Source organism: Ostrea edulis, chromosome 4 (assembly GCF_947568905.1).
Source record: "Ostrea edulis chromosome 4, xbOstEdul1.1, whole genome shotgun sequence".
Lineage (NCBI taxonomy): Eukaryota > Metazoa > Mollusca > Bivalvia > Ostreida > Ostreidae > Ostrea > Ostrea edulis.
Genome location: NC_079167.1, coordinates 86868702 through 86940790, shown reverse-complemented (window position 1 = coordinate 86940790; position 72089 = coordinate 86868702). Strand labels below are relative to the sequence as shown.

General features: G+C 35.6%; 5 protein-coding genes and 1 pseudogene across 10 annotated transcripts in view; 3 read left to right on the top strand and 3 right to left on the bottom strand.

The window, feature by feature from the left end:
• Window positions 1–15237: 15237 nt before the first annotated feature.
• On the bottom strand, window positions 15238–39332 carry LOC125669217 (contactin-4-like). The gene is made up of 9 exons (XM_056164098.1): window positions 39197–39332; window positions 33385–33651; window positions 31716–31780; window positions 26358–26559; window positions 23420–23695; window positions 22443–22487; window positions 21715–21978; window positions 20652–20764; window positions 15238–18001 (listed from the first exon to the last, which is right to left on the bottom strand). The coding sequence occupies exons 2-9, from the start codon at window positions 33611–33613 to the stop codon at window positions 17837–17839; spliced, it is 1359 nt and encodes a 452-aa protein (XP_056020073.1). The 5' UTR covers window positions 33614–33651; window positions 39197–39332; the 3' UTR covers window positions 15238–17836.
• On the top strand, window positions 26639–29111 carry LOC125675990 (uncharacterized). Its single transcript, XM_056164101.1, has 2 exons — window positions 26639–26851; window positions 27536–29111. The coding sequence occupies exons 1-2, from the start codon at window positions 26755–26757 to the stop codon at window positions 28291–28293; spliced, it is 855 nt and encodes a 284-aa protein (XP_056020076.1). The 5' UTR covers window positions 26639–26754; the 3' UTR covers window positions 28294–29111.
• LOC130054414 (uncharacterized) lies at window positions 30222–31711 on the bottom strand. Its single transcript, XM_056164109.1, has 3 exons — window positions 30987–31711; window positions 30665–30810; window positions 30222–30490 (listed from the first exon to the last, which is right to left on the bottom strand). Exons 1-3 carry the CDS (start codon window positions 31195–31197, stop codon window positions 30257–30259), a joined length of 591 nt encoding a protein of 196 aa, XP_056020084.1. The 5' UTR covers window positions 31198–31711; the 3' UTR covers window positions 30222–30256.
• Window positions 35318–36050, top strand: LOC125669216 (uncharacterized; annotated as a pseudogene).
• An 11472-nt stretch (window positions 39333–50804) lies between the features above and the next one.
• On the top strand, window positions 50805–59970 carry LOC125669747 (E3 ubiquitin-protein ligase XIAP-like). 6 transcript variants are annotated; one of them, XM_056164106.1, is made up of 7 exons: window positions 50805–53106; window positions 53378–53535; window positions 55592–55713; window positions 55911–55971; window positions 58090–58200; window positions 59308–59451; window positions 59631–59970. In XM_056164106.1, exons 2-7 carry the CDS (start codon window positions 53391–53393, stop codon window positions 59822–59824), a joined length of 777 nt encoding a protein of 258 aa, XP_056020081.1. In that variant the 5' UTR covers window positions 50805–53106; window positions 53378–53390; the 3' UTR covers window positions 59825–59970. The 6 variants fall into 6 exon arrangements, with proteins under 6 accessions (XP_056020081.1, XP_056020078.1, XP_056020080.1 ...); XM_056164103.1 differs by having other exon boundaries at window positions 55592–55767; XM_056164105.1 differs by having other exon boundaries at window positions 52965–53102.
• A 4625-nt stretch (window positions 59971–64595) lies between these two features.
• LOC125671818 (zinc transporter ZIP10-like) overlaps window positions 64596–72089 on the bottom strand; it is a 16411-nt gene continuing 8917 nt past the window's right edge. Inside the window, exons 9-14 of the mRNA XM_048907757.2 lie at window positions 70621–70743; window positions 69075–69149; window positions 68006–68144; window positions 67545–67697; window positions 65629–65810; window positions 64596–65259 (exon numbers count right to left, since the gene is read on the bottom strand). Of these exons, the coding sequence (XP_048763714.2) occupies window positions 65125–65259; window positions 65629–65810; window positions 67545–67697; window positions 68006–68144; window positions 69075–69149; window positions 70621–70743 (807 nt within the window). The 3' untranslated portion in view covers window positions 64596–65124. The remainder of the gene's footprint in view (window positions 65260–65628; window positions 65811–67544; window positions 67698–68005; window positions 68145–69074; window positions 69150–70620; window positions 70744–72089) is intronic.

The window sequence follows — 72089 nt, the reverse complement described above, 5'->3', positions numbered from 1 at the left end:
AGCTTTCTAAATTTTATTTTCCAGTATGAAATCAATCTAATTAAGATTAGATATTAGATCCGCTCACATATTCGCTACATATATAGCGAGTATGTGAGCGGATCTAACATCTAATTTTAATTAGATTGGTATGAAATATGAATACTGATTGATTGTGTTTTACATCCGTCATGGATTTTTCACTCATATTGAGACTTCACCAGCAGTAGGTGAGGTACCACGAATTTAGATCTATTTTTAATGCTCAGGGCTGTAGCAGTGAGGGTTGAACCGTTCTCTATAGTACCAACTTAAAAGACTTTGCATGATATAATATATGTAAATGAACACAACATGATGTACTAATTTGGACCCGTCCTAAAGTCAAAACCCTGGGTTTGTGAAATTCACAACTTTGGTGCATCCTTTTCTGCTTTTCCTTATCATGCACATACTTTTTATACCGTATCAGCAAACTTAAAGAAGTCTTTCAAATGATAAAGACAATAATCACCTTGGAACCAAAGTCCCTACCCCTGGAATCATGAAATTAATTCCAATTTTTGTAAAGGTTTACTCCTTCTAAATATCTATTCAGTTTCAATTTAGTATCAATATCATTAAAGACAAGAGGCCCATGGGCCACATTGGTCACATGAGTTACCTTGGCCCATATTTAAAGATTGTTCTTGTAAATTTGCATGTAAAGCTTTTATCCCTATTGTGGCCCCAACCTATCTCCGTAACCATGATTATTACAAAATTGAATCTGCACTATGTCGGGAAGCTTTCAAGTTAATGTAAAATTCCTTGTCCCAATGGTTCTTGAGAAAAAGATTTTCTCTATATATTCGTATGTTAAACTTTAATTCCCTATTGTGACCCCACCCTTCCCCTGGGGGGGGGGGTAATTTTAACAAACTTAAATCTGCACTATGTCAGGACGCTTTCACGTAAATGTAAGCCTTTCTGGCACAGTGATTCTTTAGAAAGTTCTTTTAAAAGATTTTCCCTACATATTTGTATGTGAAATTTTATCCCCAATTGTGGCCCCATCCTAGCCCCGGGAGCCATGATTTTAACAAACTTGTATCTTCACTATGTTATAAAGCTTTCTTGTAAATTTGTGCTTTCCTGGCCAAGTGGTTCTTGAGAAGAAGATTTTTAAAGATATTCCCTATACATTTGCATGTAAAAGTTTGATCCCCTATTGTGGCCCCATCCTATCCCTAGGGGTCATGGTTTTAATCTAATTTTAATAAACTTGAATCTACACTAAGCCAGGGAGCTTCCAAGTAAATTCAGCTCTTATGGCCCTGTGGTTCTTGAGAAGATTTTTAAATGTCCCACCTTATTTTTGTGATTATCTACCCCTGTGAAGGGTTGCAAGTTAGGCTGAAATTGACACTACGGTTCTGGAATAGAAGTCGAAAATGTTGAACAGATGGACTGATGACAGCAAAAAGTGATCAGAATTGCTCTTTCGAGCTTTCAGCTCATGTGAGCTAAAATTGAGTAGGAATTTATCTATGCTTTGTGATTTATTTCTATCTACGCTGTATATACTCTATGCCTTTACCAGAAAGAAAAATCTTCATTATAACTTTACATATATATTTTATATTTTTTTTCAAAATAGATATTTAATATAATTAACATTTTATAGTAGAGGAACAAAAATACCACAATCACAATTTGAAACTAGAGATTGTTTTAGGACATACAAAACTCTCCCTGAGCTCCCCAGATTGGAAGTTCTCCAAATGAAACTGCCCCTTATTGTACTGCATGGTATGGAGGAGAAAGCATGAGCAGGAGCATACAAGCAATGTGAACTTTGATAAGCCATATAGAAGTGTTCACAAACTATTTTATACCCTCCACCCCTCATATTTTAGGAAAACAATTAGATCCTCCTGTCCCTACAATATACCCATCATGGGCCTCCGTGGCATAGCTCAAAATCGCACGGCCTCTCACCTCTGCTCGGCCCGGGTTCAAATCCTGCTGGCGCCGGTAAGTGAGTAAGTTTCCCAGTTTAATTGCGGAAGGTCGGTGGTCTCTTCCCATGTACATTGTATCTGGGTTCTCTCTTCCACCAATAAAAACTGGGCGCGACCAGATAACTGAAAAATTGTTGAGTGTGGCAGAAAACATCAATCAATCAATATGCCTATCTGCAAATGGCATTGAAGTATTGTGAAAAGTTTCAAATCTATCTGAGAATCCATATCAGAGGAAAAAGCATTCACAAGCTATTTAAACATCTTGCACCCCTCTTAGATCCACTATAACTTTTAGGAAAATAATTGGATCTTTTCGTCCCAACAATATGCACAGCTACACATTGCAATGAAGAATTGTACAAAGTTTCAAGTCTATCCGATAAGCCATATAGGAGAAGTGTTCACAAGAATTTGTGACAAAACAGACGGACAGACAGAAAATACAAAAACAATATGTATTCCACTGGAAGAGGGGAGACATAATAAACTAACTGTAACATCATGCTTCAAAATACATGTACTTACGATTTATACTAAGACACTGAATACTTATAATTTACACAAAAACACTGTACTATTTGTTGGGCAGCAATTAAAACATAACTTGGCTTCCAATAGGAAAAAAAATCATGCAGTTATTCAGTATATAACAAACAAGAGGCCCACAGGCCTTATCGGTCACCTAAATACTAGTGAAAAGGTATCACTACTTCCATGGGCTATGAAATCTGGAAAAACAATTCCTGTTCTGAGTATTTAAGCTAAATTCAGCAACAGTATAAAACAAGATGTGTTCTTAAAACTTCACTGCCCTCAAAAGTGCATACACTGATGAAAGGTGTATTAACATTAAATCATCAATATATATGACTAATTTGAACTCATCCTAAAGTCATAACCCTGGGTTATGAAATTCACCATTTTTTGTACATCCTTTTCTGCTATTCCTAAGTATGCATTTAGATTTTATACAGTATCAGCAAACTTACACATAAATACTATATACTAAGTTTGGCCCCACCCTGGGGCCAAAACCCTTATTCTGGGGGAAATCAAATTTACAATTTTGGTAAAAGACTACCTGCTCTATATATTTAGTTTCAATTTAGTATCAAAAGCAATAAAGAAAATGTTATTTAAGTGTTTACACATAAACACTATATAACAAGTTTGGTCCCGCCCTGGGGTCATAACCCCTACCCCGGGGATCATGAAATTTACAATTTTGGTAGAGGTCTTCCTGATCTACGTCCCTATTCATTTAGTTTTTCTTGGATGTGTGTGGTTTTTTGAGAAGATTATTGAAAAATGGTCATTTATGCTGGAGTCCTACAATTCATGCCCCCCTTGTCCCAATGATGCTTCATACCAAATTTGAAAAGAATTGGACCGGTAGTTATTAAGAAGAAGTTCAAAATGTTCAATTGTTAACACATGACGGACGAAAACCAATTGCAATAGGTCACCTGAGTTTACTCAGGTGACCTAAAAATGTATTATACATGACATATTATGAAATTAAATGATTTGTCAATAATTAAGATTCAGTATTCTATGAAACAGTGTGTGTCATCTGCAAGTGTACTACACTCAACCAAGACAGAAAGACAGGCAAAGTGATAGCATAAGCAATAATGTATCTCTTCATGAAAATATTTCTAAGATCTGCTAAATGTACAATTATTAGCTTTATCATATAATCTTAAATTTTTTTGACTTGTATCTGATAAAAGTTTTGAGGTAGAAATTGTGTTTGTTCCTTTTTGTATGCATGTACATAATTTGTAAATGTAGTTGTACTCCTAAGTAGATTTAACATAATAAAACACTGAACACATACTTCATAACTTCTGTTACATGTACATATACAACCATAAAAAGATGTTTAAATACTATAACAATTTTTAAAGAAATATAATTATCTGCATACAGTGTATTAAGCTTGGCCAAAACTTTATAAGGACTGAAAAAAATATCTTGCTTTGTAGGTCACAGAAAAATCTACCGTAAAATCCTGAAAACATAATCGTTAAACATTCAATAGTACATGTAGGAAGATGTGATACCTTGACAAATCTAGGATTCCTTTGAGGACCTCAAATACCTTTGTTCAAAGGGTGGTGAATCACTCAAATTTCCCAAAAAGTACACCGAAAACAGAAACGCACAAATATGTATTATGATTTAGGTTAAAAATATAAATTGCTGTGTTTCCTCAAACATTTAAGGCAAAATAATGACAAGTTGGTTAAGGATAAAAAGAATTCAACTTCTCTACGATACACTTCCTTGTATTAAGGTACATGTATACGTGAGGTACGTGTACCGTAGACGAGTAGAATATACCAGTCTAATTTTAATTCAGATTGGGGTATATAATTTATATCTTTTTAACTGTAAACAAAGTTTTAACATCTGATCACAATCTCAATTTAAACAAATCATAATGTCTTACTGAACATGAGGGGCTCATTTTTTACTTGTCAATACAACTTTTATATTTAGTTTGATTAAAAGTACTTATTATAGATGAATTGAATTACAGATGTCAAGTCCCCCAAACAATGTTTCTTCAATGATCTCTTCAATAATATATGTTTAATCTTAAAAACTAGGGGTAGTGTGTTTAATTTAGGGTCAGAAACACAACTATTTTTATTTGACACCTTAATTATGCTTTTAAAATTTTAAAACTCCATCAACATGCAATATATTTGATCAGTTACAATTGTATTTAATTCACAAGGCTATTCAGTTAAATATAGCACAAACTAAAACATGTAAAATAATTAACATTGCACAGTCAGCTTTTCATTAAAGAGAGCTTATAATTACAAAATTCTTTACTTTAGGTTACATAATACTCAGTGCACACTATGATCCTAACTTGGTAAAACTTGGGGGAAAACTCCATGATCATGCAAAATAATTTCTTCTCCTAAATTTCTAGAACAGTGCCTGACTCACAGATCAATTTTGATTTCTGAGACTTAACTGTTTAATTATGTTGAGAAATGTAATACTATAAATGAAACAGCAAAGGTTTCTTACAGACAAAATATAGTTGATGTATAATATTTTAAAAACAATAGTTAATTACAGTGTCATGCAATGTAATTCTAATTGTGGATTCAATATCATCATCGCAAACCACGAATTTGAGTCCACTCACGCTCCCTGATGGAGAGAATCGAATTGAAGCACCCGTGGGTAACCAACGATGATTCAATATTTGATTTAAGATTTAAATTTTTGTGCAGGTTGTCCTCTAATGTACAGATACATGCACTAATCTAAATATGAACAAGATGTGTTTCTGAAACACAAATGCCCCCGATAATGGCCAATTCCGAAGATGGCCAAGGTCACAAGGACAAATATCTTGGTACCAGTAAAAAGATATTGCCACAAGGGATGATCGTGTACAATATGAAAGCTCTAATATTTATCATTTAGTAGTTATGACCAATGTCAATTTTTTTAAAAGTAGGTCAAATGTCAAGGTCAAAAGGTTTAGTACCCACAGAAAGGTCTTGTCACAAGGAATACTCATGTGAAATATCAAAACTCTATCATTTACTGTTCAAAAGTTATTAGCAAGGTTAAAGTTTCAGACAGAATTACAGAATGACGGAATGACAGAATGACAGACAGAACAAAAACAATATGCCCCCGATCTTCGATCTCGGGGGCATAAAAAGATTCTTGATATATTACAGGTGTGTTTCTGTAATTATAAGTTTGTAATTGGAATAAGTAAATCTAAATTAATTAAAAAGAGAAATACATGTAGGTATTTCATTCATAAAAGGGGAACAATTTTAAGAAATGACTTAATTAAAATATTTACTGCTTGATGTATCAGTGATGTATATAGTCCCATCACATTAATGTAACAAGTTAATGATTAATATATATCATAAACATTAGTAATACATGCATGTGATTACAGAAATTTAAGTCAGAGCTATAGACTGTCAATCTGTAGAATGAGTATGAGACCTGCACCACTCAGGAATTTTAAATGTTTTCTACTATGATTTTATATTAATACTGTGATTTTTTTGCTACATATAAGGAGAATATATGGTCCCTGCATGATCTGATAAAATTCTTTTAATTAACGCATTGTCCCCTGGTATCTTATGCGCATTTGTTACCAGATTTAATACACATGTTATATTGACAATTACAATCCTGCATTAGATACAGGGAGGATCCTGTTAAATATAATGCACTGTCCCCTGATGTCCTTTGCAGTTTTGTGATCAACTTTTAAAATTATCACTGGTACATATGTATAACATGCTTTGGCAATGGTATATATGCATTGTACTACATCTAGTCATGTTCTAATTTCCTTTTATTGTTGCTTTCCCTCCACTTTAAAACAATCCATAATTGGTCATTAAATCGTATCATACATGTATAAGGAAAAGTTGGAATTTTTGATTACATATGTACCAAATGATTAGCATACAAATACATGACATGTACTTTTCATTCATTCTAATTTTCTTAGGTGTGCTGCATGCATCAATGAGTTTAATTAAGAGAATCTTTACATTTCAAAAAATTATGAATGGTTAGTATACCCCACACCACCATAGATCCAATCAATAAAATTTACTTTCTTCATAAAATAAATTCACTTTATTTATACTGCTAAATCAGGAAAAAGATTATGTTTCCACCAAAGGAATATTAAGTTTAGAAGTTTTAAGATACTTGCGATGCGTCTTTCTTTGCTTGTAACATGCACATTCACAGATACAATTACACCTCAAACATGAAACAGACTATATTATTTTCTGCGTAAAAATAGTAAATTGTATGCAAAATTTCAGTGTTTAATAAATTGAACACAATCGTTATGAAACATTAAAATTTAAATATGGCATTTTGAAATAGAAAGATGCCCTCTCAATTTTTTTTTCCACGATAATCAAGAGTTCTTTCAAAGTTGGCCTAGGTCTAAATCTAAGGACGATAACTCTTTCTTACCATTTCTTATTCAAGCTTTATTAGCTAATGGCATTAGGAAAATAATGCATTGATACGTAGATCTATATATTGTATAAACAAATAAAGCACAATATACCATGATTTCTAATTAATACTTACATTAACATTGGAATTCCTTAAAGCACATCCATATCCGGTAGAAAATTCACCGGGTCCCAGGTAGCTCGCGTCGGAGTCTCGGAGCAGCGAGATTAGATTTCATTCGGTAGTCTCTGATTTTACGCTCTACTTCACACCGATAAAGATTATGTTCCGAACACGTTAGTAGGGGTGAATAAGCTGATATTTTTAATCTATACTTATTTCTTTGCAATGAACAATAAAGACTCGAAATACAAAGATACTAACCTTTCTCGCATTGCTTTATTTTAGTTTGTATTTTCTTGGACGAGGTTTCCGTCCAGTAAATTGTACTTCCACTAAACATGCATTCTATTAACAGATTTCAAAATTATATGTACAAACTTTATACATTTTTAGTTATTTAATCAAGAAATTTTGATTGATAAAAAAGACTATAACCTCATTCTGATTAAATCCATCCTATACGTCTTGTATCTCCATATTGTTCTTCAACATATTCAACGTTTTGTGTGCAACTATCTAGTAACTGAAACAGGTTGATTTATAATAAAATCAGTAAGATATATGATATAAATATATCTAGTTTTTTATTATATTTTTTCTGTAGTTATATAAACCAAACAAGTTTTGTGTATTGCCCGTAGGCATTCCCTTTTCCTTAATGCTCCCCTCACTGGTGTTGATGCAGCTACAGCTGAACCTATGTCAGACACGTGTGTGACATTCAATACATGTAGAAGGTTTAGATCCCCTTAAATGGATGGTTGGCACAGCATCAGTTAGCAGACGTTTCTTTTTCACTTCAATTCCCAGGGACTTTTTAATCCTGTATTCAGCTGGGTAACTTTCAGGCGCAAAGTGAAGTTCACATAACACTGAAAATCTCGTTGGTTGAGTAAAGTCTTGACGTTTTGTTCTTACAAAATCAATCCATTTACGCCGTAGCTCACGTTTAGATTCCTTAGGAAATTCGTGTATTGAAACGTTGTCAGCATTAGTTGATGTACAACCCGCTGCGACACAATATTCCCCGGTTCTTTTCTTTTCTTTCGGCATGATTGAGCTTTGTTATACCCCTATAAAACAGTTCCTATATAAATCCTTACAAAAAAAGTCCAACATTTCGACTGTTCTGGCGACTGTTGGACCGGGAACTGTTAAAATCGACTGTTAAAAAAGACTGTTGACCGATGACGTCATATGGCGCTAACTCGAGTTATCTTTTCGTGCCGTTTGGATAAAGAGAAATGGTAGCCTGGTACCCGAGGCCTTCCGATGTTCAAAGAACGAAGTAGCGGATTCATAATTTGCGACAGCAACGGAAGATGAAATTCAATTAATTCTTCAAAGTACGGACAGCAAGAACATAAAAAAAAATATTTCTTCATCATTTTCTAGAATCAATTGTATAAGATGAAGTTTACTTATTTTTATTTTATTCGTGTTAATTCTGTTATACGCAAGTCATATGATTCTTGGTCTGCATATTTGTTTACATAATGGTGAGGTTCACTGATTTGACTGGTGATGAAATACGGAATTTATTAGATGAAAAGCAGAGCAGATACACGAAAAATATAATTATCAATTAGGATATTGAGTATGTTTTCTTTTAAACTAGTGGAATGAGTGATAAATGTATGTAATTACACTGTCCTGTTTAAAGTCAACAAACCATGTGCACCTAGTAAAAACAACCTAAAAAATGAAGGTGTATAACAAAACAGTTATTAACTGGGTCCTCGGACAACAGCTGTTTTGTTTGACCCTCGAACGGATCGGTTGCCCTCAGCCTACGGCTTCGGGCAACAGACCCGTTCTCGGGTCAAACAAAACAGCTGTTGTCCTCGAACCCAGTCAATAACTGTATACTGTTTACCTTAGAGTCACTAATGTGACGTAACATCCGGAAATTCTTATTTTTAGACTTCGCATCAAGGTGTGTAAAACTCGATTTTCACCGATAACTTGCTTAAGCGTTGGTGTATGTGTTTGAGTAATATATCAAATTAACCAGCGAATTATGTATTATTTGATGATTTTGTTTATGATAAGCGATGGATATGTTCTTTAAGTACTGTAAAATGTCTTCATGACATTTCCAGCATCTTCAACTTTAGAGCGCTATAAGAAACCATGACAACTCATAACTCATTAAATCCCATTGTATAATGAAAGTTAACACCCTACAGAGCATCCATGGTAAAAATCATCAAATTCTAAGAGTAGGCCATTTTTGGTGGTTCATGGCTCAAGTCCTTTGGGCTTATTTTTGTGACCCCCCCCCCCCCCCCCGTTTTAGCGCTTTCACACACACACACACACACACACACACACACACACACACACACACACACACACACACACACACACACACACACACACACACCCCTGTTGTATACGAGAGAAGCGCAATCGTAAAAACTCGACCATTTCCGTAACCGACAAATAATCGGTTACGGAAATTGCCGAGTTGTTACGATTGGAGAGAAGCGAGGTCAACAAGGTACCAGTTTAACAAACCAAAGTCTTTCAGTTAGGCATTATGAGATAGCGATTTCTTAGGAACTACATAACCACGCGGCCGCGTATACTGTGTGACGTCAATGTAGAATGACAACAAAAAAAAAAAAAACACCAAAAAACAACCATAAAGTCAAACGTAAACAGTTCAAAACAAGAATGTAAACATCAAGTTCATTACTTTACACTTATATGTTTATGGTGTGACCGTTGAGACAAGCGAAGACCCATACTATCTTACAAATTCATTCAACGCGGGAAATATAACAGTGCATTGTGACGTCATCATTAGCTGCGATTGTTTTTCTTTCAAACCAAGCAATTACCTGCAACAAAACGTACGAAGGTATGGGAAAGCTTGTATGGAATTTAAAATCATTTGTGGTACTTTCCGAACTATTTTTTTTGTTTTATCTACGGGGTTGTCAATGAAGTATACCGCAGTGACGGCGACATTTTTCCGGAAGCATTATGGATAGTCCCCATCATTTTCAGCTGATGAAGAGCAACTCACGTGACTCAATTGTGTAATCATTGGAGTGAGCTCTCTCGCTAATATGTCTTACGACCTGACCGTGTCTGAGAGCGAAGCAAAAAGTATTGGCATTAGTATCTAGATCCAATCTAATTAAAATCAGAGTTCTTAGATCCGCGCCGTATACTTTGCGTAAGATCTCACATAACCCGATTAAGGGTCATATTCATATGAACTTTATGTTAGCCAATCAGCGCGTCGGCTATGAAGTCGTTGGTGTTCACCAAACTTCCGCCAGAGTTCGTTTGCTCATAAACCAAACTCTTCCACTTAGGCATTATGGGATATAGATTTCTTAGGGCGCGTATACTGTGTGACGTCAATGTAGAATGACGAAAAAACATAACGTCAAACGTAAACAACTTTCAAACAAGAACGTAAACATCATATTCATTACTTTACACAATAATTTGAACAGTCTCCCTACTTTTTAATGATTTTTGATAATTTTATGTTTAAAATAAAATCCATACTTTTATATTATTGCTCTTAATGTCATTATCTTCAAACGTTTAACTACGAACTACTTCTTTAGTGTTATTTGCCTGCGTGATAATCGCGGACTCACAATATACAAATCTGTATATTGTACTGCGTCACATAGGAGAGGTCTATTCGTAGGTGACGTAATGAGGCCTCGACGGGGAGTTTGAGTGTTCACAATTCAAGGAAAATCACTGCGATTGTTTAGTTTGAAAGAAAACACATCGCAGCTAGATGCGACGTTACAATGCACCGTTTACGTCGACTGGCGTTATATTCCTCGCGTTATTTAAGGTATCCGATCCCTAAAAGCATTTATTTTAGCAAAAAGTCAATATCTGTAGCACTAAATCTTTTGTGAAAACAAAATGCCTGATTTTTAGTGAGAAAAAGATGGCAGAAAGAGTAGATGATGCCACATCTATTTTTAGATAATTAGTTTTTTTGTCAGAGTTATCTCCCCTTGTAGAAATAATTAAATATTTTCATAATTTGTATGGTGACCTTTACTTTTCTTTGCATATTTTGAAAGACCATGGTAATATGAATCTTTTCACCATAAGCTTTCTTTGGAAATTATATTCTAATTGACTTTATATGTCAGAAACTTGTTTTTCTCATAGGGATTAATGTTAATCTCTGTAACAGATATTTCTTAATATGTCTTGTCAATTTTTGAAAATTCTTTTGATGAATCACTGTGTATGTTAATTGATACCAAATTTTGCATTACATAACAATTAATTATTTTTAAAAAAGGGATTTTATGGATCGGGTACCTTAAGTAAACCATCTTGAAAACTATTCAAATCGTACCCATCCCTATTCATATATAAATCGGAATTCACAATTAATTTAATTGGGTGTATTTCATATCGTACGTTTTGTTGTTTGTATGAACGGAAAATATTAGGCATTGCGAAAGTTTGAAATTTGTTATTGGAGAATATACAATTTTACAGTGTGGAATAAACTTCGTGGGAGAGAGATTACAGCAATTTGTTTACGAATTCCAAGGAGCCGCCTAAATAGCCACCATTGTCTGTTTGGCGCAATCTGGCTGGCTGGTAGTTCTCATGAATATTCCAAGCGAAAGGTCATGTGGACATGACCCCCTATAGGGTTATGTCAGATCCTATTATAGCGACTGTGAGCATATCTAATTAGATTGTATCTAGATCCATAACAGGACAAAAAAAAAAAAACCTAACGTGTAAAAACAGAGCCCAATCAAAGTATTCTAACTAGACATTTTTTATCCCCATATTCATTGAACGCTGGAAACTCTATGCAACTGATGTAAACAGTTCATTTTGACGTCATATTCAGCGTCGGTGTTTAGCAAATTCACAAACTTACATGGTACAATCGCGTTAATCGAGGAGTTATTATATGATTAAGAAAATAAGATTTACATGCTTTTACGGATTTAATGCAACATCTCAGAAGGACTTGAACTTGATTCAAAATGGAGAAATACATGTCCACGCGCTAGTATTCGAATCGACGATATTGGGACCAAGAATTTAGGTTCCATAGGTATGGTTTATTTTTTCATTAGGTTTCTATATTTTATTTTTAAACATGTATATATACGTGTTACCTATAGGGAAAGCTTCGCTTTCACGGCCCTTCGGGCCGTGAGAGGACTTCGCCCTCTATAATTGGAACAGAGTCTCCCTACTTCTTAGTGATCTTTTGATCATTTTATGTTTAAAAATCCATACTTTTATATCAATGCTCTTAATGTCAATATTTCAAGCTTTAAGAAGGCACTTTACATCGTCATAATGGCTTACTTTCTTTTAAGTAGCAGTCCATGTAAGAATCATGCAGAAGGCGGCACATTGATAATCTTGGATTTTCATGAAACTTTCCATAACTCTTCATAATAATGATATATGAAGACACGCAGAGTAAAAACATTGTGCGCCAATGGTTGCCATGGAAATTAAAACATTTGTGTTTCCATAGCAACCACTGTATTGGGTTTTGTAAAGTGCAGAAATACAAACTTCTTAAAATTTGTATAAAAATGAAAATAACATTTTTTCAAACATAATGATAATTTATTTAGGCGATGTAAAGGTTACCTTAATATAAAAAATGTACAATACTAATGAAATACTATTATATGGTATCTGTAGAGGACTTTGGAATAGGCATTGTTTTGATATTTATCAATTGTCTGTAAATTCGACAATTTTAAAACATGGATGGACATATGGATATCAGCAATATTTCTCTATTCATTAAAAATGTTATCGCCTAGCTGAGTACCTCAGTAGGTTAGTACGTCGGCTACTGAACTGTAGATCGCGGGTTCGAGTCCAGCAGGAGTTTTAATTTTTTTTCCAGATTTCTTCCTACTCAATCTAAATTAAGGAACTTTGAAAGTTTTCAACTTCAAAATATTGTTGTACACATCCTCCACTTTTCATCCTTATTATTTTTTCTGGTGTAACATACCTTCCATCGTCAGTTACCCACGGGTGCTTATAATCGATTCTTTCCATCATCATTTGAGGGAGCATGTGTGCGTGTGTGTGGGTGGGTGGGTGGACTCAAAACCGTGGTTTGCGACAATACATACCTCCTTAAAGGACACATCTCATGTTTTCAAAGTATACAAAATTGCATTTTGTCTTCTTTATGCTTATAGTAATTAATTCTAATAGTTCGTTTGCCGAAATTTTGCGATAATTAACCACAATGCAGACTTAAATCTAAGCCCCGATGTCAAAGTCTAGTTAATTAGTTAGGTAGTCACGTGGTACAGTGACGTCACATGCGCCCATCGATCAACTGATTGTGAAAGTAGTGTGAAATATTATTAAAAACTCAAGCTTTTAGGAGCCTAATTTATTCATCATGGGCAACATTTAAATCGATGTTGACAAATTTTCCGAGTTTTAATGTTGATATGGGTCGCTGTCTACAAACTGTTTGGTAATGTTATTCCTTTATACATCTGTAATTGGTGCTGTTTTTCTAAAATAAACAGTGCAATTATTATTTATTTTTGGATTACACATATTATAATAAGTTACATTGTTTACAACTAGGCCGTATGCCAAGCTACTGTCAAAAGAAAAACACACAGAAATCAATAAAAATGATCAAATTTAAAGTGGAAATCACATTATTTTATTTTGATAAAGCTACAATCTTATTATTATATTTGAATTGTGATCAGCACGTCGTTAGGAAATGGGAACACGGTGCTATACTGACGCACTCAAGATGTTACGAGTTCAATGAAGAAATAATTTTATAATTAAATTTAAAGTTAAGAAATACAATATTCTATTATTCATATAATTAAAAATTCAATTATTTTGTATCTTTAAATTTTTTGTAAATCTACCAATCGGTAGAAACTGGAAGCACAAGTTATATCAGGTATGTTGTTACAAGGTGAAGGTCAGTTGATCCGAGTGTGTATTGAATTTGAAGAACAGAATTATGTTGTGCTTAGCTTCCATATATCCATTTTCTCGCAGTTTATCAGGGTCTCTGTCCAAGCGGTCTTTAAAAAGGTGACTGGGTGTGTTTTAAAGGTAAAGTTCTTGCTCCAACAAAAAATTATCCACGTCTTTCTTCTCGTACCTTCCTTCGAAAAATTGAAAAATACTCAGTCTAAATCCTTTCAACCGACAACTAGTGCACCCGAGCACGGCACAAAACATCTTAAAGGGAAAGGCAACCCTAACCACATAGTTGCTTTTATGAATAAAGTATCACTTACTGATATCGTAATTTGACAGTCTTTAACTAGAACAATCCTTGCTTAACAATTAAATCAATATTAATCTATCATGTATTTTAAATTACCCGCCGCTAAGAGAGTGGCCATTGGAGTTTAATTTATTACGTCACACCGTCTATTTCGGTTTATTTCATCAGCAGCACTGTAAACATGACAAGTCACGAACAGTTAAGTTTGGAGCCGTATATATTTGAGCCCGTTCTTTCGCAAGAAGAAATTGAAAAAAGAAGACGTTCAGTCAAGTCGCAGACCAGGCAGACGGTACACGTTCTTCATACAAATGTCTCGAACCTCATCTTGTCATAACGCAAATCATGGATCCACAGTTTACGTAGTCTTTTTTCAAATGACTTGGTTGAGTCGGGAATTTCGAAAAATAACCCTTTTTCACACCTACCGTTTGCATTAGTGTATTAACTGCTAGCCAGGAAGGCATCAACCTATTTATTCGTAAGATCTACCACATGTACATCTTTGATGATCTCGCAGGTGCTTGGGTTCAGCCCCCCCCCCTTCCGAATAAGCTACATGAATTCATTTAATTAATTTTTGTTGAAAATATTTCTAATGCATGTCAACAACGTCTTGCATACCCATAAAGTCCAAAATAATTCAAAATAAGCCCTTTTAAAAAATATCTTAGGTCACTGGTTATCATAAGTTCTGTTACAATAACCAGTGAGGGTATTTTTTTTTAAAGGACTTATTTTGGACTTTATGAGTATGTAAGATATTGTTGACATGCATTAGAAATATTTTCAAGAAAAAAAAATATAGTTAAATCAACTCATGTAGCTTATTTGGAGGGGGTGAACACAAGCACCTGTGGATGATCTTAGAATCTCATCAAAACCGGAACAGACGGTGTGACGTCAAAATTATTGATTTTTGTGGTCTTGAATACAAAAGAGTTACACATCATGGCAGCCTCTATAGATCGCGGGAATTTCAATATTTGACGGTCTCAAATTAGTACTGAAGCATATCTAGGCCATATATCAACAGAATTGTATGACAAATCTTTATCATATGATTAATCCTATCATTTATCATATAAAAATGTTTTGGGTTGCCTTTCCCTTTAATGAAATATTATTTACAAGCTGTTAACGTGATAATTGGTTTTTTGTCGATTAAATCTAATCTGTTTATGAAATGGCTAATAGATGTTTTCAAACCCAAGGGTGCATATGACGTCACGTATAATGGCGCGTAAAATAGCGAAAGTAAATATGCATATCGCAAGATTTGAATTTCATCGCTTTCAAACTCGAAAACTACGCAAAATACTTCATTTAAAACACATTTAACGCAGTTTTAGGAATGAAAAGAATTAATTTTGCTGAAAAAATGAAAAATTTAGAAACATGCGTTGTATCCTTTAACTACGAACTACTTCTTTAGTGTTATTTGCCCATGTGAGAACCGCGGACCCACAATATACAAATCTGTTTCTTGTACTGCGTCAGTCAGGAGAGGTCTATACGTAGATGAGGCCTCGACGGGAAGTTTGATATATATTCTAAACCGCCTTCGGCGGCACACATTTTAGCGCTATATTTTGGGGACCGGTATACTATCTAGAAGTGTTCCCTACTGCGTGGTTCAGTGGCAATCGTAACTACTCGGCTATTTCCGTAACCGCAAATGAACCTCATATGTGGATCGACGCCATCAGAGTCGGTTGCCATGTGTACACAAATGTAACTATGACGTCATAGTCGTACGTTACAATATGAAACGCGAGCTTTCAAATGCATAGATCTAAGATATTATACATATCTAAGGTATTCTACCCCTATCAATTTCCACTTAAATGTTTATTTATTAGAGTGAATAAGACGTTAATGACACCAAAACTGAATATGTGGTGAAAATTTAAAGAACACTTTATACAGAGATTCGGTTCTAGCCTTTTAACTTCATCCATATGCGCGTTTCCGGCGAAGAAATGCATCGATTTGATGCAATTCTTGTGCCGATCCACGTCCGAGTCTTCTTACCGGTTACGGAACAAGACGAGCGCGTGATCCGATTGGGTTCAGTGAGTAAGGTCATCGACTTAAATATGTATTCTTTTTCAAATCGATCAGGTTCGAATCCCTCACAAACACAATTTTTTTTTCATATTACGTTTTCCATAATTTTTTCTTAACTGAAACACATTTCTAGGTTTTATAAATGTTTCATGTGAAATCTCTATTTATTACAATATACCGAGTTTGCAATTAGCTTCCAACTACAGGTAATTGTATCGTTTGGGGTCGAATTCACTATTAAAGAGTACTTATTAGTAATTCGACCCCAAAAATGCAATTGCCCGTATTTCCAACCTGGACACCGTTTAGTTTGTGAAAAGGGCTCGCAACAAACACGCCGAATACAGCATGCAATACTTGTGTTTCAATAGTCAAGGTTGCTAACTAGAACTTGTATGTTTTTCTGAGTGAAAGGTGTTGACAAAGGCATGGTGCTTTTTACGAAAAAAACATTGTGAAATTTGCTAAGCTTTGAAAGAAAAGCTTCAAGGCCAAACAAGGTAAATAATCGTTAAACAGGTTGAGTGGATAAGATGACATGTATTCCAGTAGCAAATTGCTACAGTGAATCAATGTTTTCAGGTACATGTGCTGCGAATCATGTTGAACTTTAATGCGTATTAAACTTCCCATATTTGTCTTGTGGTCAGAGTCATATACAGTTGCTAACTGTTGGTTGTAGAAAATAATACATACGAGTATAAGAGCTTTTAGACTGTAGCAGTATAGAATATTAAATATTTGATACACTCGTAACATGTAACCGTATACATTGTAACTGTTACTCAGAAAAAAGACCATTTAATTTTCACGATTTCAAAAATTATGTTTAGACTATATGTATAATGTATTGACACATAAAATGTATTAGGCTTGTCCTTAGTACTGGGGTCCCGTGGGGATCCGGGTTAGAATAGGCCCTCAATACCACTTGCTTGTCGTAGAAGGCGACTAAATGGGGCGGTCATTCGGATGAGACCGCCAAAAAACCCAAAAAACAATCCGAGGTCCCGTGCCTAAGCAGGTGTGGCACGATAAAGATCCATCCCTGCTCAAAGGCCATAAGCGCCGAGCATAGGCCTAAATTTTGCAGCCCTTCACCGGTAGTGGTGACGTCCCATATGAGTGAAATATTCTTGAGAGGAACGTTTAACAATATTCAGTCAATCAATCTTAGTACTGGGAAATCCTACAGACTGTATTTAAATGGCAGATAGGCAATAAGAGTATAAATATGGATGAAGGTCAGTTCTACGTCATGAGTAGTGACATGGAGCTCCGATTAGGGAAAGTTCCCGCTTCTATACAACACCTTCTTTGTTTCTATTCTACTAATTCTATAAATTTAAGATAATATCAATCCTCTTTGTTGCTGTCACGACCTCGTGGATTTTCAGTTGATTGTTATTTGAAGATGTGCTGTTATTTCGTTACTCATAGTCGCGCTGACTTTGTACCCAGTTCCTTCCTTCTCAATGCGTGTCCCAGCGGAGGCTGCTTGCTGAAGCATATGTTCATATAGAGGCTGATCTGCAGTTTCACTATCTTGTGACCTTATCTGAAGTTAAGACATGATACTTAATAGTACAGCTCAAAGTGAAAATAACAAAAAATGAACATTTTATCAATTCTTATACTAGTCAGCATTTCGCAAATTCTATGGTCGTTATATAACGATAAAGTTTGTCAGGATCAGGGTTAGAATAGATCCTCAGTACCCCTTGCTAGTCTTAAGAGACGACTGGGGTGGTCCGTTGGACGAGACCGCAGAAACCGAGGTCCCGTGTCACAGTAAGTGTGGTACGATAAAGATCCCTCCCTGCTCAAAGGCCGTAAGCGTTGAGCATACACTTAAATATTGCAGCCCTTTATCGATAATGGTGATGTCTCTATATGAGTGAAAAATCCCTGAGTGAGATGTTAAGCAATATACAAGCAATCAATTGCTGTCTGACGAGTTTCATAAAAATTGTTAAACCGTTCTTTACAAACTGTTTTGACTGCGGATTACTCTGTTTACCTGATCAAAAAAATGGGGTGCACGGTCGACAGTAATGCTTACTCCTCCTAGACACCTGATCTCACCTCTGGTATATCCAGGTGGCCGTGTTTGCCCAACTATTAATTTTGTATTCCTTGTAGGAGTTATGGGATTGATCACTATTCGTTATCTTGTCATTTGTATTGAACAGATAGTTGATATTAAAAAGATGCTGGAATTCCTCAAAGACAATATCTACGTCGTATTTGATGATCAGGTCTTCCAACAGTCTGTTGGAATTCCCATGAGCACGAATCGTATTCCTTTATTGGCTGACCCTTTTATATTCTTATGAGGCAAAGGGTATTCAAAAGTTTCTACATGAGACAGGGATGTGATTTTTCCTCTTTTCAGAGGAAATCCTCTGATTTGCTCAATTTTCGAAAAAATGAAACACTCTGGATTTGATCTAAAGTGGCAGAAAATGATATTTTTCCAGGTAGGGTGGGATGTTTTCCTCCCTTTCTGACCAGTTTTCCTCTGATTTCTGAGGAATTCAGTCACATCCCTGGTGAGAAGATAAACTCCCTTGCTGCAGCCTTTAAGGGGGTACTCTACATCGTGATAATGGCTGACTTCCTTTTAAAACATATATGAAAATATAAATATCAGCAATATTTGCCTATTCATTTACAAAATCATTGCCTAGCTGAGTAGCTCAGTAGGTTAACACGTCGACTGCAAATAAAAGAGGGAAAAAAACACGTCGACTGCTGAACTGTAGATCGCGTGCTCGAATCCAGCAGGGGTTTTAAATTTTTCTCAGATTGCTTTCAACTAAAACTGCATTTTTTGACTAAATAAAGTAGATTTGAAAGTTTTCAATTTCAAAATATTGTTGTACATATCCTCCACTTTTCACCCATATTAAATTTCTCTGGTGTAGCAGACCTCCTTAAATCGACATTTAGCTATTCAGTGTATACGCGACGTTTTATCTATTTTAAATAATGTTCATTATCACTCATGTCAATTGGATATATCCCAGTGAACGCTAAATGAAAGATACCAGAGTCTTCCACATTTTCTTCACACATGGATTATTTCATTGAACAATTATAGATGTTGACGGCAATGTAACAACTCAACTTTATGACAAATGGGACGAAATTAGCTTTTCCATGATCTTCCTATATTCATGTAGCTATATTCCATTATCACCTGCATATGGTGTTTATGTCTCTCTACGGATTCGATACGCAAGAGCTTGTTCTGTGTATAAGCAGGTTTTAAATCGAGGCAAGCTATTGACAAATAAGTTGATGGTATAGGGGTTTCAACAATCTCGTTCAGCGTCAGCATCTAGCAATTCTATGATCGTTATAACAATATGATTTACAAATAAACCTGCAATTAGGTCGAATACTAATTTTGACTACAGATTACTCAGTTTACCTGATCATGATATAGGTTGCACTGTGGGTGTAAATCGGTCAACAGGGGATGCTTACTCTTCCCAGACACCCGATCACACCTTTGGTATGTCCAGGGGTCCGTATTAGCCTTACTTTAATTTTGTATTCTTTATAGGAATTTTGAGATTGATTACTGTTTGGTTTCTTCACTTTTTCATATACAGATATATATTATTAATAAAAAATTACTTGTTTACAGTAGATCTAATGAAAATTTCAGAAAACGATGTCCGATTCTGTTTACCGTCAAGTTGAATTCAGACGCTGTAACAAATCAGCCGTTAAGTCCAATCTGGACATTATCAATTCAATATCCTTATTCCCCACAGTGCTTACTAACAAAACATGTATAGGCTACAAATAGTAAAACGAACTGCTAGAGAATACCATTTCTACAAAGTGTATCAATGCAGGCAATCAAGTACATACCGATTGTTAAGCTGTTCTTGGCACACTGATTTGACTGCGGATAACTCCGTTTACCTGATCAGGATATGGGGCTCACGGCGGGTGTGACCGGTCAACAGGGGATGCTTACTCCTCCTAGGCACCTGATCCCACCTCTGGTGTGTCCAGGGGTCCGTGTTTGCCCAACTATCTATTTTGTATTGCTTGTAGGAGTTATGAGATTGATCACTGTTCGTTATCTTCACCTTGCATGCAATACATTATCTTTCAAATCTCGTTATAAATATTGAGCGTCCAAGATCTTGTCATAGGTATTACACAATAGTATATAGATAATGAAATACCTGAATTGCAAAGCGATTTCTGCTTTTCTGTGCGACGTTCCACAAAATTGCTATTTGTTGATCTGTTTTCTCGACATCAAAGGTCAATACACCTTTTGTTTTCCAGTGACCCCCTTGAAAAATATTGAAACTGATATAAAGTTTGCAACCAGTGACTATAAATATCTGTTTTAACAAGATAGGGTAACATAAAAGGGGATATATTTTAGAAGGATAATTTATTACGATTCATTTGAATTGGTCTTTCATTGATGAGATTGTCAGGAATAATTTTGAAAGGAAGTAGAGTAAAGCTTTCAACAAAGTAATGGTATCAATGAATCCTGGCATAATCAATCGGTTTATTGAACTGTTAACGTCATTTCAGGAATATTTCATTCATATTACGGTATTGCCAGCTGTAGGTCAATCACCTCTGATGACGTATGTTTCCAGTGAAACCTGACATTGAATGAAATGCTGGCTGATGTGTTTCATACCAATTTTTAGGCCGTTCTTTACACACTGATTTGAGTACGAATTACTCCGTTTACCTGATCAAGATATAGGGCTCACGGTAGGCAGTAATGCTTACTCTTCTTAGACACCTGATCCCACCTCTGGTTTATCCAGGAGTCCGTGTTTGCTCAACTCTTAATTTTGTATTCCTTTTAGGATTTATGCGATTGATCACTGTTCGTTATCTTCACTTTTTCATGCATGGCGTCCAGGCCCTTAACAATGAGGGTTCTTTATCTTGACTACGCCTGCCGCGACACATGACCTTAGTAAACCTGCGACTCTCACCTCCAGTTTGTCAAAGGAGCAATCACTATTTTTTACTTGGTAGATATATCGCGGTCAACGTACGAATGGGGCTCGAACCCACAGCATCACCCTCACGAAAATTACACTTTAAGAATTGAGTCACCACGATTGGTAAAGTCTTAGCACTAATAAACATTCTAAATGTGTTAATGTTTCATCAGTGTGGTTAAAGACTTTAAGAACTTTTTGCTTGAAGTGATGCTTTAAAAGTTTTAATTTTACTTATATATTCTGATATACTCGTATGTTTACTTACCTGCCCCAAGCAAAGTAGAGAAATCACTAGTTTTTTCAGTAGTAAAAATAAAAATCCCTGCCTTGCCTCCGGCAATACTTGCAAGTGGATGATGTTCACGTCCTTGTATAATACTAATATTGGGGTTTGATAATTTCCTGCAGCCATTATTTGTGATAGACAGTATACATTTTCGTTGGGTACTGCTTAAAAGTTGGTGAACTCCATTTATAATTTTTGGTAAGAACTTTGATATTTCCCGAGATGGAAAAAAGTATTCTGTGCCTAAAAAGCATAATTTAAAATTTTGAAATCAAAGTAGGTTTCTCATTGAATTACAAATCATAACGGAAATTTGAATATTTGTGATTTTTCTAAAAGTTATTTTTATATTGCATTGTAGGATAAAGTTCAAGAATTAATAATGCAGAAAACTAATTGATGTTTTTTTTTATATTATAGTTGCGTTTTACATATTGAATTTCAAGCCTAAACGAAAAAACTTATATAAGAAGGCGAATAATATATATATATATATATATATATATATATATATATATATATATGAAATATTACCAAAATTTTAAACAACACCAACGAAATCTTTAACAAAATTCAACTTCAACATGAATAGAACATAGGAATGTGAATAAAGAGTCAATGTCAGATTTTCAAATTCATTTCAATTAAAATAAACAAATTTTCAATGTTGATTCATCATTGATTTTAATACATTAATAATATCATACCTTCCATTACAAGATTAACAACTTCTTTCACAAATATGGATTGTTCTAAATTAAGATAAAAAGAAAAGGATAAGTTAATGCAAAATTGAAAATACTTGGTTTTGAAAAAAGTATCATTTTATTATGAATTATCAATATGCATTACTTTAAACTTTTCTCATAAAAATGACAAATATTTGAAATTCATAAAGATAAAGGATACATAATATACATAAATTGTGGTAATTTTATACGACTCTGTGTAGGCCATTTTAAAATGACGAATCGTCAAACATTTAAAATCGCAGCAACACTAACGTCAAAAACAGTTGTACATATGATATGGATTAATATGTTTCAACGTAATACTGTCACTTTAATGAAACGCTTCCATGTTACAATGATGTTTCATGAATAGTAACTGTTCTTTCAGGAATTTGAATTTTCATGTCAATATTTATTTTTCGTAGTATACCTTATCAAATGTAACCTTCCAGAAGGTATACTTACTCCTATACTTGGTCTAACTTTTAGTGTTTCTAGGGGGTCCTGATTGGTCCTGCTCTCAATTTTGTCTTCATATAGGATCTTTAAGATTGACCACTGTTCGTAATTTTTACCTATTCATTCATTTTTATAATTACAGTCTTACTTTTGTTATTTTACAATCTTTACTCTTTTTATTCGATCAGTTAACTAATCGCTATATCAATTTAGAATTCATCTTATAACTGTAGATACTGAATGAAAATCATATTGAAACATCTGTCACTCGAAACGAAAAGTGAAGATAACAAGCAGTGATAAATCTCATAAATCCCTTAAAGAATATGAAATGGTCACACCCACCGTGATTTTGGGCTTAAGTTTGGAATAATTTCCAACATTTCGGCTTGAGCATCACTGAAGAAACATTATTTGTCGAAATCCTCATCTGGTACATCAAAATTGGCACCGTATAAGTTTTAAATACATTAGATTTTAAAAAAAAAAAATACCTTTCACATCAATATCAATAGTGCCCTCTGCAAATCCAAAATGACTGGTTATCTTACACCTATAGGCGCCACTGTCACTTAGAGTGAGGGTAGAAATCGTCAAAGAAGGATCTTGGCACGTTCCGTTGAGGAACCTTCCTTTGTCTATTATTTCTTTATTTTCTTTATACCAACAAACTTCTGTTGGTGTTGGAATGCTAGATTTGCACTTTATTTCCAATTCTGCACCTTCAATTTGCAAATCACCCAGTGTGGACAACGTAATGGCTTGTTCATCTGAAAATGATATCATATACATCTTGAAAATACGGATGTATATTTAATTTCTGTTATAAAATTTAGAAATTCATTTCAAAATTAAGGATTATCTCCCTCATGCATAGCTCTTATCCTTGGACGAATTTGGCTCCATTTGTTTGGCACGCTGTTTTTGGCTATATTTAGATCTAAAACTTCATAGTTATTTCGGATTTCAAACATTTCGGTTGAGCATCACTGAAGAGACATTATTTGTTGAAATGCGCATCTGGTGCATCAAAATAGGTACCGTATAAGTTTTACATTATGACCCCTGGGTCGAGGCCTCTGCTGGTGGACTGTTAGTCCCCGAGGGTCTCTACAGCCCAGTAGCTAAGTACTTCGTTACTAGCTTGAAAATACGGATGTATATTTAATTGCTGTTATAAAATTTAGAAATTCATTTCAAAATTAAGGATTATCTCCCTCATGCATAGCTCTTATCCTTGGACGAATTTGGCTCCACTTGTTTGGCACGCTGTTTTTGGCTATATTTAGATCTAAAACTTCATAGTTATTTCGGATTTCAAACATTTCAGTTGAGCATCACTGAAGAGACATTATTTGTCGAAATGCGCATCTGGTGCATCAAAATTGGTACCGTATAAGTTTTACATACATGTATTGATATATGGTGTTCATATCTTTCAACTGATTCGATACGCGAGAGCTTGATCTGTGTATGATCAGTTTTCGAATCGAGACAGGCTGCGGCTACTGACAAACAAGTTCATGTTACAGGAGTTTCAAAAGTCTCGTTTTAAGTCAACATTTCGCAAATTCTTTGTCACTGAGATATATCAAATCGACATATATTATTGTTAATAGATAAAATGGCGTCATACCAAGTCTGCGTATACACAGGATGACCATAAATAACTTTAAAAATATCATATGGATTACCACCAGGCGTTTTAGGACATATTGTAATATTTCAGGGAACTACTTTTAAGTTTTAACGCTTTGGAGTGACCTCCAGAAAAAGCAAAGAAATTTTAATCAATCAAAAAACCCTCCTAGGCACCTGATTCCACCTCTGGTGTATCCAGGGGTCCGTGTTTCCCCGCCTATCTATTTTGTATTGTTTATAGGAATTGTGAAATTGATCACTGTACGTTATATTCACCTTTCTATAAGCAATATAAAATAGAGAGTTGGGCAAACACGGACCCCAGGATATACCAGAGATGGGATCAGGTACTTAGGAAGAGTAAGCATCCCATGTGGACCGGTCACACTTGCCGTGAGCCCTATATCTTGATCAGATAAACGGAGTAATCCGTTGTCAAAATCAGTGTGCCAAGAACGGTCTAACAATCGGTATGAAACATGTCATACAGCATTTTACCCAATGCTAGGTTGTATTAGCAAACTAGATCGTTAGAACGACCATAGAATTTGCGAAATTCTGACTTTAAACGAGACAATTGAAATCCCTGTAACATCAACCTATTTGAAGTAGCTTTCCTCGATTTAAAAACTGGCCATGCGCAGAACAAGCTCTTACGTACCGAATCAGTTGAGATATATAAAAACCATGTACAGGTGATAATGGAATATTGCTAGAGAAATATGGGAATTGACGATGGAGGAGTTATGCGATTCATCACTATTCGTTATCTTCACCTTTCATGCTATGATTCAACGCACACGTTCTCTGAAGTTGATATTGAATATAACGGAGTTTTTTATTGACAATATCCTCGTAGGCTTTTAAGGTCAGGTCTTCCAACAGTCTGTTGTAATATCCATGGGCACGAATTGGGCAACTTTCTGAGCTAACCCGTTTTTATGAGGCAGAATTTATTCAAAAACGTGTACATGAGAAGAAAAATTCTCTACCTATGACATTCAACTCGACATTTAGATATATCGACGATGTGTTATCTATTAACAGTAATCCTTTTTAATCATATAAAAATTCGAATAAAAGACACCACTTAGTCTTCCACATCTGTTTCGTATTTTAATAAATATTTCATTGGTGATAAAGTCTAATTAACAACTCAACTTTCTGGCAGACTTCCCTTCTCTACCATCAACTTTACATATTTATGGAGCAATATTCCATTTTCACCTGGAAATTGTGTTTATATCTCTCAACTGATTCGATACGCGAGAGCTTGTTCAGTTTACGATCAGTTTTTAAATTGAAGCAGTAGGCTGCTGACAAACAAGTTGATGTTACAGGGATTTCAACAATTTCGTTTAAAGTCAGCATTTCACAAATTCTATGGTCACTATAACGACGGAGTTTACTGGGATATATCGAATCAACATATGAATGAAAAGGATTATTGTTAATATATAAAACGTCGTCATACCATGTCCGCGTATACATATGACCACAAACAACTTTTAAAATATTATATGGATTACCACCAGGTGTTTTAGGACATATTGTTATATTTCAAAGAACTATATTTAGCCTTCGATATTCAAATTTCAACACTCTGGAGTGACTTCCAGAAAATATCAGAAAGCAAAGGAATATTAATCAATTAAAAATCTTATACAGAATTAGAGTGAGAAACATGTTCCAGAGAAGTAAACATTGTTCTAAAGTTTTCGGTTAAGTAATGACGCATGCTGAATTGGTCACCCAGTGTTACTAGATTTAACGATTATGCCTGATTCTCACCCTTGATTGCAATATCCACTTCACGTGATGATATTTTGGTTCCGGATGATTGTGTGATTTCACACCTATATTTTCCATCATTGGTTGGATCCAGATTTGCCACCTTCAAAATTCCTACTTCAGATGAACTTGTTTTAATCGGTGTCCCATCTTTGAACCATTTTATTTCTTGAACGTCTTTGGGAATTCCACTACATTTAATAGTTTACGCCAGCACCGTTTCCGGTTTTAAATATTAGTCACGGTTTATGGGGGATACTGAAAACGCTTTATCAATTAGACGCTTGAAGTAAACAATGTGAAATATTGTTGTGTTCCACTTTGTGGTGGTTTTGGGGGTCACAAGTTTCCCACAGATCAGGAATTACTCTTGAAATGGAGGGTAGCGATCAAACGGATGGATAGGAAAACAAAAAAATTATGGAACCCAGGAAAAGAAGACGTTGTTTGCCATATACACTTCACAGAAGATGACTACAAAATCACCGAATCAGGTTAGATCGAGGTCCTATCAATCAGTTATATAAAGCTGCATCGTCAATTGATTTGTTGAATTGTTTGAATTTTTCCTTCTTTCAAATATTGATTTATAAAGTTTCTTCATTTTGTCTTGTATTCGTGTATTGATAACGTTCTTTTTTACATTTTTGAATGCGTTGCTTTGTGGTTTGTTTTTACTCTTTTTCATACTACTGACATGTGGTATGTATCACAGTATTCATTTAATATAATACTAGGCTATATGACGAGACATATACTGCTTTGATAAAACGTTACAGGATGAAAGAGTGCTATGATACCATATATGTATATATATATACACACATATAACCAGCTGAGTCCTGGTCTCCACACAATGTAATTAAAATTAGATCTTCCATCCGCTCCCCAAACTGGGGAGCGGATGGAAGATCTAATTTTAATTAGATTGGGTCTCCACATTAACAATCACCATTTTCTGGTGTTATTTTCATATATTTGGTGACCCCCCCCCCCACCTAATATTTTTTACAGTAGAAGTGACTGCTAAAAATGCAAGGTTGAATTTGCTACATGACTATTTATGTAAATCAATTATAACAAATCTAGTTTATAATTAGCAAATCTTAAAGCTTTTAAATATAAAGTATAACTTACAACCAACATTCCTGTAATATAACATATTCAATTTGTGACAGGTGAACGAAGACGACTTAAGTATGGAGCTGCGCCCTCTGTTTTTGACTTCAAGAATACCAGTACTACCCAGGAATCTGACAGAGCTAAGCGAAAGAGGCTGCGAGAGTCTACTCAAGATACATGTACTCCAATGATTGAAGACCTGCCCATATATATGGATGAATTGATTGTACATCACAAAGTTGTCGTAGATCAGTCATCTACAAGTATGTCCACATCCATGCCAGAAGAAATGTGTTCAACAGCTGAGAAAGAAATCCAGTGTGACATACCTACCTTAGGTAGATTTTCAATTGAAGGTATGAAACTGGACACTAAGATGCTTTCTTATTACACTGGTTTGAATGGCTATGATCATTTCATGCTTCTCTTTAATATTCTTGGGCCAGCAGCTTTTGACTTGAATTACAAATGTGGCTTATTAAGTCCACAAGATCAGTTGTTTTTAACTCTGATGAAACTCAGACAAGCAAAAGAAGATGTGGAACTTGCTATGCTCTTTAAAGTCTGTGAATCTACTGTTTCTAAAATTGTAACAACTTGGATTAACTTTTTGTATTTTCAATTAAAAGAGTTAGAGGAACAATTCTGGCCTTCTAAAGACATCATTAAAGAACATATGCCAACAGATTTTGCTAAAAAGTTTCCCAATACATGCGTAATTTTAGATGCAACCGAGCAACCAATTCACAAACCATCAAATGTTGAGGCACAATCCAAAACATGGTCTTCTTATAAACACAAAAACACGTTGTAAATCCAAATGGAGCAGTATCTTATGTATCCTCTACTTATGGGGGCTCTGTGTCTGACAGACAAATCATTGAACACTCTACTCTGCTAGATGTAGGCAAATTTGATGCTGGTGACAGCATTATGGCAGATCGGGGAATTCTTGTTCAAGATTTATTTGAGAATCAGAATGTTTTTATTAATACACCTACGTTTCTCAAGGGCAAAAGCCAACTTGACCCCGAAGAAATAGTTAGAGATAGGCGAGTTGCCTCAAAACGTATTCATGTAGAGAGGGTGATTGGGCTTGCAAAGAGGTTCAAAATTTTGAAACATGAGCTACCAATGTCAAAAATCCCCCTAGCTTCCAGAATTGTGTACATTTGTTTTATGTTGTCAAATTTTAGGAATTGCATTGTTGATAAAAGTGCTTAAACATGTGCCAGTAGTATATCAAAATGTACATGCATACATGTCTAAGTTTAATAAATGTATGCCCTGCACATACAGTGAATCCCTTGAGAGTTGTGTTCATATTTCTGCTTACAAGTTTTAAATGTATCGTACATTTTTTGTATCCTTTATGCAACATGTGCTGTCAATATTCAAAGGGATACATCATACAAGGATCTTGGTAGACATATCAACTTTTAAGTGTAAAAGCTATTTACCTTGAAAGGGTCAAAGTACAATATCTTTTTTTAAAAATCAATTTAAAAAGTTTAACACTTTATATAACCAACATCTATGCATTGTTACATGTATATTGTCAATACAGAAAATTTCATATCATGGATATGCAATGTATTTCATCTGAAATTGATTGGCATTCTGGGCAGAAACTTAGGCAAAAAAACATGAAGAATCATTTGCAGACTCTAATCAAATCATGAATACAAAAAAGATTCTGTATAAAAAAAATGAACTGTCTCGATAAATCATTTAGAAGAAACTTTTACACAAGTTTGCATATATGCTTCCACTTTACAGCAAGGATGACAAGTATGGCATGAAAAATTTATCATAGAATACATCCGCCATGATCTCTCCTTGAACCAATTATTTGAGCTGGCTTGTCCACGTGTCTGCTCCTCAATGGCAACTACTTTATCTGCTGTTACCTTAAAAAAATTGTATATAACAAAAACCATATATCTTGTACTGTGTTTTGTAGTATAAAATTGCATGGTATTAGTAATACATATGAACATGAGAAAAAATCCTTGCAATCAATTTACATTGCACATTATATCTTATTTTAACACATATACAACATTTGCACAAATGTCATAAAATTTAATTTTGTTGAAATGCAGTTTGAGCCAATTAACAAAAGACCTACCTCAACAGCTCGTTGAACCCAATACTCTGTGAAGGGTCTTTCCAAATAATCATGGTCTAATACTGCTGCCTAGTGAAACAAAAGGTGTTACAGTTTGTTTGTTATTAAACACTTTATTTTATATGTGCAGTTTTACCCATCACTACTTACTGCTTTAGATTAACAGACTTATAATTTTAAAATCAACATTTTATATGCATTACTAATATAGCTTGCTATAAGTTCACTAGCGAGATACTTTTGACTTGACGCTGCTTATAATTAGCGATGTACAGGGACATTAAGTGAGATTCTTGCTTGTGTGAGTAATGCATTTTCATGCTTATGCTTATGTTTACTTGAATATTTGCTTTCTCGATGAGATATCTGTATGTCAGATTGTCTGAGGTCTCTGCACAATGGTTTAAGACCATATTGCGAACCCTATCCGGGTAACCAGCTACACCTTTTAGATGTTCAGGGCGGGGATCATTTAAAAAATCATCAGTCAGATTCCGCTTCTTGGGCAGATCTTCAGCTTTGACTGGTGAACCTATATCAAAATTTGAATATGTTAAACATGTGGAAAAAAATAAATTATTGTACTTGATTCAATATATGGTCATAAAACTATTGCTTCTGTTCATCATGGAACATCACATAATATTCATGTATTTTTACCTGAGTATGAATGTTTGGGTTTATGAAATGTCTGCAGGTTTTCTGTGCATGATCTCTGAATCCTCAAACCTTTTCCTTCAGAACAAGAGGGTAAAACTATGGCAACAGCAGCAAGATGCTTGCAAGTTCCATGGGGACCTCGTCCTGCAGGACACTCACAATGGCTGTTCAAGATGTCTCCCGAGTTTTTGTCAAATTTTAATTTGAAGTTGTATGTTACCTTTAATTTGAAATACATACATGTATTCTGGGTAATATAATTTTTTTTAGTTATTTTTACAAAAATATCTCAGTACAAAGTAATAAAGTAAGAGAAAATAACTGATAACATACATGGTACGTACAATTAGTACTACAATGTATATTATATCCACAAATTAAATGTAATACTTGCCTTTGTTTTCATGGCTGCGCCAACAATGCCTGTAAAGAACAGGGAATTATCTTCCTTTAAATATGACACAGCCAAGACTCTATCACTTTCAACAAGCAGCCTTCCTTTCTCGATAGCCTTGACATCACCAGTGCTTTGTCTGTCACCTACACATAAGTACAAGCTCATGATTTTAAAATTTATTTACTCATAAACACATAATTATATATATGTACAAATTATTCTATAAGATATTGCACATTCATTAAATGACTCCTAATGTTAGATGTATGTTTTACAAAAATGTTGTTCTTAATCATACAAGTAAATTATAAGAACAAACCTGCTAATCTATGTACAAAATACATGTCTATCTGTTCAATGCATATCTCTGGGATTTCTTCTTTATGTGATTCCTGGAGCTGTTGAAATCCCCTCGTTGGCCAATCAACTTCCAAAGGCTCAGGTATATGAATTGGGTCATTCTTGAAATCTTTATTTCTATCATATGCCTTAAGCTTACAATAAAGTACTGTACAATGTCCACTTCCCATAAAAAAAATATTAGGTACCAAGACGTACTAGTACATGTCAGTGAATGCCATTGTATCATGTATTACAATAACAACAGTCCGTATAGTACTATAATTATTACGTATAATTGATGACATAAATATAACTTATATCACATTAATTTATTGAATTTTGATGCATTTTGATAAAAGAATTGTCGCACTGAGCATCAAAACAATATCTAGGCATAATCATGCCGGCGTAAACATCCTCCGTCGTCTGCATGGGTGCAGAGCTACGAATTTGTTGAAATATTACAAACGAAAATAACGGCTATGAGGTATGAAACTACAAACCTGTCTATAAGGTCGGCTTTTCTGCCTCTCGTGGTGGCTCCTTTTTTCTTTAACTCGTCTTTGAGTCGAGAGACGGAAAACTTTACGTAAGTTTCTCTTTCCATTTCAGTGTTTACAAGCGTCTAAGTGAAATAAAGCGTTTTAACGTATCCCCCATAACGACATAATTTTTAGAACCGGTAACGGTCGTCGGCGAATACCATTTTCACCGTGGCTCCTCTGCAGAGCATACACTCCGGTGGAGTAATAAGTTTCAGGTTTGGACGCTCTAATTAAAACACGAAAATATGCCTTTAATATCAATGCAATGATCAAAATTTCAGTGTGTGTGATAAATAAAGACATTTCCAGTGCTTAGGAGGAGTAAGCATCCCATGTCGACCGGTCACACCCGCCGTGAGCTCTATATCCTGATCAGGTAAACGGAGTTATCTGCAATCAAAATCAGTGTGCCAAGAACGGCTTACCAATCAGTATGAAACACGTCAGACAGCTTTTGACCCAATGATAGGTTGTATTGACAAACTAGATCGCTTTACGACCATAGAATTTGCGAAATGCTGACTTCAATCGAGACTGTTAAAATCCCTTTACCATCAACTTGTCTGTCAGCAGCCTGATTCGATTCAAAAACTGATCATAAGCAGAACAAGTTCTTATGTATTGAATAAATTGAAAGACATAAACACTATATGCAGGTGATAATGGAATATTACTACATGGACATGGGAAGTTGACGATGGAGAAGCGACGTCATCCAGTGAGTTGCTAGTTTGCCGCTAACATGTTCAATAAAATATATTAGTATGAAGCAGTTGTGGAAAACTCCTGAAACGCCTGCAACATCAACTTGTTTGTCAATAGCCTGCCTCAATTTAAACACTTTTCATACGCTGAACAAGCTCGTGCGTATTGAAACAGTTGAGAGACATATACAACATATACAGGTGATAATAGAATATTACTATATAAATATGGGAAGTTCACGATGGAGGAGCTGAAGTAATCCCGAAATTTAAAAAAACCCAACAGTCTTCCATATCTGCTTCGTATTTTGATATTTTATTGAACATAGACATTAACGGAAAACTGACGACTCAACTTTATGAAAAAGGTCATGAATAGCTTCTCCACCGCAAATTTACCTTTTTATGAAGCATCATTCCATCATTACCTGAATATGGTAAGCTTCTTCTTATCGCTGAAAGAATTCGATACTTTCGATAATGTTCTGCGAATGTTTGATTTGTAAACAACGACATACTAATGACAAAAACGTTGATGTTATAAGGATTTCAACAGTCCCGTTTATGTCAGCATGTCGCAAATTATATTGTCATTGTATTGATCTTATTTGCAAGTACACCTTAATGATAATGATATAATAATAATACTTTATTTCAAGAAGGTGCCCTGATTAGTGCAGGTACTTTTCTTCCCCAGAGCCTTCCACTTGATACATACAATCATATACAAGTATAAAAACTTAAAACAGGGTCTCAAAACATGAACTTTAGGTTATGTAACGAGTCTATGAAAGGTGAAGACAACGAACAGTAATCCATCTCATAACTCCTACAAGCAATACAAAAATAGATAGTTGGGCAAACACGGACCCCTGGACACACCAGAGGTGGGATCAGGTGCCTAGGAGGAGTAAGTATCCCCTGTCGACCGGTCACACCCGCCGTGAGTCTTATATCCTGATCAGGTAAACGGAGTTATCCGCAGTCAAAATCAGTATGTCAAGAACGGCTCACCAATCGGTATGAAACACGTCAGACAGCATTTGACCCAATGATAGGTTGTAATGGCGCATGCTGAATTGGTCACCCAGTGTAATTAGATTTAACGATTATAGCAGATTCTCACTTTTGATTGCAATGTCCACTTCATTTGATGATATTTTGGTTCCGGATGATTGTGTGATTTCACACCTATATTTTCCATCATTGATTGGATCCAGATTTGCCACCTTCAAAATTCCTACTTCAGATGAACTTGTTTTAATCGGTGTCCCATCTTTGAACCATTTTATTTCTTGAACGTCTTCAGGAATTCCACTACATTCAATTTTCACCGTGGCTCCTCTGTACAGCATACACTCCGGTGGAGTAATAAGTTTCAGGTTTGGACGCTCTAATTAAAACACGAAAATATGAAACCTTTGATATCAATACAATGATTGATATTTCAGTGTTAGAGATAGATAAATAAATAGAAATTTCCATATACGCAAAGATATCATACTCTTTGTTTGGTTCATGGTAGATTCGGAATAAACAAAAGGGAACATTTTTGATAATAATAATTAATGTCTTGTATGCAAAGAACGTGTTATAATAACTCATTTTAACAATACTGATGTATTTACGATTAACTACTTACTGAAATAGTTCTTGTTTGTATTCACGTACGCCAGAAGTTAACTGCTTTGTGAACAAACATTTCTAAAATTCTGCTACCTTACTTACCAAATATCTAAGTGTACGCATAGTCATATTTTAGGATGTGTCCATCAGGTCGGGTGAGTATTGTTCATTTTAAAGGAGTTATGAGATTGATCACTGTTCGTTATCTTCACCTTTATAGGAGTTATGAGATTGATCACTGTTCGTTATCTTCACCTTGCATTATTAGACTCTTACCTCTTTCAAATGTTTTTGTGCATTATCAACTTTGACGTTACCTTTCAATTGTATAATACTTACTGTGACATCATAGTACCTTTTTGTATGTAGTCTTGCGTTACGTTGCTATGACAGATAAACACGACTGAAGAAGACCGGTAACACGGTCGAAATATTTCGAGTTATTGTTTAGAGTATATATATATATATATATATATATATATATATATATATATATATATATATATATAATCGCATCCAATATTCGATATGAATTGGAGGTTTTTATCGAAGAAAGTGTTAATTTCCCGAGTAATAGTATTTGTAGATCCGCCTATAAACTTTAAATAACAAATAGAGTTATTCCCCCTGAGTCAGCCTCCGCTGCCTCCTTTTCAATTAAAGACTCGTTGAATGAGGTTGGTGTAAATGTAAAGTACTTTTTCTTTGCAAATAAGACAAGTTTAAAAACTACTTAATGCATATAATACATTTCTATGCTTTTATAATATAATTGGTCTTGGTTTGCTGCAATCAATTTATTGACATTTGTTCCTGATTTCCCGATGATCCTTGATTTTGTCGCTGCCAAATTTGCTAGGGTCTTTTGTGGCCATCTTATATTTAGTTCACGACTTAAGATTTTGATAAGCACTTCAAGAATTTAGTTTTCTTGGATATGTGTATTAAGGTGATAGATGACTGGATCGTCACGATTTATTACATTGCTTCGAATATTTGCACGTATTAATCTATTTTTGTATCAATGACACGTTTTTTTATATATCAAAGGAAGTAACGTTAAAACAATTAAAAATCTACGTATCTAAGTAATTCATCCCTGGCTAAACATTTAAAAAAGCAACCAAAAATCAAAATTAGCCTAATAATCATAACATCATATGTATGTTCCAAGATAGGTAAAATTATGCCCATCCCGGGTGGTAAAGTTGACTTCATTTAAAAATATAAAAAAATAAAAATAGTTTGGCTATTTGATTTCCTTTTCTTTTTCTTGCCATAATGCACACAATGCCACCGAGATCTAAGAGACGAAGAGCTGCGACTGCTCCAGAGGCGTCGGGAAATACCTCTCTGGGACTGTCCACAGTGAATGCTCAGACACAGCCAGCGACCTCCACAAGTCCTAAACCAATAACTCATGACCCATTGGCATGGCACCAACAATTTCCCCTTCCTCAGTTGTTAACACTACTCCTGTTCCTGTTCCATCAATCCATATCATCGGTATGCACGTTACTAATGCAATTAAACAACGCATTATTGGTGGGCAGTTTATTGATTTGGCTATTCTAGCCAGACAAAAATTTGGGGATATTGAAAAGACATTGGTCATCAATAATATGGGCGGAATAAGTTCTAAGGATACGAACCCTAAAAGGCTGGAAACTATAGAACAATGGACTGATCTTATGTTCATTTATGCAAGTGTGTACTGGAGTGCACATCCCGCTAAAACTCTTGATCTGCTAAAGTATATACATATGGTTTAAATAGGGGGCCCTGTCTTGGAAAGATTATGATACTCAATATAGGCTACGTAAAGAGCAAAATCCTGCTTCTTCCTGGGTGGGGGGGGGGGAGTTGAGAGTTATGGCTTATGTATATGACACCTGGGCCTGCTCATAATCCTCAAATGCATCAAAACCCGATATTGGCAAATGTTATAATTTCAATTTCAAGGGTCCTTGTGATAAATTCCCATGCATGTATAAGCATAACTGTATTCGTTGTGGTAGTAGCCATTCAATGCTTCATTGCGCCTCGCTAGTTTTGAGCAATGTGTCCGCTCAAACGTTTCACCCCCAAAATTCAACCATTCAGTTGTATGGACAGCAAAGTTCTCGTCCACAAACCAACAATACAAACAGCAAATATAGAGGATAATCTCCAGTCTGAGTTTGCTTTTAGACGCTTCAATATCTGAAAACACACATAATCTCCAATGCTTTTGAACCAACCCCCCTTTTTTCTGCTGCATTTTCTTGGGCCTTTCACGGATTTTTAAGAGTAGTTGAATTACCCGTTAATACATGCAAAGGACATCACCAAAACACAATTCAAATACACAATTTGTCTGTAATCACAACACACAATCTCTTATCGACTATCCGTTTTTCGAAAGTGGACCAGATTCGTAGGGCACGTATTACAAATAGACAACAGCATGGTGTAGCTTGTCCAAATCAGCTTGTAACCAAATATGTCGCCATACATCCAAAGGGTTCAGGCCCGCTATTTCAACATTTTAATTTATCCCCATTCGATACCAATTTACAGGGGTACTTTGTAAGGCATTTAAGCACGTGAATTTGCCTGCTAGTTCACGATACATATCACATTCTTTACGTATTGGTGCAAGCACTGAGCTTGCTTTAAAGGGTTTTTCATCTGATGATATTCAGGGATCTGGGAGTTGGAAATCTTATAAATCCTACATTCGCATACCAAAGTTTTTAATTCATTTTGGATACACAGACAATATGGTTGGTGGGTTCCTCAATAATTAAACATGCATTTTTGGAAGCTGTATTAAGACAGGTGGCACTAGAAGACAAAACATCTCTCTGTGGTGGCGGGATATAGTGGCCTCCAGTTAAGAAAAACAAGACAAACATGGGTCCTGTACCTAATTTCATTCTAAATGGAATACACTGGGTTGGGGATTTGGGTAAGTTGTCGGTTTGGTTGATTGATTGATTGCATCTTGCTTAAGGTCTCACTCGAGAATTTTTCACTCATATGGAGACGTCACCAAGACCGGTGAAGGGCTTTAAATTTAGGCCTATGCGCGGCGTTAACGGCCACTGAGCAGGAAGGGTTCTTTAGCGTGCCACACCTACTGTGACACGTGTCATCCGTTTTTAAGGGTCATCTCAGAGGACCCGTGACATTCACACCTGATGCCGAGCGTTTGGCAATGGAACTGTCACTAACTGTTTTCACGACTTCGGTCTGTCGCGGCCGGGATTCGAACCCCGGCTTTCGCATGCGGGGCGAACGCTCTAACCTTTCGGTCACCGCGGCGGTTTGCGGTTTGGAGAATCAGAGTTGTTGCAAAGCAATTGCTTTTGTTTATAAGAATAACTTTCCAAACATAAAAGTTATATGGTCAGTTATCCTCTCACGGTTACAATGGCAAAATTCAGCTATGGATAAAGCATGCAAACGTGTTTTTCTCATATTGGTACAGTCGTCTTGCATTCCGGGGGTGCTATAATATGTCATACAGACATTAATCCTGATTCAGCTTTGTTTGCTCAAGATGGGGTACATATGTCTTCTTTGGGAATAGCATATACCTTAACTCTCTCCAGGAAGGACTGGAAGCCATCGTTCTTCAAGGACATCTTGCTTTCCTAACTGGAGGGGGGGGGGGGGTCGGGTACGGCTGTTTTTGTATGCCGCTTTACCCCCACCTTGATGGCGGAGTTCCCTGGACCGTTTTTCACTCTGAACCTCGTCTCAGTGAACCTGTGGCATAAAAGCGGCAATCTGGATGTAAATATCATAAAGCAAGCTCTGACCTCTGCACCTCCCAGGGTCAATGCTTTCTATATAATGAACTTTGACCTTTGATGTTGTGAACTTTGAACTTGTTTGGTTGTGCTGAACTTTGGTGTTGTTTAAATTTTGACCTATAATCACGAGCTTTGATCATATATATATATATATATATATATATATATATATATATATATATATATATATATATATAATTTTAAAAAAAAATCCAAAATGATCACATAGCAAACAACGATCAGTTCCTACTAGTAGTTTCGCCTCATGGCCCTTCAGGCAGTTTGTCTTGAACTTGTCATTCAAGACAAACTGACTGAAGAGGCGTGAGGCGAAAGTACTAGCAGTGTCGTTTCATATGTTTGAATCAACGTACGAAACATTCGCTTTACGTATGAATTACATATGTACGAATTATTTATATAATAGAGTATGGAACTCTTTTGTATTTTGAGTCGACGCACTTTTTTCTTCGCGCCAGAAATATTTGGAGCATTCTGTGCATTCATCTTTTCTGTTTGGTTCGCCACGGTGTAAGTATTTACATTTACTTGTAAATCCTATATACTTATCGTGCTGGTATATTTGTATTTTCAATTATGATCTATTGTTTACATTTACGAATTATTGCACATCGAATCTAGTTGTGTCAAGCATACGCATACATGTGTTTAGTCAATGAGTCAACTTGATTATCTTTAAGTCATAAGTAATTGATGGTATTGTTGGAATACATACTTGATTCTTGTAAATCCTTAAAGTTTCCTAAGATCAACTTTAAGGATAGCTTCAAACTCAATGAACTTGCTGATCTTCTTAGCGAAATTCTGAGTCTAAAGCAACAACCAATGTACCAACCACTGCTTGCTTATTTTGATTCTTCTGTTGGAGTCAACCCCATTATTGAGAAACTTCCTAACTACATGAAGAAAGAGTGGGTCACTTGGGCTGCCAGATACAAAGAAACAAACAGACAATGCTTTCCACCATTCAAGTTCTTTGTTGATTTTGTGAAGGAGATGAGTCGTGTGAGAAATGACCCACGTTTCTCCTACAATGAGACTGGAAATCCACCAACGAAATATGTTCGTTCAACTAGTTTAGCATCAAAGACTCAAGTCCCTACTGCAGCAACTGCAAAAACAGATATTTCATCTTATTCAAAGGATAAAACCCCAATGTGTGCAATTCATGGGACAAGTCATCAAGTTAGTGAGTGTCGTGCATTCTAAGCCAAGTCACTGGAGGCTCGGAAAAGCTTATTGAAAGAAAAGGGATTGTTTTTCAAGTGTTGTGACTTTGCGCATAAAAGCAGACATTGGAAAGAAAAACTTGCATGTACACTTTGTAATAGTGACAAACATACAACAGTGATGCATGGAGACATCGTCCCTAAAGTTCATGGCGGGGAGAACACTCACAGAACCCCACTTGACCCGCTGGTAATAGAATCCTCGTGTGCACCGAGATCTGTGGAAATGTTGCCTATGGAAAGTCATGCACCAAAATCTTACCTGTGTTTGTGTACCCCAGAGATATCCTGACAACTGTGTTAAAATGTATGTAGTCCTGGATGACCAGAGTAATCGATCACTTGCCAAGAGTTTATTCTTTGACTTGTATCAGATTCATTCGCAATCAGAAGAGTACATTATGAACTCGTGCAACGGAAATATTATGACTTCCGGTCGACGTGCCTCTGGATTCACACTGGAATCATGTGATCGCCAAGTACACGTAGACTTGTCTGTTCTCATTGAATATGACAATATACCTAACAATAAACACGAGATACCATCACAGGAAGTCACTAGACATCATCCACACCTACGTGACATAGGACTCAAAAACGTAGACGACAACTGTCAAATCTTGCTGCTCCTCGGCAGAGATGTACCATATGTGAACCGCATCCTTGACCAGAGAGTTGGTCACCCTGATGCACCTATTGGACTTCGATCACCTCTAGGATGAACTGTAGTCGATGATGTGTGTCTTGGATTTCAGCATCGCAGTAATAATGTCAATGTGTATAAGACATTTGTATTGTCCAATGGACGACCGTCTTTACTTCAACCTTGCGAAAGTGAACTGAAAGTGAAAGAGGTGGTTACATCGAGGGTACCTGCCAAACATTCTCTGGACTACATAGGTGACAATATTTTCCCACTCACACCTCATGACAACAAGCAAGGAATGTTTACAGAAGATAAAGTTTTTCTGGAAGGAACGGACAGAGAGTTCAAGAAGGTAACTGGGAGGCTCCACTACCGTTCAAGAACTAACGCCCATGTTTACCGAACAATCGATTGTTGGGAAGGATGAGAAAGTGTGGTAATTACCATTTTTGGTGTATAAACCGGACCAGATCAGAGGAGTGTTTGATTCTTCAGCTACATTTCACGGACTTTGAGTGATGTTTTGATGTCTGGTCCAGATCTCAACAACAGTTTACCCGGGGGTGCTTATCAGATTTCGCAAGGAGCCAATAGCTATAACAGCTGATATCCAACAGATATTTCATTGTTTTTACGTACGACCAGATCACAGGAACTACTTAAGATTCTTCTGGCACCAAAACAATGACTTTAACCAAAAGCTCCAGGAATATAGAATGAGGGTCTATCTGTTTGGAAATAGGTCATCGCCCTCAGTAGCTACGTATGGTCTACACCGAACAGCATTGGAAGCTAAGGATACATTTGGACCAGATGTCACTGACTTTGTTTTAAACCACTTCTATGTGGACGATGGATTGATCTCCGTACAATTTGTTAACCAGCATTAGCGACCCATGGTAACTTGCGTTTGCACAAGATCGCCTCCAACAGCAAAGATGTTTTTCGTGAATTCTCTCCAGATGATCTTTCCAAGGAACTGAAAAGCTTGGAACTATCTGACGACGACTTACATGCTCAGAGGAACTTAGGACTTTGCTGGAACATGAACACTGATGCATTTACGTTCCAGATTTCAGATGACGAGATACCCTTGACTCGACGTGGAGTGTTTTCCACTATTAACAGTAGATGCAAGGTGAAGATAACGAACAGTGATCAATCTCACAACTCCTACAAGCAATACAAAATAGACAGTTGGGCAAATACGGACCCCTGGACATGATCCCTTAGGATTTGCTGCACCTGTGTCAATTGAAGGGAAATTATTATTACATCAACTGACTGATGGAAACACTGGATGAGATGCACCACTTATTGACATAGAAGGACAGAAATGGCAAATGTGGAGGAAGTCTTTATCTGGTCTTCAAGATGTGTCAATTCCCCGTCAATATGTTCCATGTTCTCTTGAAGGAAGTGTTCGAAATGAACTTCACGTATTTTGTTATGCATCTGAGAAGGCAATAGCTGCAGTCGCCTACCTGCATGTGTTTAATGAGGAAAATCAACGTTTCGTAGGATTCTTTATCGGAAAAACCAAGGTTGCTCCCCCTCATGGACATACGATTCCAAGACTGAAGTTTTGCTCTGCCCTTTTAGAAGTTGAAATTTATCATCTAGCCGACGAGAACCTGAACATTGAATTTGAAACTGAAATTTTACTCGGAGAGTAGAGTAGTTCTAGGATACATCAGCAACCAGACTAGAAGATTTTTTATCTATGTTTAGAATCATATGGAACAGATTCTTAAAAATTCAACGCCAAAACAGTGGAATTACGTTCCAACAGTTCTCAACCCCGCTGACATTGAAACGAGGGGCTTAGCGGCTGACAAGCTTCAAAGAAGTGTTTGGATCCAAGGACCTGTTGAATTTCTTACAAAACAGCCTGCGGAATCTGATGAAAGTGAAGATAACGAGCAGTGATCAATATCATAACTCCTATAAGCAATACAAAATAGATAGTTGAGCAAACACGAACCCCTGGACACACCAGAGGTAGGATCAGGTGCCTAGGAGGAGTAAGCATCCCCTGTCGACCGGTCAAACCCGCCGTGAGTCCTGTATCCTGATCAAGTAAACGGAGTTATCTGTAATCAGTGTGCCAAGAACGACTTCTATTATGGATACTTGTCAGTCTGATGTGAATACCTACTTGTCTGAAGTTGAGCCAGTATCTAGTTCTGAATCTGAGCCTGGAAGTATTGTCAGTAGGTTTAAGCAGTTCTCGAAGTGGTCTAGACTTGTACATGCGTTTGGAAGGCTGAAAACGAGAGCACGACAAGTAAAGAAGAAAACAACAGAGGGTTTATTGGTTTTGTTCAGTGAAGCAGAAAAAAAATTATGTAAATCTCGTTCAGCATGATGTTTACGGTGAAGAGATACCATTTATCAGAAGGAGCCAACGTCTACCAAGAGGTAGTCCACTTCAAGCATTAGGACCAGTCCTAGATGAAGTGGGCACCCTGCTTGTAGGAGAAAGACTCAACAAACTAAAGTTAGACGACTTCGAGAAGATTCCAGTCATTATCCCAGGTTCTCATCACATCGCTACATTACAAGTGCGCCATCATCATCAACTACTTGGGCACCAGAGACGTCACTTTACAGAAGGTGCAATCAGATCAGCCGGACTCTGGATTACAGGAGGAAAAAAGCTTGTGTCTTCAGTGATTCACAGATGTATTATATGTGAAATTCTGAGAGGAAAACATGCAGTCCAAATTATGGCTGACCTCCCAGCTGACAGGCTTGAACAAGCACCTCCATTTACAAACGTAGGTGTCGATGTCTTCAGACTATGGCAGATCGTCACCAGAAGGACGCTAGGTGGAAGTGCATCGTCAAAGCGATGAGACGTCTTATTTACGTGTTTAGTGACTAGGGTAGTTCATATAGAAGTAGTTGATTCCCTGAGCTCATCAGCGTTCATTAATGCTGTGCGCAGATTTACAAGTATAAGGGGGAAGGTGAAAATATTTCGGTCCGATAGAGGCACTAATTTTATTGGAGTAACAGATGACCTGAGAATTGACACCGTCAGCGTGGAAAATGATACTTTAAACAATTTCTGTACGATTCCGGAACAAAGTGGATTTTTAATTCCCCACACTAGTCACACTTCAAGGAGGGGGGGGGGGGGGGCATGGGAAAGAATGATTGGACTTGTGCGCAACATTTTCGACGCCATATTTATGGAGCCAAACAACAAGAACATTACACATGGCATTCTTTGCACATAGATGGCGGAGGTGACCGCAATTATAAATTCTCGACCCTAACCCCAGTGTCGTCGGACCCAGATTCTCCGTTCGTTCTAACACCTAACATTTTGTTGACACAAAAATATTCTTCTGATTCTGATTTCCTAGAGTTTGGTGACATAGGTGTGAAAGACATGTTGAAGGCCGATTGGAAACGTGTGCAGGGTCTTGCAAACCAGTTGTGGAAAAAATGGCAATCTGACTATCTGCACTTACTCCAGCCGCGCAGAAAATTGAAGAGTGAAGAACCGAATATCAACAAAGGTAACATTGTGCTAGTGAAGGAGGACAGTCCCCGAAATCATTGGCTAGTGGCAGTTGTGCAAATAACATTCAAGAGTGATGATACTTTAGATAGAAAGATTCGGGTTAAGTTGTGAAGAAACGACAAATTTGTGAAGTTATTCCATTATTATCGGATATTTCTGTTTTAATAAAAATGTTTTTTTATTTCCTGTAGACGATTGTACAGACACGTCTCGCCATGTTAAAATGTGTATTGGGTTTTGCATGTGAGGGATAGCAAGAAATGAATAAAAGGTACTGGTGGGAATCTAGTTTTTTTGTAGTACAAGTCTGTTATAATTTTCCGATCTTCTTTTATCATAGGGATATAAAACAAAGTAATTCTGTGTAGCTTATTTCCACCGTAAATTTAATTGAGGGGTGTAAATCATTTAACACATTATGAAAGTCTTTTAATTACTCATAGGATCTTGGCCAAAAAAATAAAATAATCGTTTAGATATCGCTTCCAATAAGATATTATGCATTGAGCAAATTGACTTCCAAATAACCTGTCTGGGTTTTTTTTAAATTAATTTCTCCTCTAGAAATGCTAATACTAGGGTGGCGTATATTGGAGCAACTTTAGTTCCCATGGTAGTTCCTTTTATTTGCAAGAAGTGTTTGTTATCAAACATGAAATAATTATTCTCTAGGACTAATTGTAATCCCTCTAGGATAAATCTTTGGAGAATCTAGGATTACTTTCACTGTAGTGCTTATCGATCCAGAAGGCAATTGCTTCTAATCCTAAAGTATGAAGTATATTGGTATATAAAGATGCTACATCAAAACTAACCATATTGGTATTGTCCTTAATCTTATCTGATATATGGCTAAGGAAATCTAAATCGTTCTTTATATGGCTCGGTACAAGCTGGCATAGTGTTTAAGAAGTATATCCAGCAGATTGCTGAGTCTGCGTAGAGCAAGTGGATCCAGGTACAATCGATCTTAGTTTTAAATCTGATGGTTGGAGTAATTTGACATAAGACGATTTTTACCTATTATTCCGTTCTGTGTTTCTTTGGACTTATAAATCTTTGCGAGACCGTAAAAGTTACTAATTTTCATTTCGAAGTTTGTTCAATAATCCACTTCTTTATCGGTTAAAGTACCCGTATATTTTGACGTAAAATTCTTCATTTTACGCATGGTTTTTCTATCCTCATTTGAAGATACTTCTTGGTAAAAATTATTATCCATAAGCTGATTTAAAATCATTTAGTATGCTGCCTCTGTGACGTCACAATAACGACGTCTTAACTACAATGTCATAACAAGTACATTGTACTCTTTCTGTAAAAAGTGTTACACTCTGAAGAGCCGAACTACACGGTGAAGCGCTAAGTGTAATTAATTAAATGTGGATCATGTGTACTTAGTCATTGTTGTTGGATATTGTGTGTGTGTGTGTGTGTGTGTGTGTGTGTGTGTGTGTGTGTGTGTGTGTGTGTGTGTGTAAAAATTATACGGTACTAATTTTGATGCACCAGATGCGCATTTCGACACAAATAATGTCTCTTCAGTGATGTTCAACCGAAATGTTTAAAATCCGAAATAACAATGAAGTTTTAGAGCTATTATAGGAGAATACAGTGTGCCAAAAAAGTGGAGTCAAATTCGTCTAAGGATACGAGCTATGCGTGAGGGAGATAATCCTTAATTTTGATATGAATTTCTAAATTTTACAACAGCAATTCAATATACATCCGTATTTTGAAGCTAGAACGAAGTACTTAACTACTGGGCTGTAGAGACCCTCGTGGACTAACAGTCCACCAGCAGAGGCCTCGATCCAGGGGTCATAATGTAAAACTTATACGGTACCAATTTTGATGCACCAGATGCGCATTTCGACAAATAATGTCTCTTCAGTGATGCTCATATATATATATATATATATATAATATATATAATATATATATATATATATATATATATATATATATATATATATATATATATATATATAAGACTCCAAAGTGCGATGGGACTCCAAAGTGCGATGGTCACGCCAAACCCCGATGGTCTGCGCCAAACCCCGATGGTGTGACACGCCAAAGGGCGATGGTGTGACATGCCGAAATCCATTGGTTTTTGTAAACGACACAGTGTTTTGGTACAGACTGTACCAACCATATGTTGTTTCACTAAAATATCAATGCAAAATCCATGCATAAAAAATAAGAAGTTCAACTTATTTCGTTACCATCTAGTTGTCGTGTTAATAAACACAAAATTTTCCAGCGCCAAATCGTGAAGAATGTTAAATTTGCATTATCGCATATCCCCAGGATTTTATTATGTGTACGTCACAAGTAATAAATGATCATGAATTAAAGAATGTTTGGACGAAGTAGATAATTCGACAACTAATGTATTTTGCCGTTCTCGCTATCCTCAACAGTGTAAACCTTGCCGTTGCTGTCGTCCGTGTTGCATTTATTCGTTTCATTTTGAAAGACGTTAAGAATGACGTCACAATGACGTGACATCACAAACGTTACTGAACTCCGCACCATCGGACTTTGGCGTGACCATCGCACTTTGGCGTCCGTAATTTTAACAAACCATCGCACTTTGGAGCGACCATCGCACTTTGGAGTCTTACATATATATAGCTAATAAAAAAATAAAACATTTTTACTTTTAATGAAATATCTAAGTATGAAGCAGAAGTGAACGACTCTGTGGTGTCTTTTATTTCGAGCTCACAGGGATATATCGAATGAACACTGGAATGAAAGTTATTATTGTTAATAGATAGAACGTCGTCGATATATCTAAATGTCGAATTAAAGGCCACAGTAAGAGATTTATGAGTTGGCACGCGATAGCGAGAAGACCCTTGTTATCATCGGCACTACATTTCGGACCTTTGTTGATACTTACGCGAGATAAAGCAAGTAGTTCTTAATCATTTTAGCAAAATATAGGAAATATTGTGCATATCAAAGTGTTTGGTTTAAACAAAGTATTGGTTATTGTGTTCTTGCATTTAAAAGCAGTGTTACTTAATTGCAATAATATTTTCTTTAGGATTGGTTTGCAGACAACGTGAACGCGCATGAATACGTTAGGTACACCCAGAATTATCATTCCTTACACTCACGTTCGCAGTGTTATTCCACATGTAAATCCATTATTCTAATAGAATTCTGACGAAAATATATCTGAAATGAATTAACGAATTCTATCTTAGCTTTGTTTAAATAGATAAACATCAAATGAGTTAACATCATCTACATACGCTCGTGATACATTTTTGCGGGAATACTTCATGTAAACAGTGAAGACTTCAAGAGAATAATTTGTATCGATTCCTGCTACAAATTGTGTCCAGACTGTTACTGTTTTGTCTTTTGCGGTAGGCTTTTGATATTTGACATACAAGTATCGATAAATGATCATATCATGTAGAAGAGCTGAGTACAATGGATAGTGACCTTTGATCTTTTATGTTCACACAATTTCTGAAGTCTTTATGAATGGGTAAATTCCTCTAGCCGATGTGTCGTGTTCCTAGTTCGTGACGGTGCATTTCCATAGATATCCAGTTAAGCATAATACGGATGTTTTACCATACTTTAAAGATTAAGAATTAAAGCTTATAAGACGGTGCTGTATACCCCAAACCTTGTTGGAAATCGCAGGCACGTCGACTCTGAGACCCTTAAGGCCTTTGATTTCTTCTCACGTAGAAGTTTTTGAATAAATTCTGCTTCATATGAATAAAAACAGGTCAGCTAACAAAGGAGCACAATTCGTGTCCATGGGAATTCCAACAGACATTTGGAAGACCTGATCACCAAAGAACACGAAGATATTGTCAATGAGGAACGCTAGCATATTTTTTATTTCAACTTCAGAATACTTGTGCGTGGAATCAGAGTGGCGTTTAACAAAGGAATTTTTTGGATTACTGATCACTAGTTATGAATGTTTCCGATTTCCAATTTTGTTGAAGAAGCAACTGTCTATAATGTCAAAAAGTCTAGTCTTTAAGTTATCGTGAGGAATAATCCCTACTATCATCTCCTTCAGGTTTGGGGCAATAGAAAAGTCTGTTCTGATCGAGCGTCGAGATTGAACTGAACTAATCAGTCGTAAACTATATTAAGCTTCTCCATCGTGAACTTCCCATATTTGTATAGCAATATTCTATTATCACCTGCATATGGTGTATATGTCTCTCAACTGATTCAATACGCACGAGCTTGTTGAGTGTGTGATTAGTTTTTAAATCGAGGCAGGCTATTGACGAAGAAGTTCATGTTGCAGGGGTTTCAATAATTTTCCATATCTGCTTCACATTTAGATATTTTATTGAACATAGATGTTAGCGGCAAACTAGCAACTCAACTTTATGAGAAACGGGATGACCAGCTTCTTCATCGTGAAATTCCCATTTTTATGTATCAATATTCAAGTATCACATGGATATAGTGTTTATATATCTGAAACAATTCACTACTCGAGGACATGTTCTCCGTATTGTAAATTCTTAAATCGAGGCAGGCTACTGATATCATTGGGATTTCAACGATTTTGTTTAATATGAGCATTTTTATGGAAGGCCTATTTATAATTGATCTAATTTACAAACAAAAATTGTTATTAGGTCGAATGCTGCCTGACGTGTTTCATACTTATTGTTTGACCATTTGTCCTATTTATTTTGACTTTGGGTTACTCCATTTATCTGATCAAAAAAAGAGAGATCAATGCGGGTGTGACCGGTCAACTCGGGATACCTACTCCTCTTCCTCCTCCTCTGGTGTGTCCAGGGTTCCGTGTTTGCCTTAATCTCAGTTTGCGATTGGTCAATGTTCGTTATCCTCATTTGTGCATGCCAAACATGGATGAAAACTATACAAGACACTGCTCAGTATTGCAAAAGAATGCTTGTTTGATTTGTGAATGATATGAAAGATACATACGTTAGTGTTTCCCAACTCTTAAGTTTGCATTCCTTAATGGACTTATGAGATTGATCGCTGTTCGTTATCACATTTTCATAGAATGTCGTTGTAGATGCGGTATTCTTACCTCGATATATTTCCTTGAAGAAAAAAAAACTCATAGCAGATTAAGGCACTAACCATGTATATCGAATTGAGAGTAATTCATATGTAGATCGAATGTTGTAGAACGTTCGTATATTCATATACATATTCATAGGAATTGAATAACATTTCTATAATTCAGTGGGTGTATATTTCATAAAACAACATATTTGATATTTGAGTCAGAAGAAGAAAACTACCTCCGTTTGTGTTGATAAGCATTTACCCATTTTGTCTGTTACTTAAGACAATTGCAAAGGTAAAATAAAAAAGGTTAACCATGCAAATTTTTTATCGATTACATATTAGTGAGAGAGGCAATTTATGCGATACCAGTCCCTAAAATCCGTCTCTTGTACAAGAATTAAGACATGAAAATATGTATGAAGATTCAATAATGCGATTAGTTATGCACTGTTGTATGAGAAATGATCTAGTCTGTTACATGTCAGAATAGTTTGCTGAGAATTGTGTTTTTCTTTCCCAGTTAATGTGGAATACTTTGGGACGATGGGTATCCTACTGCAAAACAATGGACATCATAAAAATCAATCGATGTTGTAATCAACCTCGTCAATTGACTAGTAATTATACGTATATATATGCACTGGGTGATTATTGATCTCAGCTTCAATATCAGTCATGATTATGAGTGTAAATGTATCAGTAAAAGTGTTCAGAAAGACACGTTGGAAAGCGATTAAAACTGGGAATCCTCTTAAAACTCTTCATTTCACCGACTTGAAGAGTTTTAAGAGCCTACCTTTGTTTGGAACTGCCGTCTGCCATCTTGTTTTGTCTAATCCTGCACACGGTCATGACAGTGATTTTGTATATTGATTGGTGATAATTCTTATTGTATGTCATTTGAAAATTATAAAAACATATCAACTTTATCGTGATTGCTGCAGATTGTATATATGTATATATTGTAAACACATCATATTGTATATTTGTATGAATACTTGTATGTATTTTCTCAATCCCTTTATACTATTGGTAAGGAGAATAAAGAATTGGTTGATTAAAAATGATGGAATTGAAATCTTGTGTATGAGAACCAAAAGAGCTAGAGTGAAATAGAACAAAACTATTTTTCTATCTTTTTAAAATCTAAGTCGGGAATAGAGAGGTAAACATTAGCTCATGTGGTATGTTCCGACCACACGTTTCACATTTGGACATTCTATTGAACACAGAAGTTAACAACAAACAGAAAACTAAATTTTGTGACAAAGAAGATGACATTCAACTTCTCAATCGTTAACTTACGATTGGTGTAGACCTAAGCATCTATGTTGAATTGTTTTGGATGCTTCGTTCTTATTCAAGACTAAAATCACGTACAGAAGAAACGAACAGACATATTTCATTTATTCAATAATTACCAAAACTTATTTCTTTTATAAGATCAAAGTGAAACATCGATAAACAACGGTTTACTTTATATCGAATTATCTTGAGTTATCATTTAAAAACTGGCTTAAATCCGCCAAAGCATGTCCACCAATTTGCTCTCATTTTTGCAATTTCAGAGTTGCTTATTGAAAACGAAAGTACGTTTTTAATTAATTTCACGATATACAGTTTACGGACTTCTTGTCATATATTAAACAATATTGAAGGTGCAAGAGTCAACTGAAGCCAGCGCTTTGGGGTTTATTGGCATTATTTATGAATTTACAAGAATAGATAAAACAGATAAAACTGCATTTCGAACCCAGTCTCAACTTACAAATCTTTCTAGACCAGTTGAGCATGTATCAATTCGATGATAATGTCATTTGGAGTTTATGATATAAACTTACTATAGTATATTTTGCAAACAAAACAATAAACATCCATCAGATATTCTTGATGAGCATCGTGATAAATGAAAACGGCACAGTTGAAACACAACTTTCCTGTTGTTTCTTTTTACTCCTGATTACCAAGTGGGTGCTTTAGCCATTTTCTTCAACTTTCGGTTTGGTGTTTACCCTTTCAGCTAGCTTGTAGCCATGTGATCACAAGGCTGTTTATTAATTACCCCATAACTAAAATAAAGGTTCATTGATATCAATGGTTATATTTAAAAGTCTCGTCCTCTCTTACACTACACACAACGCAGGTTTTAAATTTTAGGTCTTCAGTGTGACCCGACAAAATTTCAGGAAGTGACATTCCAAGGTATGTCGTGTTTATCTCGTGAAGAAGACCAGTAATGTAAAGTAAAGTAATGTTTTTTTTAATTTAAAGTCGGCACAGTTATATACATTCAACAAATCAAACACAAGCTCTGTAGAGCTTTTTAACCGACTATCACATACATGTATATCAAAGACACATAGCATGCATGTACACATATACACAGACACATCACAGATTAACAAAAGAATACAAAATAAAACAAAACATTACATGCAAGAATATAAAGATACGAAAGCATAAGATTAAGAGGAAGAAATAAAATACTACATTCATGCGTAACACGGTCGATATATATATATATATATATATATATATATATATACAAATAAAAATATATATAATCCAAATAAAAAAAATATATAATCCAAATAAAAAGAGTTGATATCACACTGTCAAAGTAATTCAATAAAAAAGCAGGGAAATATGCAGTTCCAAAATATATTTAAATCACTAGCGCTTTCTGGATTTTAACATCCATCCTCAGGTGAATACAAATATTGAATACAAAGTTGTTTATCTTAGAGACGTCTATTGTGACGTGATGACGTCACGATAGTCACACCCGTTTCGAGCCCTATTTCTTGATCAGGTAAACGAAGTAATCCATAGTCAAAATCAGTGTGCCAAGAACGGCCTAGTAATCGGTTTGAAACACGCCAGACAGCATTTGATCCAATGATAGCTTATATGGGTAATCAATATCATTATAAGGACCATAGAATTTATGAAATGCTGACTTTAAACGAGGTTGTACAAACCCCTGTAACAATGTTGTTTTCATGGTTTGATTAATTCATTTATTTATTTTATATCTGGAAGCCCAGAATGAGTTGCTTCTATATTTTACACTCTGTCATTCCGGGAAGTCCTTATAAATCATCGCATAAAATCGTAAATTCATATTACATATGCAATAAAGAATAAAAATGAAACGTATTGATTACAGTAATCAATACTGATATTCATATATCTTTTTTAAAATCTTTTAATCAGAACATATATGCACATTATTGATAAAGATTTATTGTACTGAAGCTATAAAACATGATCAAAACTTTTCTTTATAAACTATTCTATAATTAATATACTCTGAGCATAGAGAGTAAAGGGGACCCTCTCCCCTTCAATCTCTGCTCGGGGTATAATGACACAAGTACACTTATTCACTTTATCATCAAATGGAAATAGACAAGTTTTCAGTTATATGCATGCATACATGTTTCAAAAGGAAAACAAAATCACATGATGTAGAAAATTATTACTTGTGTGGACAGACTGCATGGACTCCATGTATTACAAGCTAATCAAGAGTAACAAACAAAACTATCGGTTCCTGTGAGATGTCAACCACAGGGGCTTGTCTTCCTGATTGTGGAAAATTAAAAAAGAAAAGAATCCTCATTAAAATCACCTATGAAGTCGTTCTGATAAAGGTAGCAGGGGACAGTTTCGCACAATATAGGCCCGGTCAACTTTCTTTAAAAAAAGGGAATACCCCATATTTGATGTGTGAAAATGTATGGAATAATTTTAGGATACATGCCAAATGTAGCTAAGAACTTAATAAAAATGTTAATATACAACATGTAGGTGTCACCATGATTCCTACCATATAGATGGATGCAAATACGAAACTAAGACACATGGTCAGTTGCTGAGGAAATTCCGATGAAAACATGCATGGTCCAGCAAAAGGTGTGTAGCTGAGAGGGAAGGTGGATGGTCCCACATAAAAGCTAGATTTTTAAGAAGGGAAGATTTCTACAGTGGCTAAGGTGTGGATTAGCCCAAATGAGAGAACATCAAACCAAAAATGGGCACCTGCTCAGAACATGTTTTGTGCACCAGCACCAGTATTTATAGATTACATGTAATTTAGAGTCATAATTTATAACATGTAACTACACCAATATGAAATACAGTATTGACATAAAACGGAAATATTTTTCATTAGTCTGTCATAGTATGACTTTGATGTATACCCCCTATACACATATTTCAGAACCAAAACACTGTCCCCTGCCACCTAAAGATGCGGACACGTTTAGGTAATTCATACATCGCTTAATTCCGGAAGACAAGCCCCTGTGATGTCAACAGATTAATAGTAGTATTAAAAATATCAACACAATTACAACATTGCAAACATGGGACAGTTTTCAAAGTTATTTCACACGATCCTCCAATTCTTCTTCGTCTATCCTCGCCACAATAAACCGAGACACGGCCTTGTCACACACCGGACAGCGCATCATGGCGGGAGCACAATCCAAACAGCACACGAGATGACCACAGGGAATAAAAACACAGGCCACGTCCTCATCAACACACACTTTACAAATGATCTGTTCCCTCAGCTTATTGTTAGCTTCTCTCAGTATTTCTGTGCAAGAATCTTTATTCACAAAAAGAAAGTAAACTATGGACGTTTCAAAATATTTCCTGATGTTAATTCAAACAGCTTTTTTACTTTCAAAACTGATAAATGGAAACATTAATAAGACCCTATAATCTTTAAAGTAATATTAAATATTACATTTTCTTTCATGTTTTACTAACCTTTAAGCATTTTCAGCTTCTAGAATGTACCAAAGAGTTCTTTCAATGATATGCGATCGATAGTAATCTAAATATAGACGGGGGACTTGTATATTTTATAACGGGAAACCAAGTGGACGAAACCTGCAAAAGGAGTTCGAACAGAATATCTGAGTAGGTACATGTAGTTTTGTTACTTGTAGATACACATTGTAAGGTACTTGAAGGTTATTGGTATCACACAATGCAATTAAACGCTTCAATTTCTACTATTCATTTCCTAATATCGTCTATTTATAGCTTGATGTGCTCTCTCTAATTTTAGAATAAGCATGGTTATTCCAACTTTCGATATAACGAGAATTATCAGTTGTATTTGTTATTTTAAAGCATAGAATGCTTCATTCTTTATTTTCAATATCTATAATCTTTTGAATTTATTTTCTAAGATTCGGACACAAAATGACCACCCAGCAGCAGCCAAATTCCCCATGCAGGTTCCCGGAGTATGCGGACAAGAATAGGAGACTGGCCTCTTTCTGGAACTGGCCAACGACGGCAATCCAAACCCCGGAACAATTAGCCTCGGCAGGATTTTTCTATACAGGTCTGAATTTATGTTCACCATTATTTTCATCCTGTTTATGAGTGCATAACAATGACACAAAGTTGTCTATTTTTAAATCAACTTACTCACTGTCCTTCCTGACATATTTCTTTTTTACAAATAAAATCTGAAACATGCTAAAACTAGTCGTGTTGCAGATTTTATTTGTAAAAATGAATATTTCAGAAAGGACAGTTATATTCAAAAATCTATTGGCAAATAGATAATGTGTAATGATAGTTAATGGGTGCATTCTTTTAAGTGTGTATGTCTGACTGTTTTACATTAGGATACACGGTGGTACTTACATGTAATACAAATAAGTATTATCATGTTCAAAATGTCTCATGTATGAACATTGCTCATACTAATAGTGCATATTTTGCTCTTGTTTTGTTCTTTTCTTTTTATCATCATTTTTTTAAATAAACATTGCACATTGAAATGTTAAGAATCATGTATGCTGTATGCCCGAGAGGGTCCTAATTTGAAAATAAATCATATTCTATTCATTAGTCAAAGTATTTTTCTTGTGTTAAAATTGAGCGATATACAAATGTATTTATATGTGGTGATTAACTTTATATGTCTGGAAAAGAGAAAATTCTTTCAAATGTCAGAGTGAAAATTTACGAGGAACAACACATCAGAGAAATTTAATATGTATGAAAATCCGAGGATATGTACAATAATATTTTGAAACTGAAAACTTTCCAATATATACTTGATTTGATAAAAAAAAATGTAGTTTTAATAGACAGCAGTCTGAACTTTTTTAAAAAAAACCGATCTACAGATCAGCAGTCAGCACGTAAACTAAGCTCAACAACCCAGCTAGGCAATCAAATTTAAAAAGAATATAGAAATGATACTGATAATTATATTTTCATTCATATTTTTAAAAAAGGAAGTCATCCATTCTAACGACGTATTATACCTCCTTAAGTCACATCACTTACCAAATTTTTACCATACTTGCTTGACAGATACCAACTGAGCAAAGACCTTAAAGTTAGATCGGAAGAGAATTTCTAAAAATTATCTGCACGTAATATTCATTTGGTTATTTTCATTCGAATTTTGTCAGATTAGCGGGAAGAGTGCTTTGTGTACATCTCATATTTCCTATCTCATAGTTCCTATTGTTGTTCAGTAGTAAACTATCAGGGTTCTCAGAGGGAACCTTTCTAAATTCTCTATGTTCAATATTTTACCAATGCTTCAGGAGTAGAGACATGTGTCCCAATATTTTCAAGAAGAGTCGAGGACACTGGAAGGATCTATATTTTATGTCCTTGTAAATTAGTGGGAGGTGGGTGGGTGCGGGAGTTTCGTGCGATGTATTGGATTTCAAATTCACCAACAAAAAACCGATTTTACATCGACATTTTGGTTCCCACTGGTTTTCAGGATTAAAGTAAAAGATCAAGCTCATTGAAATAGAACTTCTAGAAATATCTTTGTTCATAATTTAAAAGTATTTACAGAAATACTATCTTATTATATATAATTCTCGATCTGGATGGGGTGAATAAGGGTTGCAACTTCACGCTTGGCGATTCTTTTCTCTTCTTTATTTTTTTTTTTGTTTTGCCGTTTTGCCACTTTAACCAATCCCAATTTTGGGCGGATAAGGCACAAACTCAAGTCACATCCCTTCCCCCTTTTGAATATTTCCTGGGTCCACCCATGATGAAAGGCGAAGATAACGAATAGTGATCAATCTCATAACTCCTGTAAGTAATACAAAATAGAAAGTTGGGCAAACATGGACCCTTGAATATACCAGAGGTAGGATCAGGTGCTTAAGAGTAAGCATGCCCTGTCGACCGGTCACACCCACCGTGAGCCCCATATCTTGAGAAAGTAAACGGAGTTATCCGTAGTCAAAGTCAGTGTGTTATGTTGCGAGGTGATGTCTCGCTTTCCTGAGACCTTTTTCATGCATGTACATTGTAAATATGAAGGGAAGGTATGTGATTTTCAGACAATATGTATATCGTGAATTTTTAACTACTAGTCACACAGGTGATTGTTCTGTTTGATATTTCAAAAGGTTCTTCAGATTTGGTACAGTGTTTTTATTGTGGGATTGGACTTTGTGCGTGGGACTCCGATGATGATCCGTGGGAGGAACATGCCCGCTCCGCCCCCGGATGTCTATACATAATAGACGAAGTTGGTCAGGATTTTATCAACGGCGTCCTAAGGAAATTTCACAGGCAGAAAAACGTAAATAAGAATATGTATTGATTAATGAATTTTCGAGATGGTATTACCAGGGATTATTAGTTCTTTATGTGAACATTTGTCTGCCGCAACGTTTTACCATCATCTAAAATGGGGTGTATGTGACATTTCAAATTCATTTGTAGACTGTATCCACCAAAGAAGACAATCAGAATACATCACAATCCATTACTGATACTGTAACAGGTAATCCGTTACTGTAACAGATAATCCATAACTGAAATAGGTAATCCTTTACTGTAACAGGTAATCCGTTACTGTAACAGGTAATTCGTTACTGTAACAGGTAATCCATTACTGAAACAGATAATCCATTACTGATACTGAAACAGGTAATCCATTACAGATACTGTAACAGGTAATCCATTATGAAACAGGTAATCCATTACTAATATTGTAACAGGTAATCCATTAATGTAAAAGGTAATCCGTTACTGTAACAGATAATCCATAACTGAAACAGATAATCCGTTACTGTCACAGGTAATCCATTACTGTAACAGGTAATCCATTATTGTAACAGGTAATCCGTTACTGTAACAGGTAATCCATTACTGAAACAGGTAATCCATTGCTAATATTGTAGCAGGTAAACCATTACTGTAAAAGATAATCCGTTACTGTAACAGATAATCCATAACTGAAACAGGTAATCTGTTACTGTTACAGGTAATCCGTTACTGTAACAGGTAATCCATTACTGAAAAAGGTAATTCATTACTGATACTGAAACAAGTAATCCATTACTAATATAGTAAAAGGTATTCCATTACTGTAACAGGTAATCCGTCACTGATACTGTAACGGGTAATCCGTTTCTGATAATGTAACAGGTAATCCGTTACTGATAATGTAACAGGTAATCCGTTACTGTAACATGTAATCCGTTACTGATAGTGTAACAGGTAATCCATTACTGAAGCAGGTAATCTGTTATTGTAACAGATAATCCGTTACTGTAACAGTTAATCCATAACTGAAACAGGTAATTCATAACTGATATTGTAACAGGTAATCCGTTACTGTGACATATAATCCGTTACTGATACTGTAAGTAACGGGTAATCCGTTACTGTAACGTGTAATCCGCCACTAATACTGTAACATATAATCCGTTACTGTAACAGGTAATTCGTTACTGTAACCGGTAATCCGTTACTCATATTGTAACTGGTAATCGATTACCATAACAGGTAATCCGTTATTAATACTGTAACATGTAATCCGTAACTGATACTGTTATATTTAATCCATTACTGTAACAGGTAATCCATTACTGTAACAGGTAATCCCTTACTGTGACATGTAATCGGTTACTGATACTGAAGCAGGTAATATGTTACTGTTACATATAATCCATTACTGTAACAGGTAATCCATTACTGTAACAAGTGATCCGTTACTGATACTGTAACAGGTAATCCGTTACCGATAACGTAACATATAATCCGTTACTATAACATGTAATCCGTACCAGGTAGTATATTACTGATACTGTAACATATAATCCATTACTGTAACATGTAATCGGTTACTGATACTGAAATAGGTAATATGTTACTGTTACAGATAATCCATTACTGTAACCGGTAATCCATTACTGTAAAAAGTAATCCATTAGTGATACTGTAACAGGTAATCCGTTACCGATAACGTAACATATAATCTGTTACTATAACATGTAATCCGTTACCGATACTGTAACGGATAATCCGTAACTGTAACAGGTAATTCATTACTGATACTGTAACATGCAATGTGTTACTAATACTGTAGCATGTAATCCGTTACTGATACTATTACATGTAAACCGTTACTAATACTGTAACAGGTAATCCATTACTGATACTGTAACAGGTAATCCGTTACTGATACTGTAACAGGTAATACGTTACTGATACTGTAACAGGTAATCCATTACTGATACTGTAACAGGTAATTCATTACTGTAACAGGTAATCCATTACTGATATTGTAACAGATAATCCATTACTGATACTGTAACAGGTAATTCATTACTGTAACAGGTAATCCATTACTGATATTGTAACAGGTAATCCATTACTGATATTGTAACAGGTAATCCATTACTTATACTGTAACAGGTAATCCGTTACTGATACTGTAACAGGTAATCCGTTACTGATACTGTAACAGGTAATCCGTTACTGATACTGTAACATGTAATTCATGAATGAGGTTATTCACGGTCAATATTTAGTATATTTACAGCTGCTGATTTATTTGATGAAAATCTCCAGAACCTACGATACATGTACAAATTTTGACACTATCTTTAAACAGTTACAGGGAATACTAACCCCCTTCAGACCGAGGCAGCGCAATCAGTGCTTGAGGAGGGTTACCTTCCGAGGGTGGTGAAGATGGCCGTGGATAAAATCCTTCACTCAAAAGGCATTTGAAAAAAATTACTACTGTAATTTGAATTCAGTGTATTGTTTGTTTGCTTGTGAAACAATCACTTGTTACTTACCAAGCGTTCAGAGGTTAAACACTGCAGTTTACTCAGTGCGTCGATCAAAATATTTTCAGGGGGAACCTTACCAAAGTTTTGGTTGGTTATATATTGATTAATGGAAACGTCACCATTGCTGGTGAACGGTTGCAAAATTTAGGCTTATGTTCGGCGTTTGAGTAGGAAGGGATCTTTATCGTGCCACACCTGCTGTGTCACGGGTCCTCAGTTTTTGCGGTCTCATCCGAAAGACCGCCCCATTTAGTCAACTCTTACGACAAGCAAAAGGTACTGAGGACCTATTATAACCCGCATCGTCAAGGGTAATCAGAGATTTGGGTTTGTAAATGGTTTTAAACACATTTACACTGATTTTCTAAGTGATTTATTAATCCATTCGAACCAGCCCTTCACTATGCCCAAGCTTTCTGAGCTTGAATTAATAAGTCTATGATATATTTTGTCGCATTTTTATTCACGAAATACGCAATATCTGAGATATCAGCTCTTCTGTAAAGGAGGTACATTTTGTATTATAGTAGACGTATACGTGGGTTTAGGGTGTATACAAATGCATGTATAAAATAACCTGGTTATGTAGATAACAGTAAACGTTATAAAGCGAGAATTTTATTTCATGGACATAAAACTGACCTTATCAAGAAGAATTTGTTCGAATTATGAATTTTGACTTTTATTTGAACCCTTTAGGCAATATATGAGCGAAGCGATTGAAGCATTTGTACCCATCGCGGGTGCACGGATATAGATTTTGCGGAATAGTTCAACAAGGGAAAAAACTATGAGACAACTAGGAAATATCCTTTAATTTTTTTATTTTGAAAAATTGTTCGTCGATTTGAATGAACTTTGGTAGGTTCTGACTGTAAGGTAACTTTCCTTAACATTCAGGGCTTAGCCTCCATATTTTACAGTCCCATTGCTGGTTATGGTCAACTCTGCTCGTCTCTATATAATTACAAGAAACGATCAGTTTATATTCAATCATATGCCCTTTGTGTTACAATATTTTGCCTTAAACATAGGTTGGAGTGAACTTACACACTCAGCCCTGGTTGCCCAGATAATCGCCATGCAAGAATCTGGGGAAATTGACAAGGATAAGTGCATGAAGCCAAAAACCTTAGCCGAAGGATTGAGGAAGAAGTTGAAAAACCAAGTACCAGATGGTAGGTTGAAGAACTGGTATTGGTCAATTCTGGTGAAATTGTAACAGTTATATCATAAACTCTCCATATTCGTCAATTATATGGATTTCGTTAAATTTTCCTCTTGTCTTGCAAAGATCAGGTTTCGATACAGAACAGTGGTTTTTTTTATTTATCCTAATTTTGGTTAATTATTACAGACATCCCTGCCCTCAAGAAGTATGTTGAGGAGAAGAAACGCTTACTGTATTGCTGTGTCTGCAAATTGCTGCCCTGCTCATTTATAATGGTCTCGTGTGGACACATGGCCTGCAGCCAGTGTTCTCAATTCCACAGTGCCACCTGTCCTGTATGTTACAAAGATATCACGCGGTATTATTCCATCGTGTTCTAAAGTTCTCAGATATTGCAACTTTTTATGCATTTTACAGCGGTAATTTTATTTTTATTGTTTTTTTTTTATGTATACACACTGTTAAAAGATTTTGTTTTTTATACATATATTTATTTTATACAAAATAAAATTTTGTATGCCGTTTTACTTAAGAATTTTTTTTAGGTTGGGTTAATTGGTATTCAAAATGAATTTGGGTAGAGATTAAGATTTCTGAAGAAGCTAATGTATATGTGTAATGTTGATATTATCTGTTAGACCCTGCTAGACATTCATCCATCTATGTCAAACTGTAGCCTATATTACACGAAATAAAATCTTAAATTCATGTGCAATGAAAAGGTGAAGATAACGGTCAGTGATCAATCTCAACTCCTATAAGGAATGCAAAATTAAGAGTTGGACAAACACGGACTCCTGGATATACCAGAGGTAGGATCAAGTGCCGAGGAGGAGCAAGGATCCCCTGTTGACCGGTCACACCCGCCGTGGGCCCTATATCTTGATCAGGTAGATGGAATATTCCGTAGTCAAATCAGTATGTAAAGACCGACCTCACCATTAGTATGAAGCACCTCAGACAGCATTTGACCCAATGATAGGTTGTATTAGTAAATCATCACGTTTTAACGACTATAGCATTCGTGAAATACATTAAACGAGACAGTTGAAACCCCTGTTCCATCAACTTGTTTGTCAATTGCCCGCCCCGAATAAAAAACTTACACTAAGAACAAGCTCTTGCGTATCGAATCAGTTGTGATCGGTATTTTTCTGTCTCGTTGGAAACAAATCTATAATATAGCGACATATCTGAAATGTGATCATTTTAATTCAATTTCTTTTTAAGATGTATTCCTTTGATAAATATATTTTTTTCTAATCGACATTGTTTTTTGAAAATGTTATACGTAGAATTAAAGAATATTTACAGACAACCATTCCAATCATCATCAATATTTGTTTTCTAAAACAAAAAAAAAATAGAACGTCTATCTGAGTCGTTTAGTCATGTTTTATTAGATATTCATATCATGCATCAAATCACAACGAAATTTAAACTCGAGAATATTTTTTTTGCAAACAAAAGACATTTATTTATTATTCCGAAAAAAATCCACAAAAAATCATATATAGATGAAAGTATACACTTCACAAATTCTATGGTCGTTGTAACGATCTTGTTTGCCAATACAACCTATCATTCGGTCAAAGGATGTCTGACGTGTTTCATACCGATTGTTAGACCGTTCTTGGCACACTGATTTTGACAAAGGATAACTTCGTTTACCTGATCAAGATATAGGCCTCACAGTGGTTGTGACTTGTCGACAGGGGATGGTTACTCCTCCTAGGTACCTGATCCCACCTCTGGTGTGTCCAAGGTCCATGTTTGCCCAACTATCTATTTTGTATTGCTTATAGGAGTTATGAGATTGATCACTGTTCGTTATCTTCACCTTTCATATAGAATAATTGAAACCGTGTATTACTATTTCGATGATAAAATTATGCTTCATACCAGGTGCTTAAACGAGACATTAAATATGTTTTAGTGTAATGAACCACCTGGTTAGATACGAAGTAATCTTGAAAATCACCCGGGATTTTGGAATCATGTTGTCTTTCTCACACTTCTAAAATGTACGTGCACACCCCTCAATTTAGTGAGTACTGTTTATAAACATCGAAACAAATTACCCATTTGACGCTGTCGTTTTTCCTGAACCAAACTAAAGCGTAAGAAAGTTGGTATGACACACCATTTTAATCAACGTTGATTTATTGTAAAAGGGAAAGTTTGACGAGGAGGAAACCTTAACGCATGAAATTTCATTTATATTGACGAATAGCTTTAAATCATCAAAGTTTTATCTCACCCATCTCTCATTGTAAAACCCCATTAAACCTACCTGCGTTTAATGGCATTGTATACATCTTAATTGTTTTCCTATATAAATGTGATACGATTTCGAACCAACATTTAAACTATTAAACCAACTCTCGCAGTCATGGCCAATTGACCAGTCAACAAGTTGAACTTTTGACCGTGCAATAGTATACAGTTATTGACTGCGTTCGAGGACAACATCTGTTGCCCGAAGCAGTATATAAACTGTTTTATTATACACCTTTATGTTTAGGTTTTTATTAGAAGCACATGGTTTTTTGACGTAAACTGTTAACAATTCAGAGTGATTGCGAAAAAATGGGGATGAAACAGCCATTAGAGTCGGGACGGTGTCCCCTCTTCCATGGTCAACAAAAGCAACTCTAATGTACAAAATGTTAAATTTCCATACATAGACGCCATAGACGATGGTTTCTGAATAGTATCAATAGTTCCATTTGTTTTTGTCACGAGGAATGTCGCAATATCAATTGATTTTCAAACCCCATAACAAGCAGTTTTCGTCATGGTACTCCTTCATGAATAATGATAAACAAAGGGACTGACTCACGATTTTACCCAAAATTTTGTTTTTCACTTTTAATGATCAAAATCTACTGTCTAATATGTTTGAAAGATTTCACATGAAAATTAAGGTGATACATCATCACAGAATCTCATTTTAGAGAGTTTATTATTTGTTTTGTAAACAAAGATTTTTTCAAAAGAAATGGATATCGATCTAAGTATTATTATCTTTCACATTTCAAGCATTTTTGGGGTGAAATATGTCATCTAAAAGTTAAAATTTGTTACTATGCAAAATTAAGATGCATTATCTTGCAAAATCAATATTTCACTTGTTTGTTTGTTACATAAAAAGACTCGAGTTTTTGTTTACATAACACATATTTAAGGCTTAAATATTACTTTTATTCTTGCATTCAGAAGGTCAAAATTTTGGCTGTCAACATTAAATGAGCTATATTTCTAATGTTTAAGGTCAAAACTGAAAAATATTTTTATCAAAAATCGTGAACCAGTCCCTTTAACACAAAGGGCAACAATCACTTTAGGAATATGAATAGATCTCGCGCTTTCCCCCTTTACAAATTACATGATATTCTCTAATTGTGTAAGAATCTTGATATCTTTTTTACTAAATGGAATCTATGCATGATTTTCACTGGTTACATAATATGATGCATATGTAATCGATTTTTTTTACTGCATGTTATTTATTCGTTTTAAGGTGATGATAATACATGAACCTAAAAACGGTCATGGGGCCTCCGTGGCCGAGTGGTTAGAGGATCGCGCTCAAAATCACACGGCCTCTCATCTCTGTTGGCGCAGGTTCGAATCCTGCTCACACCGGTAAGTCATAAAGTTTACCAGTTTACTTTCGGAAGGTCGGTGGTCTCTTCCCAGGTACATTGTATCTGGGTTCTCTCTTCCACCAATAAAAAAAAAACTGGGCGCCACCATATCACTGAAAAATTGTTGAGTGTGGCGGAAAACATCAATCAATCAATCAATAAAAACGGCCATAGATACATCCGAATCACGTGATATCGTCTTTTATATAGAGCGAGCCACTCTGGGAGGTCATCGCCTTCAAACAGGTCTCCATAATGGAGAGGCTTCTAGTAGAATATTTGCTAATCCTTTTTCTTAGTATCGACGTTTAAAACTTTTTTAATAATATACAACCATAGCATAAATGATTTAACTATATCTAATATTGTCAGTATATTTCCAGATCTATGAAAGTATGGGCGGGGCCAAATACCTATGGGAATTTCAGCTAACGAGGAAATCCCAAGCTTAAACTCAGATTTATATTCCGTTTGTGGTGTATTTACGCGCCGTGTAACATTTTTAAAAATCATAAAAGTGCAAATGTTATTGAGTTGAATCATGTAAAGTTTAACATGAAACAATAAAATGTATGTTGATGACTATATCAGGGGCCATTTCACTTCATCTTTTATCAACATATCCACTAGTTTAAAAGAAACCATACCCAATATCCTAATTAATAATCAATAATTACATTTTTTTATGGGTTTTTTATTCGTCACGTCTAATAAATTCTGTAAAATCAGTGAGCCTCGTCATTACGTAAACAAAGCAGCAGATCGAGAATCACATGACTTGCGTAGCCAATAGACATGGAGCAGATTATTGCCCTTTGACCAGTCAATAGACCACGAGTGTGAGCGGCGTTTATTTAACAATTAAAATGTTGGTTCTAAATTGTATAAGTTTTATATATGAAAAAATGAAGGTGTATAACAATCTACCTTATTTCTATTGGCTATGCAAGTCATGTGATTCTCGGTCTGCTGCTTTGTTTAAATAATATAGTGAGGTTCACTGATTTTACTTAAGATGAAACCCATAATTCATTAGATGAAACTCAGAGCAGAAACAGGGAAAATGTAATTATTAATCAGGATATTGAGTATGTTTTCTTTTAAACTAGCGGATACGTTGATAAATGTACGCAATCACACAGTCTTTACTAACCATGTGCCTCTAGTAAAAACAACCTAAGAAATTGAGGTGTATAACAAAACAGTTATAGACTGTGTCCTCGGACAACAGCTGATTTGTTTGAGCGGAAAACGGATCTGTTGCCCTCAGCCTACGGCTTCGGGCAGCATATCCGTTTTCGTGGCGAACAAAACAGCTGTTGTCCTCGTACCCAGTAAATAACTGTACAGTAGTGCACTCCGAAGTGAAATTGATACCACGAAGCACCTATTAAATCTTCTTTTCATTTTTTCAGACCTACATATAATTACTACTGATTTCCTGCTTCAGGCATTTTCACCGTTCAATACATAGATAAAACGAAAACAAACAACGCCCTTACAATCGTAATACTTTAATTACTTTGGGGGTTCTGTTATAATTCAAGCATATTTACACAAGATTATCAGGTACACACTTTAAAAATTTCAGAGTCCAATTATTGCAGTTGCTTTATACACGTGTATGATAAAGTGGTGTCTATTGCGATTCTTTCATGAACAGTTATAACCCATTTTGCGTGAATTGACTTTACTGTAGAAATTTTCAAGTCTATATCAATGAGATCTTTTTGTGGTCAGGCTGCTTGTTGCTGGCTAAGAAGCTGTCACTCGTCAATACATCCAGCGGGAATATTTGCTTTTTTTTTTCAGAGAGAAATACAGTTATGTAAATAGTTTCAAATCTTCCATAGTGAATACAGCTCTGGTACATACGTATCAAAGTCATAATTTTTTCTTTCAAAAATTCATAATATCACACTTTTGTTTAACTAAAAATACATGCTATTGAAACGATTTTTAGCTTTCTCAAATGATTTTTCGCTCTCTGATTCGGATTCACCTCCGTACAACGTTTCAAACAATGAAAATTATACAATCTTCAATTCCTCTTCGTAGATGGCTAAAAGCAACATGGCAACAACTCCAAATATGTAACCCAAATTCAGGGCAAAGAACATTTCCTTACAGGTATTGTTTCTGAATAGACGAAGCAGTTCCGGGATCTGAAAAGAAATAAAATAAAAGAGTTAGATAGCGAACAATGACCAATCTCATAAATGCTATAAAGAATACAATATTGAGAGTTGGGCAAACACGGACCCCTGGATATACCAGAGATGAGATTAAGTGCCTAGGAGGAGTAAGCATCCCTTGTTGATCGGTCGCACCTGCTGTGTGCCCTACATTTTGAACAGGTAAACGGAGAAATTAAAATCAGTATGCAATTTATATGAAACTCGTTTGGAAACATGTATACAATTCTGCAAACCAATACTGATACGAAATGCGTTAGCGAGGATAACGAACAGTGATCAATCTGATGATTTAATTTCTAGATCAAATTATTGTCAGGGTATTGTATGAAATCATACCATTGTGACCATAGAGATGTAGAGAAACATTCCGCTGCCAGCAGCAATGATCCAGATCCTAAATTCTGCGCCTACAGAAATCCCTATGTAGAGGCCAATAAAGGCTGTGATACTAGACAGCAAATTCACCATAATCGCCTTCTTTACTGTGAAACCAGCGGCCAGCAAGATAGCAAAGTCACCTAAACGTAATGGTGAAATATACAGAATAGAACCATTTCATGAAAAAGCTTAATTAAACCAAACGAAGAAGAATTACCATAGGGTAGCTGTTAAAAAATTTAAGTGCGAACATTAAATATTTTTATACCAACAAAACTTTTGCATAAAACTACTCTTCACTTTTTAAATGAATTCACCGTAAGATTTTTCTTAATTTTCATACTATACTTCATAAACATCTGTCTTTCCGAATAGAAGTCAGTACATAGTATTTTCTTACTTGTTTAAAGGGAAAGGCAACCCAAAAGATTTTTACATGATAAATGGTAGGATTAATCATATGATAAAGATTTGTCAAACAATTCTGTTGATATATGGTCTAGATATCCTTCAGTACTAATTTGAAAACGTCAAAAATTGAAATTCCCGCGATCTATACAAGCTGCCATGATGTCAATCTGATTAAAACCAGATCCTGAGATCCACTCACTTAGATCGCTACTGTAGCGATTGTAAGCGTATTCTAGGATCTGATTTTAATTAGATTGCCATGATGTGTAACTCTTTTGTATTCAAGACCACAAAAATCAATAATTTTGAGGTCACACCGTCTGTTCCGGTTTTGATGAGATTCTAAGATCATCCACAGGTGCTTGGGTTCAGGACCCCCCACCCCACCCCCCCACCCCCACCCTCCGAATAAGCTACATGAGTTGATTTAATTTTCTTTTCTTGAAAATATTTCTAATGCATGTCAACAACGTCTTGCATATCCATAAAGTCCAAAATAAGTCCTTTAAAAAATACCCTCACTGGTTATTATAACAGAACTTATAATAACCAGTGGTCAAGGGTGGTTGTTTTAAAGGGCTTATGTTGAATTATTTTGGACTTTATGGGTATGCAAGACGTTGTTGACATGCATTAGAAATATTTTCAACAAAAAAATAATTAAATGAACTCATGTAGCTTATTCGGAAGGGGGGGGCTGAACCCAAGCACCTGCGAGATCATCAAAGATGTACATGTGGTAGATCTTACGAATATATAGGTTGATGCCTTCCTGGCAAGCAGTTAATTACACTAATTTTTCGAAATTCCCGACTCAACCAAGTCATTTGAAAAGAAAAGACTACGTAAACTGTGGATCCATCATTTGCGTAATGACAAGTTGATGTTCGAGACATTTGTATGAAGAGCGTGTATCGTCTGCCTGGTCTGCGACTCGACTGAACGTCTTCTTTTCTCAATTTCTTCTTGCGAAAGAAAGGGCTCAAATCTATACGGCCCCAAACTTAACTGTTCGTGACTTGTCATGTTTACAGTGCTGCTGATGAAATAAACCGGAATAGACGGTATGACGTCATAAATTAAACTCCAATGGCCACTCTCTTAGCAGCGGATAATTTAAAATACACGATAGATTAATATTGATTTAATTGTTAAGCAAGGATTTTTGTAGTTAAAGACTGCCAATTACGATATCAGTAAGTGATACTTTATTCATAAAAGCAACTATGTGGTTAGGGTTGCCTTTCCCTTTAATAGATTTGTACCATAAATATACATCTGATACAATATTGCATATTCTTGTTTAAAAAGAGGTTTATTTACAATTCAACTTTGGTATCACGTGACACAACACTCCTGTTGCTATGGATATGGAAGTTTGATATCATACACAGAGCTTGTGTGGTATCACGTGATACAACACTCCTATTGCTATGGATCTGGAAAAGTTTAATATTTCTAACCGAGTTCGTGTGGTATCTCATGACATAACACTGCTATGGATGTAGACAAGCCTTCCGTTAAACTCTGTGTAAAGGTGGCACCAATGGCGAGACCATCAGCAAAGTTATGTACACAGTCACCAATGATAACCATCCACACTGCGGGAATAATATCTAGCAAGACAAACAAGTGCTATTGGTATGTATATTGGTATGTATATTCATTACTATTTCTTACTGCAATAGCACTTCTTTTCATGCGATCAATTTATTGTCTTTTTTAAATGCTGTTTGGTCAATAAAACTTTCTCTCCAGTTGTCCCCCATTCTTAATCAATCTTGCATACGCCCTTGAGTTCACATATTCTGTTACTGATGGAAGTTTTAAATTCTTTGATATGCCCATAGCATGAAAACAATAAAGATAGACACCCTCAAAAATTAAACATTCTACTGTTACTATAGAAGGACAAAGGTCTTACCTCTGTCGTTCGTAGAGACGTTGGATTCAGAAGGACACTCCTCGATTGTCAAATCCTTCTGGCTTTCATTCGATTCTTGTCGTTCCATTGGTTTGTCCTCCTTCAGAATGTTGTTTAGCACTATTTCATTTTGCCTTGCCTATTGAAATGAAAACTGAAAACTAGAGAAGTGAAGATATACATGTTGGATACCATTATCTATCTCCTTTGCTGCAACACGATGTTGGAGAATCTGAAGCCGTTATAACTGATATTTGACCATAACAAGCAAAGAGCTGATATAACCAATCAAGGAAGTTTTATCTCGAAAGTTACGAATGAAAAGGTGCGACAATTAATGATCAGTTCTCAAATCGTATTGAGGAGGAAGGCTAATGAGGCGGATAAATTGCACAGAGAGAGAAACTAATACTGACTTACCCAAACTGTTCCTTTTCAATTTATTTCATATTGTAACGTATGTAGATTACCTTAGTCTTTTGGAAATCACAATTTTTTTCTCTCAAATCAATAGCATCAAAACGTATTACTATTCTACACTTTACACGGCCATTCCTCACGATAACTTAAGGACTAGAATTTTTTGATACTATAGACAGTTGCTTCTTCATTGAAAATGTAAAAAGGAAATATCATATTTTGTGATCAGTGATCCAAAACGTAAACAGTCTTTGTGAAGTCCATGAATTCAAAGCTGATAGGTGTGAGGCATGTCAGAAAATAAACATTGCGGGCTGTGGTTCTTCGGGGGTGGGGGTGGGGAGTAGATGGCAGTTAGACGGGTCCGATAGTTAATAACCGGTTAGATCGGTTAGTAAGATTGATTGATTGAATATTGTTTAACGTCCCTCTCGAGAATATTTCACTCATATGGAGACATTACCACTGCCGGTGAAGGGCTGCAAAATTTCGGTCTATGCTCGGCGCTTCTGGCCATTGAGCAGCGAGAACATGGCTAGAGATTCAGGTGTTCAAATCTGCTTCATGCTTTACATATTGTCTCCCTTTCTGTTTCATTTTTAATGAGGCAAATTGACCAATTCTTTGCTATTTCGATGGTTATCCTTACCTTATTTTCGAGTTCTAAAATTTCATTTTTGGCAATTTCAAATTCATGAGATTTTTTACTCTCCTTATGGAATATCTGAAACAAAATATGTCATCATGAGTTAAATGTTTTTTTCTTTTTTCACGATGTTATACAAGTACGTGTAACGAATACAGACCCCTGTGATAAACACTACCTAGGCCAATTTTTTTAAAAATTGGTTTACGGATTTCAAAATTTTCAAGTCCGTTCGGAGGAGGTAAAAAAAAAGTTCAAATGACAAAATGTTAAGTGATAAAAATGAACTTGATTTGAGGTCAATGTTTTATTATCAACTTTAATATTCTCTTCACAGTCAACTTCAGACGGTGGTATATAGTGACTATTGTGCACCTTGGCAACAATGCTGTTTCCTTCAAAAATATTATTTGTTTATTAAATTAACTTTCTATCATTATCAAATATCCATTGTTTACCGTTTAGTTATGTAAATCCCAAAATAAAAGAACCACATTGCTTTTCCATTCAAAAGATGGCATCCATGACGTATATACGGACGCTCTAATCACCTGAAGTACTAAAATCCTGATTGACCTTACCAAGCATATATTTTGTCTAAAACTTTACTTTTAAGTTTTAAAGTCTTATTTATGAAGTCAAGTAAAGTTATAGATAAAACCCATGAACCCTATAAACATTTATTCAAAAATTCTGAATTTTATATACAAATGTAGGTCAGATCAATTCGTTGTTGGTAGTCAACACATTTTATACAATGAATTAATTCATGAATTCAATAATGTTAAATATGTTTTCAACCTCCTTCAATATATGAAGAATTATACATATTAATTATGAAGAATACTTCTTTAAAATTCATTAATAAGAATTCAAAAGTGTATCCTCGACAAAATGTATGCATGGTAAGGTCAGGTAGGGTTATACTTGTTTAGGTGATTAGTGCAACCCAACGTACGTCATGGATGCCATCTGAAAACAGGTGTTTGTTTTTATTTTGGGATTTACATATCTAAACGGTATGCAATGCATGAATAATCCTAATCAGAAGTTAGTTTCATAAACAGATAACTTATTGGAAGCAAAAAGCATTGTTACTAAGGTGCAGAATAATTGTTAGCACCGGCTGAAGTTGACTGATATTTCACACATAACACATGAATATTATGGACTGTCCCGAGGTTGCGACGGAGGTATCCAGTCCAGCGGAATCTTTCTTTTCTTTCTTTCTTTTTTTGTGAAAAGGAAAAAAATTACAGCGTCGGAAATATAAAAAGGAGTGAAAAACCATTTCATTTTTTTCCAACATCCCAAAAAATCAGTGTAAACCAACTCAATAAAAATAAAACGCCTTATGAATTGAATAAAAATCGAATCCTTGATTTACAGTAGAGTCACAATTTCTGGAAATGGTTCAGTGTGTCATTATCAGCGCGTTTGCTACATCTTAGATTTACAGTAGAGTCACGGTTTCTGGAAATGGTCATGGTTCAGTGATTCACTATCAGTGTGTTCGTTACACCCTTAATCTACAATAAAGACACGATACCTGGGAATGGTCATGGTTCCTGTGGAACACGCTGACGATGAGTTGCATAAAAAAGAATCCGTACATGGTCACCAGAAGGATCAAAAGCTTTTCTAAATTAACTTCCTCGTGTACACCCATTGTCTGTCGGCGACAAGAAGTAGAACACAGAACATCGATATGTAATTAAGAAAACAACTATTAATGTATGAAACATATCAAATGTTGAAAATGTATGAAATATATCAAATGCTTAAAATGTGTTTAATTTGATTTCAAACAAACGGGAGAAAGTGAAGATTGTGTTGTCTGACAGGCATCATATACAGATGGTAAAAGTGAAGCTGAATACCGACAGAGAGAAACCGGAACCCCTTCAGACATCATACAGATTAGACATGAAAGCTGGAAATTCATAACTTCTAGTCTACACCCTGAGTACAGGAAGGAGAGGAATTGTTGACTAATTACAGACGGGAAAAGCAGCAAATTGTTTCTCTTCGCAGACAACACAGGGCCACCAATGGAATGACGATTGATTATTTCCAGATGGGAGAAGTATAGAATCAGTTCACGTGATAAACAGCATGTCGAGAGCGCTGGTAGTAATGAAGAACGGAAAATGAAACTCTTACAGACAGAGATTAAACCGTGTGGAATGTTATCACTGAATTAAAGAACCCCACAGAGGAATCGAAGGGTCCGTGTTTGCCTAAATCTTAATCAATGGGTCCAATGCTGTCTAATGTATTTCATGCCGATTGTTAGGCCGTTCTTGGCACACTGATTTTGACTACGGGGAACTCCGTTTACCTGGTCAGGATATAGGGCTCACGGCGGGTGTGACCGGTCGACAACGGATGTTTACTCCTCCTAAGCACATAATCCCACCTCTGGTGTGTCCAGGGGTTCGTGTTTGCCTAACTATCTATTTTGTATTGCTTATAGGACTTATGAGATTGATCACTGTTCGTTATATTCGTCTTTTATTTTATTCTTGATGGTATTCATGACATTATTACAATTCAGTTTGCCAATACAACCTATCATTGGGTCAAATGCGGTCTGACCTGTTTCATGCCGATTGTTAGGCCGTTTTTAGTACACTGATTTTGACTGGATAACTCTGTTTACCTGATCAGGATATGGGGCTCACGGCGGGTGTGACCGGTCGAAAAGGGATGCTTACTCCTCCTAGGCACCTGATCCCACCTCTGGCATATATCCAGGGTCCGTGCTTATCCAACTCTATATTTTGTATTGCTTATAGTTGTTAATGAGATTGATCACTGTTCGTTATCTTCACCTTTCATTGATAACTTTCCTTTGTCTCCATTTTTTTAAATTATGTAGATTTATGGTCATTTATGCAGATCTAAGGTTTAATAATAATGTCACTTACAGCACGCTTTTGTTTCCAGAAGAAATAGAATGAACACCTAAATACATGTAATGTATAGAATCCCCTTCCATATATTGTAGACAACTTT

Coding starts and splice junctions, on each gene's coding strand:
- LOC125675990 (XM_056164101.1), top strand. CDS start 26,755: ATGGATAGGAAAACAAAAAAATTATGGAACCCAGGAAAAGAAGACGTT. Junction 26,852..27,535: donor CTACAAAATCACCGAATCAG/GTTAGATCGAGG, acceptor AATTTGTGACAG/GTGAACGAAGACGACTTAAG.
- LOC130054414 (XM_056164109.1), bottom strand. CDS start 31,197: ATGGGAAGTGGACATTGTACAGTACTTTATTGTAAGCTTAAGGCATAT. Junction 30,811..30,986: donor TTTTGTACATAGATTAGCAG/GTTTGTTCTTAT, acceptor ACTTATGTGTAG/GTGACAGACAAAGCACTGGT. Junction 30,491..30,664: donor GCGCAGCCATGAAAACAAAG/GCAAGTATTACA, acceptor TTCAAATTAAAG/GTAACATACAACTTCAAATT.
- LOC125669217 (XM_056164098.1), bottom strand. CDS start 33,613: ATGCTGTACAGAGGAGCCACGGTGAAAATTGAATGTAGTGGAATTCCT. Junction 31,781..33,384: donor AGTGGACATTGCAATCAAAA/GTGAGAATCTGC, acceptor TGTTTTAATTAG/AGCGTCCAAACCTGAAACTT. Junction 22,488..23,419: donor TATTGATATTGATGTGAAAG/GTATTTTTTTTT, acceptor ATCTTAATTTAG/AACAATCCATATTTGTGAAA.
- LOC125669747 (XM_056164103.1), top strand. CDS start 53,391: ATGACCACCCAGCAGCAGCCAAATTCCCCATGCAGGTTCCCGGAGTAT. Junction 53,536..55,591: donor GGCAGGATTTTTCTATACAG/GTCTGAATTTAT, acceptor ATATTTCAAAAG/GTTCTTCAGATTTGGTACAG. Junction 59,452..59,630: donor GAAAAACCAAGTACCAGATG/GTAGGTTGAAGA, acceptor TAATTATTACAG/ACATCCCTGCCCTCAAGAAG.